Source organism: Pelodiscus sinensis, chromosome 14, assembly GCF_052426305.1.
Source record: "Pelodiscus sinensis isolate ZL-2025 chromosome 14, ASM5242630v1, whole genome shotgun sequence".
In the NCBI taxonomy this organism is placed as follows: domain Eukaryota; kingdom Metazoa; phylum Chordata; order Testudines; family Trionychidae; genus Pelodiscus; species Pelodiscus sinensis.
The window spans coordinates 10,716,098-10,777,369 of NC_143065.1; the positions used below are offsets into that span (position 1 = coordinate 10,716,098).

At 54.6% G+C, this 61,272-nt stretch overlaps 1 protein-coding gene across 3 annotated transcripts; it reads left to right on the plus strand.

Annotated features, from left to right (window-relative positions):
• The first annotated feature begins 6,234 nt into the window (after positions 1-6,234).
• On the plus strand, positions 6,235-58,380 carry ALPK3 (alpha kinase 3). Of its 3 annotated transcripts, XM_075897450.2 has the most exons (14): positions 6,235-6,474; positions 23,579-23,617; positions 27,071-27,192; positions 35,047-35,164; positions 37,675-39,067; positions 46,955-48,878; positions 50,716-50,863; positions 53,058-53,185; positions 54,005-54,040; positions 54,390-54,664; positions 55,193-55,281; positions 55,734-55,951; positions 56,611-56,659; positions 57,041-58,380. In XM_075897450.2, exons 1-14 carry the CDS (start codon positions 6,314-6,316, stop codon positions 57,378-57,380), a joined length of 5,040 nt encoding a protein of 1,679 aa, XP_075753565.2. In that variant the 5' UTR covers positions 6,235-6,313; the 3' UTR covers positions 57,381-58,380. The 3 variants fall into 3 exon arrangements, with proteins under 3 accessions (XP_075753565.2, XP_075753566.2, XP_075753567.2); XM_075897451.2 differs by lacking the exon at positions 23,579-23,617; XM_075897452.2 differs by lacking the exons at positions 23,579-23,617; positions 27,071-27,192 and having other exon boundaries at positions 6,275-6,474.
• The last annotated feature ends 2,892 nt before the right edge of the window (positions 58,381-61,272 follow it).

The window sequence follows — 61,272 nt, forward strand, 5'->3', positions numbered from 1 at the left end:
CTCCAGTGCCAGAATTCTGTGTCGGGTTGGCACGGAGAGTGGAGCTGCCCAGAGCAGCAGGCCTCAGAGTTAACACCCCATTGTGGTGAATGGGGCAGCCTCATCCCCCAGCACTATGGTTTCAAGCTCACTGCAGCCATGGGTGGATGCTACAGCAGTGTTTTCCCACTGACTTTCCCAACCATAAGAGGCAGACCCTGTTAAACCATGAAACCGAGCGTGATGTATTCATGTCCCTGGGTGAGCTGGAGCCTCAGTTATGACCCTATAGTGCTTATGTCTTCATCTGGCCCTGATCTCAACCTCATAGTGAAGGATGAGTTGAGTAGTGCGACTAAAGCAGGGATTCAGCCTCTTAGCTAGGTAGGGGGAATACAACGTATCCGCCCCCAAATCCCAGCATTCACCAAACTGCTGCTGAGCCAGTCGGGCCCCAGCCTGTAACAATGCTTGGGATTCTTTCGTCCCAAGTGCAGGACTCTACACTTGTCCTTGTTGAACCTCCTCAGATTTATTTTGGCCCAATCCCTAGGGGGATGGTTTTCTATCAGTAGAGCTGGTCCTATGGGCGGGCGAGCCGGGAGGTCGCCTGGGGCCACCATTTTCAAGGGACCGCTGACAGAGCTGGTCTTAGGGGTGGGCCGTGACTGTATTTCAGCCCGACCTCCCAAATCTTCCCCCCAGGTTTCCCTGGTTACTCCCTGACCCCCCCTTTTTTTTCCTCAACAAATTTTTTGGCTCTCCAGCAGTCATATCCTCCAGTGCCCCACAGCCTGAAATGCTAAAGCCATCAACAGCAACGTCCTTCTCCCCTGCCTTTCCCCCTCCAGCCCACAAAAAGCCTTGCCAGATCTGGCAGACAAAGGTACAGAGCAAGCAAGAGCCCTGTCGCGCAGCAAGCTCCAGGTGAAGAAGTGTGCCGCCAAAAGGGAATGTGGGATAGACGCTGCAATTTCTGCTTTGCTATGAGGCAGGAAGTGAAAGGGAGGACACTTGTGCCAAGGAACAAATTCATAATGTGTTGTTTCATTGCATCCCAGGGCCTCCCAACCCAATGGAGAACAAGCCACCCCCGCAGAGCTCCCTGATGGTGAGCCTCAGCTGCTGCACCTTTGCAGCAAGTGGCAAAGAAGCCAGCAGAACCTGGTGCCGGAAATGCAAAGGGACTTTGCCAGGAGGTCGGTCAGGCTTTATGAATTGGAGCTGACAAACCAGGTAGTGGCTGAGAAGATGCTGAAGAGGGGGGAGACGTTGGCAAATGGGCTACCGGGAGATGAAGGGGAGAGACTAGGGAAAGCAGGAAAGAGACAGGGAACAATCCAGGGGACTGTTTGAGAAACTCTTCGAGACATGAGCCCCAAAATCTCAGGATGTGCCTGCTCTAAACTCAACCCAGTTAGGGCCACTCTGGTCCTTGGCTACCATGCTACTTACTTGCAATGCAGCTGATGGAGTGCTCGGCATGGGGGTTAAGTCAGCCCACGCGTAGTGGAGATGCGCACAGTCAGCAGCATCCTGTGCACTCCAGCTCCAGGCCAGCCTGGGATAACGCTGACTCCGCACCGTTCCACTACCCATGGCACTGCACTTCCATGCCATCTCTTTTCTGCGGGTTTAATTTCCAGCTTTGGGTCTCAGTTCTGTTGGTTTTTGGTGGATTTGTTTTGGGGTACTCTTGCTTTGGATTTGCACCTACTGTGCCTTTCGGAAGTTACATTTTAAGTTTTTGGTGAGCTGGACTGACTGTGACATAAACCTTTAAGAAATCAGGCTGGACAACATTCCTCTGGTGCCTGCATTCCAAAAAATAACACGTGCAACATTCACACAGAAAGGAACGCACTTGTCTCAGATTGAAAATTCATGCAAATGGAACCAAGCCAGCCAAGGCAGGAATTACGATTCTCCTCCTACTCCCTCCTGCCATATTAACATCAAATATACACGTACAAAGAAGTAATGTTGTGATCATATCACAACATTTCTATGCCAAATCAAGGATGTAAAACAGCCTTATTGCTCTGGACTCAGCCCTAGTTTCCAGATGTACGTCGCCTGCTTGCCTTCGGTCCACCGAAATCACATCCCACCATCCGCCGATAATTTATTCCTCTCCAAAATAATTTAGAATTGTGCCTTTAATATTGTTTTGAGAAACTGACAGGCATCCTGAACTACAATTTTCCTTAAATTTTCTTCCCATAGGTCAATCAGGAGCTCTTTAATGACATGAAAATCAAAAATGAATCCTACAAGAAGTGGAAACACTGGCAAATTGATAAGGAGGAGTACGAAAGAATAGCACAACTATGTAGGAACAAAATCACAGAGCTTAGGTACATAATAAGTTATACCTAGCAACCAACATAAAAGACAATAAGAAGTTTTTTAAAACATTCAGAGCAAGAGAAAGTGAAGAAAAGTGTAGGTCCCCTTAGGCATGTAAGTGACTAGTTGACTACCCAATAAGCAAAAGCTTATCGGATAGTCAACTAGTTCCTCGACTAATCGCTTCCCCCCCTTGCTGCCTCTAAGGGTGTGTCTAGACTACAGGGTTTTGTCGACAAAACTATACCTGCGTCCACACTACCGCTGAGTTCTGTCGACAGAACTCAGCAGTTTTGTCGACGCTGGTAAACCTCATTTTACGAGGCATAACGCCTTCTGTCGACAGAGTTTCTGTCGACAGAAGGTGTTATTGCATGTAAACTGTCCTTTGCGTCCACACTACCATGTCGACAAAGCAGCTTGCTTTGTCGACAGAACTCAATGTAGTCTAGACGCTCTTTGTCGACAGAAGTTTTGTCGACAGTATCTGTCGACAAAGCTTCTGTCGACAGAAGACTGTAGTCTAGACGTATCCTAACAGAAGCAGCAAGAAAAGGAGAAGGAGCCGGTGCTGGGGAGTGGGGGAGGGGGGAGGGGAGCTGGCTTAAAAGCCAGTTCTCCCCAGCACCATCTCCACAGGGCACTGGAAAGTAGCAGGGACTGGGCGCGAGCCAGAAATCAGCTGATTCCTAACTTGCACCCAGTCCCAGATGCTGCAACTCTGTTTTTTAAATGTATTGAGATCCTGCCAGCTCTTAATAGATTTAAAAATCAGAAACGCCGCGGGGGGGAGGGGGGGAGGAGGTTTCCTGTGGGAGCCGGGCCAGCTGATTCCCAGCTCACACCAGTCCCCCCTACTGGCTCTTAGGCTACGTCTAGATTGCATCCCTTTTTCGTAAAAGGGATGCAAATTAGACATTTAAATCTCCCCCACTTCATTAGCATAAAAATGTCTGCCGTTTCTTTTCGGCATGGAGCTTTGCCGGAAAAAAGCGCCAGTCTAGACGTGGATCTTTCGGAAAATAAAGCCTTTTCCGAAAGATCCCTTATCCCTCTTAAAATATCTAGCGGCATGCCCCAAGGATCGGTTCTGGGACTGGTTTTGTTCAACATCTTTATTAATGACCTGGATGAGGGGGATGGATTGCACCCTCAGCAAGTTTGCGGATGACACTAAGCTAGGGGGAGAGGTAGATACTCTGGAGGGCAGGGATAGGGTTCAGCGTGACCTGGACAGATTAGAGGATTGGGCCAAAAGAAAACTAATGAGGTTCAACAAGGACAAGTGTAGAGTCCTGCACTTGGGATGGAAGAATCCCAAGCATTGTTACAGGCTGGGGACTGAATTGCTAAGTAGTAGTTCTGCAGAAAAGGACCTGGGGATTCCAGTGGATGAGAAGCTGGATATGAGTCAACAGTGTGCCCTTGTAGCCAAGAAGGCTAATGGAATATTAGGGTGCATTAGGAGGAGCATTGCCAGCAGATCCAGAGAAGTGATTATTCCCCTTTATTCGGCTCTGGTGAGGCCACATCTGGAATATTGTGTCCAGCTCTGGGCCACCCACTATAGAAAGGATGTGGATACATTGGAGAGGGTCCAGCGGAGGGCAAACAAAATGATTCGGGGGCTGGAGCACATGACCTATGAGGAGAGGATGAGGGATTTGGGTTTGTTTAGTCTGCAGAAGGGAAGAGTGAGGGGGGATTTGATAGCAGCCTTCAACTTCCTGAAGGGAGATCCCAAAGGGTATGGCTACACTACCACCCTAGTTCGAACTAGGGTGGTTAATGTAGGCAACCGGAGTTGCAAATGAAGCCCGGGATTTTTAAATGTCCGCTAGTTCGGACTCCGTGCCCGCGGCTATATGCGGCACGAACTAGGTAGTTCGGATTAGGCTTCCTATTCCGAACTACCGGTACACCTTGTTCCACAGGTGTTCTGATGGATGGCAGAACAAGGAGCAATGGTCTCAAGTTACAGTGGAGGAGGTCTAGGTTGGATATTAGGAAAAACTCTTTCCCTAGGAGGGTGGGGAAGCCCTGGAATGGGTTCCCTAGGGAGGGGGTGGAATCTCCATCCCTAGAGGTATTTAAGTCTTGGTTTGACAAAGCCCTGGCTGGGTTGATTTAGTTGGGATTGGTCCTGCCTTGGGCAAGGGGCCGGACTTGATGACTCCTGAGGTCTCTTCCAGCTCTATGATTCTATGCCATGGCGTGGGTACGGCTCAACAGCCATCTCCCTGAAGCAACAAACTCACTCTCAAGAAGTGGGCCAGTCTGGTGTCTGCCTCCTGGAGGCGGCGGTGGAGCAGTGGCTGTGGCTGGCTCTCTCCCAGGACGGCAAGTCCCATTCTCCAGGTTCCGTTCTGGCCTCCTATCCGGCCACATTCCTCCCCGCGTCCGGTGTTTTATGTCCTCAGGCCTCTCAAAAGACTGGGAGAAAGGGGCTCGTCCAGCCACTTAGAGGAGGGTGAGGGGAACCCGGTACCCAGGCAGGGTTGGGAGTTGTGTTTGGGGGATCTCAGTGCTGGGGCTGAGGGGAGCCCTGCTGCCTGGGGAGAATGGGGCTGAGGGATGGAGGTTGTGGCTGGGGGTGAGGTCCCAGTGGCCCACTGAGGTGAGAGGAGGGTCTCAGTTCTGGATATGAGGGGCGCATGGGGAGGTGGCTCCCAAGGGCCTGTCTGAGGGCTTCCTGATCTGGGGCAGTGGGGGTGTCCTTGTGACAGTGGGGTCCCAGATGGTCTTTGTGCCCAGGGCCCTATTGCCAGAGTCCCAGTGCCCTGGTGCAGGGGTACTCGTGCCCAGTGGTGCAGTGTGGTGCTATCTGTGCAGGCGCAGGAGTATGGGGCGCAGGAGGTCCTGGTGTGGGGCGAAGGGGGTCCTGGTGCAGGATACAAGGGGTGTGGGGTGGGGTTTAGAGGGTGCATGGGGTCCTGGTGCATGATACAAAGGTTGTGTGGCAGGGCTTAGAGGGTGTAGGGGGTCCTGGGGCGAAGATGGTACAGGGGGTCCTGGGGCGGGCGCAGGGGCAGCGGGGGTCCCAGTGTGGGCGCAGGGGTCCCGGTGCAGGACACAGGGGTGCGGGGCATGATTAGGGATGCAGGGGGTCCCGTGGTGGAGCGTGGGGCGCAGGCGTCCTGGTGTGGGTGCAGGGGGTCCCGGGGCAAAGGTGGTACGGGGGTCCTGGGGCGGGCACAGGGGAAGCGGGGGTCCTGGGGCAGGGTGCAGAGGTCAAGGAGCACGGAGGAAGCGGGGGTTCCGGGTGGGCGCAGGGGTCTCGGTGCAGGACACAGGGGTGCAGGGCGGGATTAGGGGTGTGGGGGGTCCTGAGGCGGGCGCAGGGGTCCTGGTGCAGGACACAGGGGTGTGGGGTGGGATAAGGGGTGCGGGGCCCCGGGGTGGGTGCAGGGGTCCTGGTGCAGGACACAGGGGTGCGGGGCGGGATTACGGGTGTGGGGGGTCCCGGGGCGGGGTTAGGGGTGCGGGGGCCCCGGTGCAGGACACAGGGGTGCGGGACGGGGTTAGGGGGGGGGTGGGGCGGGGTTAGGGGTGCGGGGGTCCCGGTGCAGGACACAGGGGTGCGGGACGGGGTTAGGGGTGCGGGGTTAGGGGTGCGGGGGTCCCGGGGCGGGGTTAGGGGTGCGGGGGCCCCGGTGCAGGACACAGGGGTGCGGGGCGGGATTAGGGGGACGGGGTCCCGGGGCGGGGTTAGGGGTTAGGGGTGCGGGGGTCCCGGTGCAGGACACAGGGGGGCGGGGTCCCGGGGCGGGGCGCGGGGCGCAGGGTCCTTCCCCCGAGTCCCTGCCCGAGCCGGGTGAGTGACAGCCCCATGTGCGCGGGGCGCTGGGGGAAGCGCTGCCCGGGCGTTGGTCTATAAATAGCGGCCGAGGGGCGGGGGCGCGGGACGGGCCGGTGCCGGGACCGCCCCGCGGGCTGCCCGCTCCCCCAGTGCCCCCGGCCCGCGCTCGGGTCCGGGCGGGCGGAGATGGGCTCCCGCCGGAGACCCCTGAGCCGCTCCTACTCGGGCAACGGGCGCTACGCGCTGTCCGGCCCCGGCCCTGGGGACAGCGACGAGGGCGATGGCCCCGGCTGGGGCACCCGGCCCGACAGCCGCAGCTACCTGCTCAGCATCCGGCCCGAGCACAGGTAGGGCGGGAGGGGTGTCTGTGGGGCCGGGAAGGCTGGGGAGTGTCTAAGGGGCCCCGGGGGCAGCTTCTGGGGGGGCTGAGGAGTGTCTGGGGGGCCAGGGGGCAGCCTCTGAGGGGCTGAGGAGTGTCTGGGGGGTCTGAGGGCTGTCTGGGGGCCAGGGGGCAGCCTCTGGGGGGCTGGGGGGTCTGAGGGGCCGGGGGGCTGCGGAGGGGGCTGGGGAGTGTCTGGGGAGCCAGGGGGAAGCCTCTGGGGAGGGGGCTATGTGGTGTCTAAGAGCAGGACTGGAGGCCAGGCTTGGGGAGAGTGTGCTGGGAGCCTGCTTATGGGTGCTGTGCAGGAGGCTTAGGGTTGGCCGGGTGGAGGGATGGCTGGGCTGGTCCCTGACCCATGGGGCACCAGCCAAGGCTCCCAGGGCAGAGGGGGCTGCCCTTCCAGGAGCCCCAGCATACTCCATTGGATCTGGTCAGGGTCAATGCTGGTCTGCCCAAGCCCCAGTGTCTTGTCTCCTCCAGGGCACCAGTGGCTGCCCAGCCCAGCCAGACTCGCCAGGGTACAGTAGAAACCTGCTCCCATCAGGGAAGTTCTGCTGGTGACAGTTCCCGGTGCAGGGTTGGGGCTCCGGCTGGCTGAGGGGAGCAGGGATGGTATCTAGTGCCAGCGCCGGGCCCTTTCTGGGAACGGGTAACTCAGGCAGGCTGATTCCTGCGTGCCCTCCGTGTGCAGTCAGGTCATTTTGCCTCTGGCCTTGCGAATTTCCCCCTGCCATTCTGGCAGACAGGTTAGATGCCCTCCCTAGGGACCGCTTTGGGCAGGGGGCGGGAGTTGATGACCTCCTGAGGTCTCTTCTAGCTCTGTGATTCTGTGACTGCTAGTACCAGGGTTTGCTGTGAAATGTGGGTGACTCACAGGTAACTAACCCAGAAATGCAAGCAGCATCAGGGGAATGAATGCTGTAGGGAGCTGTCGCAGGTCTCTTCTATCTGTAACTTGGATAATGGGACGTACAATGGCAGAAAGGCCAAAAAGCCCAGTGCTTCCTTTCCACCTACAGTGGGTACCATCCCCCCCGCCCCATGCTCTGGCCCCCAATCAGTTACTGAGTTTGTGTGGAAGTTGGGAAACTTTGTTGTAACTCTTGTATAAGCACCTAATATACGTTGATGGGAGGCTTATAAATAGATACAAAGAATGACACTCTTGACTCACTGTGGAGAGGGGAGTGTAGTGTTGCACTGGCCCAGGGAGGCACCTGTTTCTGAATGGTAGGATAGTCCTTTGGACACTTGAGGGCGTTGGCAGGCAGTCATCCTCAAGAGAGGAAGAATGAGCTTGGATTGGGGGTGACAATCCTAGCTTTCCCAGACTTTCTGGCAAACCACTAACGCAGACTGTGGGATCCTGGGCCTGCAAAGTAGCCCTGCCTGATCACATGCATAACCAAATCATGGACTCTGTACCACTTGTGAGAAAAGAAACCAGCTCATTGTTGCAGGCCTCTGCTCCAGTCTCAGGTTGGGAGGGGTAACGCCTAGGCATGGCATCTGGCTTTTATTGCTGGTGGAGAGCTAAGGCACAGGAATGTTGAAATTACCTCTGGAACAAAGCTCTCCTTCCAACTCTCTGGAATCTCATTTTTGTTACCTGGGAGGTACAGTTTTCTTGCATGGTTTCTGTGATGGAGAGGAGACTCCTTGGGTAATTTGAGCACACTCTATGCTGGAATGGTACAAAGTCGTTAAGGTTGTGCAGTAGTAACCTATGTGATCCACATTATTACATGCTATCCAGTTCTGAGCATTGAGAACTAGCCTGTTGCCCATGGCTGAGGTCAGTAAGCTGTGTCCCACTCTATGGCCCGTGGGAGAGGGCTCCAGTACATGGGTGAAAGGCAGCCATTACTGGAGTTGGCTCTTTAGCAGCATCTCGAGCCTTTCCAAAAACATAGCAGCTTAGATGCTGGGAGATTGTTGGCAATCTGGTGGCTCCTCAAATAAGCGTAAAGTGTCATGAAGTTCCGGTGGTTTGTCTCTCGCATGATATTCTTATTCTTATCAATAAACTAGGCAAATACAACTTAGATGGAACTACTATAAGGTGGATGCATAACTAGCTGGATAATCATTCTCAGAGAGTAGTCATTAACGGTTCACAATCCTGCTGGAAACGTATAACAAGTGGGATTCCGCAGGGGTCTGTTTCGGGACTGGTTCTGTTCAATATCTTCATCAACGATTTAGATATCGGCATAGAGAGTATACTTACTAAGTTTGCAGATGATACCAAGCTGGGAAGGATTGCAAGTGCTTTGGAGGATAGGGTCATAATTCAAAATGATCTGGACAAATTGGAGAAATGGTCTGAGGTAAACAGGATGAAGTTTAATAAGGACAAATACAAAGTGCTCAACTTAGGAAGGAACCATCAGATTCACACATACAGAATGGGAAGTGACTGTCTAGGAAGGAGTATGGCAGAAAGGGATTTAGGGGTTATAGTGGACCACAAGCTAAATATGAGTCAACAGTGTGACACTGTTGCAAAAAAAGCAAACATGATTCTAGGATGCACTAACAGATGTGTTGTGAGCAAGACACGAGAAGTCATTCTTCTGCTCTACTCTGCGCTCTTTAGGCCTCAGTTGGAGTATTGTGTCCAGTTCTGGGCACCACATTTCAAGAAACATGTGGAGAAATTGGAGAAGGTCCAGAGAAGAGCAACAAGAACGATTAAAGGTCTAGAGAACATGACCTATGAAGGAAGATTGAAAGAATCGGGCTTGTTTAGTTTGGAAAAGAGAAGATTGAAAGGGGACATGATAGTGGTTTTCAGGTATCTAAAAGGGTGTCACAAAGAGAAGGGAGAAAAATTGTTCTTTCTGGCCTCTGAGGCTAGAACAAGAAGCAATGGGCTTAAACTCCAGCAAGGGAGGTTTAGGTTGGACATTAGGAAAAAGTTCCTGACTGTCAGGGTGGTCAAACACTGGAATAAATTGCCCAGGGAGGTTGTGGACTCTCCGTCTCTGGAGATATTTAAGAGCAGGTTAGATAAATGTCTATCAGGGATGGTCTAGACCAGTGGTTTTCAACGTGGGCCATATGGCTGCCCAGGGGGCCATGCCTTACTTCTAGGGGGCCACACAGAAAAAAACAGAACATTAGGGGGCCACAGTAAGTTTCTGAGGGGGCCACCCAAACTTAACTGCCAGGCATATGATGAATGAGGCTCAGAAGGGAGCCATGAACAAAAAAAGGATGAGAAACACTGGTCTAGACACTACTGAGTCCTGCCATGAGGGCAGGGGACTGGACTCGATGACCTCTCGAGGTCCATTCCAGTCCTAGTATTCTATGGCAGAAATGCCCTGCTTTACAGACACAAACATCTGCTATCCTTACAAATTCAGCCTGAGCACTTAGGCTAACACAAGCTTCTCATGCGTCCACACTGTAATAAGTATTCTGCAGGCCAAATTATGCATTAGGTCCCATCGTTGCAACCTTCGAATAGAGTAGAACTTGGCAAACAATGGTTTTAATTCACTAGAAGGAAAATAATTTTTCACTACATTTTACATGAGTGAAAGTACAAGTTGGAAAATTAAGTGACAAGGGATTTGGAAGAGCTATTGTTTATACGTAAAACAAACCCATGTGCATTAGAAACAGGAAGCTTGTAAGAATTTGAAGATAGATCACAGGAAATGAAGAATCATTTAGGTGGGATAAGAATAGTGCAGAGAAGACAAGTTGTACTGTTGCGTCCATACAGGATTCTAGAGATACTTACCCAAAAAGTACAGGTTTGAAAGTAATAAAGAGATACTAAGAGAATGAAGAGTTAAAAAGAGATGCTGGCATGAAGTCATAAATAGCAGAATAACACATCATCAAAATCTGATAATCCATGCCAGAGTTCTGAATGAATTTAAGAATGAAGTGGCTGAGCTGATACCAAATATTTGCAATCCCATTGAAAAGTTTCTATACCAGAGAATTAGATACAATACTTTTATTCTGTAATGTGGGAAGAAAATGCGTTGAGTGTAATCTGAGAATTTCATATCCGGGAGGCTTCCATGGTGTGAAGTATAAAGAAACCTAGATCACACTAGGACAAGGACAAAGCAGCACAGCTTTTATAAAGGAAAACCATGCCTTTGCAATCTCTTGGATTCTTTTAACTTTATTTTTACTGGATAAAGGAGGGCTGATTGCTCTATGTTATATGGACTGTAAAAGTCTGGCAGTTCTTCATAACTCCTGCTAATATATAAATATCTTATCTATATATCTAAGTCTTTCCAGAACCACCCTTTTGGCCTTCATATAACCTGCCAGCAACTCAAGTTCATCATCAGAAGCAAGCTAACCCCAGACTAGGACACATTTCATCTGGAATACTGAGTTCACTTCTACTCCCCCTCACTCAAAGAGAATTAGAAGGACCATAGGGTGGTGAAAATGATTAGGTGCATAAAGACTTCTACATGAGAGGAGACTGGGAAGGATCACTTACGTTAAAGATGAATACGCAAAAACATTCTCTGACCTTTCTCACAATACAAGAACAAGGCAATGTCCCAAGAAGCACATTTAAAACTCAGAGAAAGCCTCTGGCAGTGGGGAAAGGCTCAATCACCTTTCACTGCAGCAGGTAGCTATGCATATGCTTTATGCTGCCACTGGAAGAAATAACCCAACTCTCCCAGTGCATTGTGTGAGGAATCTGGTGCCTAACTCAGGGCAGACAATACCAGTAAGTGGCAGGGTGCATAGGAATTGATGTCCCTCTTGTGGAACTAGCTCCTCTTAACCTTGTCTTGGATAACTTTCTTTCCATTATAGAGCAGCTCAGAAAAATGCTGCTGTCAGCCACAGTATCCAGAATATTTCTAATTTTTCTGCTTTTCTGAGCAGCAATTGCCCCCAGACCTACATGTATAATAACAGGCTGAGAACACAGGTGTCCATTTCTCAAACATGCTCAGCTTTCTTATTTTATAGAAGTTCCTTCATGGATGGTTTGGCTTTTGTAAGCTCCTAAAGGAGTTTGTTTTGGCAGTAAACGTTTGCTAAGAAACCAATGCCAGGAAGGACCTAACATCCTTGTTGTTATGGGATTTTGGTGTGCTGTGCAGCCAACATCCCATTCTCAGAAAAGTAGTGGGACAGTCAGACATGCCAAAAGCGTACGTGAAGCCAACGGCCCCTGTTTGTTGGCAGGAGGGATTGAACCTGTGACCGTAGGAGCAAAAGCCAACTGGCTCTGAGCTAAGGCTGTAGAGAAGATGTCTTGCTCCCTTGTCAGTGGTCTCAGTGCCTCTGGGCTACACATAAAAAACTCTTCCTGAGCCCATATCTAGATTGTAGCTTTTTGGGGCAGAGACCTTTTTTGGGGTGGAGATGGAAACTTACTTTCTTTATTAAGCTTTTTGAGATCTAGAAGCGTTAGGTATTATTAATTGGTTGTGCCTCTTCTAGAATTGTTCAGATATCAAAACTAGTGATGCAACAGAATAACCATTGAAACCATTAAGGGTATGTCTACACTACAACGTTAATTCGAACTAACTTAGTTCGAATTAGTTAATTCGAACTAAGCTAATTCGAACTAACGGATCCAGACTAAATAAATTGTTCGAATTAGCGTTTTGCTAATTCGAACTAGCATGTCCACATTAAGTGGACCCTGAACCGGGGTTAAGGATGGCCGGAAGCAGTGCCAGCAGGGCATCAGAGGAGGACTTAGAGCGTGGAGATGCTGTCTCAGGCTAGCCGAGGGCTGTGCTTAAAGGGTCCCGACCCCCACCCCGGACAGACAGTTCTCAGGGGTGCCTCGCTTGCAAAGCAGTCCTGGCTTGGATTGCCTGGACTACCCACACTGGGCACATCACACCACTCGGCCATCAGCCCGGCTGCACTTGCCGCAGGCTGCCATCTGGGGAGAGGGGGCAATTGGGGGGGCTGCAGGAGAGCTTCCACCCCCAGAAGCCCGCAGAGCCAGCCCAGTCCTCCCCATCCACTTACCCTTCCCTAGCCCCTCTTCTTGATGTACAGGATAGAGGTCTCTAAAAGCAGGAGTTGGGTGGAGAGGGTGCATCAAGAAAAGTTCTTCATTAGTTCCCATAAAGAAGGACTAGAGGACACCAAAGGAAAGGAATGGGTAGCAGGCTTCAAACTAGTAACAGAAAGTTGTTCTTCACAAAGCAAAGAGTCAACCTGTGGAACTCCTTGCTGCAGGAAGCTGTGAAGGCTAGGACTAGAACAGAGTTTAAAGGGAAGTGAGATCAAGTCATGGAGGTTGGGTCCATGGAGTGGTATTAGCCAGGGGGTAGGAGTGGTGTCCCTGGCCAAGGTTTGTGGAAGGCTGGAGAGGGATGGCACGAGACAAATGGCTTGGTCACTGTCTTCGGTCCATCCCCTCCAGGGTCCCTAGGGTTGGCCGCTGTCAGCAGACAGGCTACTGGGCTAGATGGACCTTTGGTCTGACCCAGGACGGCCATTGTAAGCTCAGGGCTCAGGGTCGGGGGTCTCAGTGGACCCCCTTGATTCTCTTGCACACCTGCTCCTGGGTGGCCAGGCTGGCAGCTCTCCTGCCCTAGCTAGCCACTTTCCTGTGCCTAGTGCGGAGATTGTGGACAAGGTCCACGATGTCTGCACTAGCCCAGGTGGGTGCCCGCCTCTTGCAGTCCCGGGCAAGCTCCCAGGATCCGCCAGCCTGGTCCCGGGAAGAGGGGGAGGGCTGGGGGGCATCGGGTGGGTGGCTCAATCCATGCCAGGTGCAGGGTCTGCTGGCTGGGTGCTGGCAGGCTTGCACCTGGCACGGGCACCGTAGCCAACCCGTGCCCCTTTAAGGGGTCTGGGTCTGGGAGGGGGGCAGACGAGTTTCCCTGGTGTTGGCCAAAGTGGCCACCAGGGAAACCTGAGGAGGGCTAGCCTCCCACTAGTTCGAATTAAGGGGCTACACACCCCTTAGTTCGAACTAGCTAGTTCGAACTTGGCTTAATCCTCGTAAAATGAGGTTTTCCTAGTTCGAACTAAGCGCTCCGTTAGTTCGAATTAAATTCGAACTAACGGAGCGCTAGTGTAGCGCCTATCAAAGTTAGTTCGAACTAACGTTCGTTAGTTCGAACTAACTTTGTAGTGTAGACATACCCTAATTGATAAGCATGAGCTTATTGATTACTGTAAAGGTACACACCAGCTCCCAGCCCCACTCCCGCGAAGCCAGCTGCCACTCCGCAATGCTGGTTCTGTATCAGAGCCCGCAGCATGGGCTGGCAGCTGGCTCCCCAGGAGCGGGGCTAGGAGTGGGACTGGGAGCCGGTATGTACTGGCTCCCCAGGAGTGGTGCTGCAGGTGGGAGTGGGTGTGCGCCGGGAGCTGAGTTCTGGCATGCACCTGCTCCTGGGGAGCTGGCTGCCACCCCACGCTGCAGGCTCTGCAGTATAAAGCTTATATTGCAGAGCCCACATCACAGCCAGCTCCCTGGGAGCAGGGCCGGGAGCCAGCTCCTGGCACGCACTAGCTGCCGGCCCTGCTTCTGAGGAGCTGGCTGTGCTTCAGGCCCTGCAGTACAAGCTTTCCATGGTTACATGCTGTGGGCTCTGCAGTATAACCACTAAGATTTGCAGCAGATGCACGGTTACTAAATTAGCCACTTTTTAACATCCCTAGTCAGAACCTCTGTGTGATTTCTAGTCTCCCCGTGGGACTGTAATAAACAGCAATGCCCACGCTCTGAATAATCCCTCCCACATGTTCAGCACCTGGGCGACTCCCCTGCAGAATGGTCTGTGAAACATGCAGCTCCTGTGACCGTGTGGTGTTTTGTCAGGAGTCCGCCCCAGGACATTTTGTATCTGGACAAGAGAGAATTTGTCTTCACTGATCCCCAGTCAGAGCAACTGGGACAGGTGGCTAGTGTGTGGTATGAGGCTGATCCTACCTCAGCAATAATTGATTTATGCTCTTCACACTCTGATTCGGGGCTAGGAAACGTGCCTAACACAGCAATTAATTCTGTTCCCAACCACACACGTCAGTCTGTCTGAATTACTGTCCATTCTGCCTTCAGTCAACAATTTGGGGGTCTTCTGAGACAACTTTATCCAGCTATCCGCCGGCTTAACTGGGAGCACAGAAACACTCCTCTCGCCTTGAATCTCCACAGTCCTGTGCAGAAGGGATTATGGCTGTTACAGGTTGTCAGGGGAGATGTTACAGGGCTGAGTTTCAGTTACTCCAGCAACCTTAGCTGCTTGTTCAGCTCTTTGCGGAAGTTGAACCTTAACTTTGAATTGCAAGTTGCAAACCAAACCCCATGCACTCTTTGAATTGAAAATGTCTCCTACTCTTCATTGAGCTCTAATTCTGACATGCCCCAGGTGACCTTGGACAAGTCCCTTAACCCATCTTTGCCTCTATTTTCCAGTTCATAAAATGGTGAGTGACACCAGGTCAGCTGAAGGGAGAGGAAGGAAGGAGGCAATTGCCCCAGAGGCTGGAGAGTCAAAGAAGCCCAGAGCTCACAACCTCTGCTACTGTGGCAGCCAGAGCCCCAAGCCAGTTTGAACTGCTGCTGGAGTGCTGCTCCGCACGGCTCTGCGGGCTGGGGGGAGGTACGCTGCAGTCTGGGCAGTGCTAAGGGCTGACTGCCCACGGCCCTGCCTCTTCTGCCCTTGGCCTTCAGGGGCACAGAGCTACCTCCCACTCTGCCCCAGGCCCCGTGGTGGCACTCAGCCCTGCTTAGTGATACTACTGAAAAATATCCTGTAAAGCTCCTTGTTTTCTGCTGGCAGAGGACTGTTGCATACCAGTAGTTACTGCGGTGCATGAAGCAGTGAGCTGAGTTGTGACACAAGTGCCGATACTTGGTAGGGAACAGATTGCTTTGTTATGGGAAGTACTTGAAAAGCAGACTCCGATCAACACAGCTGAGTGATAGCTTTGGTCATAAACTCAAAATGCAAACAGAATCAACGCCGAACCCAGCTCTCCGCGTCCCACTGCCGCTTCAGCAGCCACCTGCCCATTCAACTCTCTGGAATGCTCCCATGATCAGCTTATGCAATGGAATCCTACAGCCAGCTGTGTACAAGCACCCCAGGGGTCTCCACACCCATCCTGATATAAATCATTCTGGAACCCCCTTGCTGGCCTTCATATAACCCTCCAGCAACTTCAAGTTCATCATCAACAGCAAGTTAACCATAGACTACTGGTGCATAGCCACTCAATGCAGCCCCAGACCCTGCCAGAACAAGAGATGTAAAATCTTCAGACAGCTCTCCATCGCTAAAATGATCAACACTCCCCACAGCACAGCTTTCAAGAGTGATGGATATTACACATGCCTTATCACAACAGGAGATGCACCTCATCCAGGGCACGAAATGCCCCCAAACCAGCTATGTGGGTGAGACCAGACAATCGTTAGACTGGAACTCACAGGAAAATAATTATCACTTGTGGGCAAACACTTCCCACAAAGCAGTCTCTCTGACCTATCAGCCCCCCTCTTCAAAGAAAACCTGGACAACTCTGTAAAAGACAAGCTTGAGAGTTTGAATTCGTAAATTTGCTAGCCACTACAAATAATGGCCTGAACAGCAGCACTAGATTTATGGCTTTTTACAACAATCTGTAACCCACAAATCCCCTCTTCTTGTCCTATGACTGCAGAGGTGTCAATGGGCATGTGACAGGGCGGACAAGGCCCTAAGCCCAGAAAGAGCCATAGGTAAGTTCTCCAGGAGGCTAGAGAGGCTGTGGAGGAACTGGCCAATCAGGGCCCAGGAAGGCCTACAAAAGGAGCAGCAGCAGTTGGTGTGGGGGCAGAGCTTGAGGTGAGCAGACTAGGGGTGCCAGGTGTCCAGTATTTTTTCCTTCTGTCCGGTAAAAAAATCCAGAAAATACCAGACACCTAAAATGTCTGGTATTTTCTGATTCTCTCCCCCCCCCCCCAGGAAGTGGTCCCCAGACACCACCTTCCTCCCGCCAACACTTACTTGGTTCCGTAGGGGCTTGTCTTGTGGCTGGAGCAGAAAAACAAAATGGCCACTGGCAAAAAAGCCTTTTCTTAAAGGGGCCATGCTGATTTTTATTTTATTTTTTCTCAAAAACTTTGGTCTCCCCCTTTTTTTTTCCCTCAACAGAATTTTTTCCTGGTGTGTTTTTTTTTTTGGGGGGGGGGGGTTGGTATTTTTGGTTAAACCATCTGGCAACCCTATAGCAGACTGTGAGGCTGGCTGAGGAAGTTGCCTTTGGAAGGGCAACTCCTGGAGGTGGCACTCTCTCCAAGTGGGGAAAAGAGCACGAGGGGAAACAGAGAGACAGACTTGGAGACACCGCCAGAGGGCACCGGGATGGGCCCCTGTGAGGCGTATACCCTGGGAGGGGTTATGATTACACAGTGTGAGACTCGGCCAGAGGGCTAAGTAGCCAAAAAGGCTTTTAAAGAGTCGGTGCAGGGCAAACTTATTTGACCAGAAGGGGGATGCTCACGAGAGGTGAGTGCCACCCTGTTACAGAGCAACTCGACCTTGAACCTTTTGAATGGGGGTCTCAACGTTTTTCTTTGAAGCTTCCCCCCCAGCATGCTCTAGAAACTCCCCGGCCCACTTAGAACATAAGAACGGCCGTACTGGGTCAGACCAAAGGTCCATCTAGCCCAGTATCCTGTCTACCGACAGTGGCCAGAACCAGGTGCCCCAGATAGGGTGGACCGAAGACAATGATCAAGCGATTTGTCTCCTGCCATCCCTCTCCAGCCTCTGACAAACAGAGGCCAAGGACACCATTTTATCCCCTGGCTAATAGCCTTTTATGGACCTAACCTCCATTAATTTATCCAGCTTCTCTTTAAACTCTATTATAGTCCTAGCCTTCACCGCCTCCTCTGGCAAGGAGTTCCACAGGTTGACTACACGCTGTGTGAAGAAGAACTTCCTTTTATTAGTTTTAAACCTGCTCCCCATTAATTTCATTTGGTGTCCTCTAGTTCTTCTATTATGGGAACTAATAAATAACTTTTCTTTATCAGCCCTCTCCACACCACTCATGATTTTATAGACCTCTATCATATCCCCCCTCAGTCTCCTCTTTTCTAAACTGAAAAGTCCCAGTCTCTTTAGCCTCTCCTCATATGGGACCCGTTCCAAACCCCTAATCATTTTAGTTGCCCTTTTCTGAACCCTTTCCAAGGCCAAAATATCTTTTTTGAGGTGAGGAGACCACATCTGTACACAGTATTCAAGATGTGGGCGTACCATAGTTTTATACAGGGGCAGTAAGATGTTCTGGGTCTTATTTTCTATCCCTTTCCTAATAATTCCTAGCATCCTATTTGCCTTTTTGACCGCCGCTGCACACTTGTACCACAGCAACCATTTTTCTGCATATAAAAGCCAGGGCCAGCATCAGAGGATAACAAGCAGGGCAATTGCCCAGGGCCTCACGCCACAGGGGGCCCCATGAAGCCACATTGCTCAGGCTGTGGCTTCAGCCCCCCTGAAACCTGCTCCAGATCCCTGGGACCCTGGTTGAGAACCCCTTACCGTAGAATACATGCTAACTACGTATGCTAAATAATCTGTTGCCCCTTGTATCTAGGTGTGTGGGGTACCTTTCCCAGAGCTGGAGAAGGGCCCTGTGTGTCTTGAAAGCTTGTCTCTCTCACCAACAGCAGTTGGTCCAGCAAGAGAGATTCCTTCACCCACTTTTTGTCTCTTCCCAAAATCAAGGGTAACTACTGGACAGTAGGGAGATTAGAAAATGTTCCATTTGGCCGGTGGCTGTAGACGTCCCTTCCACTCCTGCCTTTGTTTCTATGATCCCATGTTTGTCTGTTTCCAGTAGCGTTCATCTTGCAGGCAGAGAGGTTCAAATGCAATCTTAAACCAAGCAGTCTGCATGTGCCAAGCGGTATCATCTGTCAGAGTGCAGTAAAACAGATCCGACCAGGTCTAGCATTGAAGTAATCACTCAGGAGATACCATCTTCTCCCTCCAGAGAGAATGAGATCCTAGGGGGTCCTACTGAACTGCTCTGACCTGGGAGCCAACAGCACACCTCTAGACCACATGCTCAGGAGCTCAAAATGTTGTCCTCCCCAACATGTGTCTCCTGCTTGCTCTCTCACTCGGGCAGCTGAGGCAGCACAAACAAGCTACTGATCAGGAATGGAGGTTGACATTTGTGAGCGACTTGCTGTGTTCACTGCAGTGCATGTGGCTCACTAACCAGCCACAGTGTGTCAATGCATACGTGTGTGTGGAACCAGTCTCTAGAAGTGTCCCCCTCAGCAGTTTCAGGCCATTCCTTGAGGTAGGCATGACCAGGAAGGAGAACACTGACCTATCACTAAATGGTGGGGACTAGGTAGAGCAGATATTTTTGGAGGCAGGGACTCAGAAGTACCCAGTGCAATTAATTGCATTTTAAAACAAATATCTTACACTTTTTGCAAACCTAGGGAGTGGCACCAAGAGGTAACAATAGGTTGTCCAGTGTTGTGTTTGATAAAGATTGAGGGAAGTCCATTGCTCAGCCGCCTTGGCAGGCGGTACAGTTGTACTTAACAGAAGGTTTCCCCCACACCTTAAATGCAAGAATGGGATGAATCAGGTTTATACAGTGAAGGAGGCTGTTGTGTAGGTCTCTTGCTTGGCCTGTTGCAAAAGTTGGAAAGTACGAAACAGGAGTCTACAGGGAGAGAAAGGATTGTCTCATAGCTAAGACAGGTGAATGCCACAGAGAGAAAACAAATTCCACTTCTGCCTCTGCTACAATTTGAATGTGTGGCTGGTTAAGCCATTTAAAATCAATATTTTCACAGTAGCACAGTCTGGAAATCTGTTGTGTTCTGCCCTGCTAATGCATCAGACAGGAAGTGCCAATGACATCAGCAAAACCAGGGAGCTGGACACCACATGGAGAGCTGTCAAATGCTCAAAAGAAACGGTAGAGAACATTCCTCCCCTCCCCCCGCTTTTATTGCTGATGACGTTCATTGTGGTTACATGGACAGTCCAGAATTTCCAATCACAAACTTATTTTCAAGTTGCAAATGACCTTTTCACCCTGCGTAATGTGTGTGTCTTCTGCAGATGCTAACAAGGGGAAGTCACCGCCTGGTTTGCCACTCTTCAAAAGTCTCTGAGCAGCCATTTGCAAAAGCAAAAAAACTGTAAATCAAAGGGGGTGTTATTCCTGATTTTGCTCATAGAAATTAGGGGCTCTACCTCCAAAAATGGAAACACTAGTAGACTTGGCAGGTGCAGTTCTCAGAGGCTGGCTTGTATGACGTTGCTAACACTAGACTCTGAGCACCTGTTTTCATGCATTTAGGGACTTATGGTCTCTTGGACATAATTTCGGAAGCCCCAAGGGGAGGATTGATGTGTTTGAACTTTTTGTCCCTAACTGTGCTCTTCCCTCATAATGGCTTCCGAAAACAAAGGGGAAGGTTTTTTGGCTGTTGTGTCATGGCACGAAGTATGCGAGGTTAGAGTTAGTCAACTTGATCAGCTATCAAGTACCTACTGTGAGAGAAAACAGGACTATGTAGCACTTAAAAGACTAACAAGATGGTTTATTAGGTGATGAGCTTTTGTGGGCCAGACCCACTTCAAGTGGGTCTGGCCCATGAAAGCTCATCACCTAATAAACCATCTTGTTAGTCTTTTAAGTGCTACATAGTCCTGTTTTTTAGTCTGGTGTAGCTGAAACAACATGGCTACATTTCTATCACTATTCTTCTGTGAGAGAATATTCCTGATGGTAGAGGGCTCCTTAGTCTGACAGACGAAGGCATAGCAGGATCTAGTGATGGAAGAGGAAGCTAGATGAATTCAGACTGGAAATAAAGCACATAAGGTAAATTGGTGCAATTTCTGCAGGGCTTTGTCAAATTCTCGGTCATTGATTTAGGATTAGGAAATGTTCTCAAAGACGTACTCTGGCCCAGTGATTCTCAGCCTTTCTAGATGACTGTGGCCTTTGTAGGAGTCTTTGTCTTGTGCACCCCGAGGTTTCACCTTTCTTAAACTACGAAATCACACCTAACAATTCAGCATCCCAGCACGCTGTTACTGAAAACTGGCACTTTCTCATTTTCACCATGAAATTATACAATAAATCAACTGGAATATAAATATTGTATTTGTGCCATTGTTTGAAGGTTTAGTTCGCACTGACCTTGCTAATGCTTTTTATGCAGCCTGTTGTAAAACTAGGCAAATATCTAGATGAGTTGATGTCTGCTCTGGAAAACCTCTGGGCACCCTCAGGAGCATACCTACCTCTGGTCAAGAACCACTGCTCTAGCTCAGGCAGAAGTCCTCAGACGCTAGGTAGCACTCATTGGGTGAGATCTCCTTATGCGAGAGGTTGGACTGGATGAGGATGGTGCTTCTGCCTGTAAAAAACCCCAAACAAGACCTCCCGCCCCAATCAATCTCTGGAATAGTGCCTTCTTGCTCTTTTACACGTTCCCGCCCATTCGGGTACTCCTTTGCGACATGACTGAAGGATCTGTCATCTCCTCCTGTCCTGCTTTCTGCTGAATATCCTTTGGAAACAAGACGAGTAGAAGGCGGGTGAGAGGCCAAACAAGTTTACTTTTATCAGCTAATTTGTCTCCTAATTCCCTAAATGCCCCCAGACAATAGCTGGCAAAGAAGCCTTTGTGCGTGTCAAGGCTGCTCCCCACATCGGCACTTTGAGTGCAAAAGGTGGGGGCCTGCAAGAGTCTTTAAAATACACTGCCTCTAAAGGTCACAGATTCCCAGGCCTTTGGTAGTTCACTGCCACCACCCAAATGCAAAAACCCCTTTAAGAACCCAGGAAGGTGCACTTGGGAATTTCTTCCTGTGGGTGCCCTCAAACTCTTTAACCCTCCCTCTGGCGAGAGCTTGAAAACAAACTGGAATTTCTTAAGAGCAGACCTTTTGGTCTCAAGCGCATGCACACACAACCCCCTGCCTTCTCGGGCACAGGAATCAGATCATGGTCTTAACAAGGTGATTTTATTAACCAAAAACAACAACAGAAGATAGACTTGGTAAAGCGTATTTGGTTACTAGGGATTACAGATATCAGAGGGGTAGCCGTGTTAGTCTGAATCTGCAAAAGCGACGAGGAGTCCTGTGGCACCTTATAGACTAACTGAAGTGTAGGAGCATAAGCTTTCGTGGGCAAAGACCCACTTCGTCAGATGCATGTCATCTGACGAAGTGGGTCTTTGCCCACGAAACCTTATGCTCCTACACTTCAGTTAGTCTATAAGGTGCCACAGGACTCCTCGTCGCTTTTAGGGATTACAGAACAACTGAAAAAGGCAGATTAAAAACAGAATTGCGTCTCTGTCATTCAGTTTAAAAGTTACAGTGAAGGGGAGGAGGGAAAGGCTACCTGAGCTCTGCACAGGGCATGGGAGGCTACCTTCTCTGGCTTGGTAGAGCAATGGAACAGATTACATGTGGCTTTTGGAGAAAATGCCGACTGTCAGGCCATCTCAGTTTAAAGACTTTACAGTCTCTTATCCACATAAGAACGGCCACACTAGGTCACACCAAAGGTCCATTTAGCCCAGTGCCCTGTCCTCTGATAGTGGCCAACGCCAGATGCCCCGGAGGAAATGAACAGAATGGGGAATCATCAAGAGATCCCTCCCTTGTTGCCCATTCCCAGTTTCTGAGTAGCAGAGGCCAGGGACACCATTCCTACCCATCCTGGCTAATAGCCATTGATGGACCTAACCTCCATGAATTTATTTTGTTCTTTTTTGAACCCTGTTATAGTCCTAGCCTTCACAACCTCCTCTGGCAAGGAGTTCCACAGGTTGACTGTACGCTGTGTGAAGAAAAACTTCCTTTTGTTTGTTCTCAACCTGCTACCTATTAATTTCATTTGGTGACCCACAGGACTTTCTTAGTTAGGCTTTGAGGTAGTTGGCGTCCTGTTTCTGAATGTCTCCAGGATCCCTTGGTGAGTGTGTTTTGGCAGACTCCCAGCCATAGGACAGCTGCCCGGAGTTCAGTGCACACCTTCACATGTTTCTGGATATTCCAGCAGCAGCAGATGCTGGCTTTGGGGAGCAGGTTCTGTCACTGTTCAGCACTCAGGGTTCCTCTGCTTTCTGGCTAAGGGAGGTCCTGGTGGCCAGGTGCTTGTGGTGAAGCTCTGTGGAAGCAATGGAGGGGCGGGGAAGAAAGGCTCACTTACCAACAGTAGCTCTTGCTCTCAAGTGTGTGGGCTGCCTCAGACCTAACCTCTCCCTCCCCCCCACTTCCTCCCGTGCCCCAGATGTCTCTGGAGGTAGAGGAGCCAAGGGAAGATGGGAGGGGGAATTCACCCCTTCAGTCTGTGTGGGGTGTTGGGCCCCAGGGAATGGCACAGGCCTCATACTGCCAAACCCTGCTCCAGAATGGTTCTGTGGACAGGTGTGTGGCTCCTTGGAGAACAGGCTCAGCTCCTGGGAAGCACCTCCCCAGCGCCCCTCAGGTAGATGGGTTGGCGCTGGAGTGGTTTTGACGAAATGGTGAGCTCTGTAACCTGTCACCACGAGGGGATGGAAACCACGGATGCCGCTGTGAAATATGCTCGCCACCTGCTCCTGCCGGGCCTGGAGCCAGAGCGTTACGAGCCGGGAGCGTCTTCCTTCAACATGCAAATCCCGCCGCGGAGCTTGGAGGTGCAGGTTGTGTCAAACTCTGCTGCAAACTCACTTGTTGCCGGTCAGTATGGGCGAGGCCCCAGCCCTGCCCCTCAGGACCCGCAGCAGGGCCCACTGTCCGATGTGCCCTCTAATCAGAGTACCCAGCAGGCATGGACAGCTCAGGTGCTTTTTGGAAATCCAGCCTTCCCGAATGTTCTTACCTGTACTCTGCAGTTAATGACAGTTTTATTTCACCGCTGTGGTTAGTTTACAGTGGCGCTTGCTTCTCCTGACGGGCAGTCTAAGGCAGCTATGCCCTTTTAATAGAGACTCTGACCTGGGCAAGATGACTTATCATTAATATGTTGACATAACGGTGTGTTAATTTCTGCTGTCTTCCATGCTTTTTGGTCTAATGGTTTTGTTTGCTGTTTCTGCTTAGCTTATCAGGCAACAGATTATCTCCCTCCAGCTTTGGAAGGTAAACCGATATTCTATTAAACTTCCCTGACCAAACCCTCCCTGGGCCCATGGCTTGGCATGACTAACCTTCGTGCGTTGGTACTAGCTGAAGAGAGCATGGCACTTACACAATGTGCACCCGGGAATTTCTGCATGCAGGAGTCACTAACACTTTCTCACACTGCAAATAGCAAGACTGGAGTTTATTGCTTACCATTCTGAGAGATGCAAGGAGTATCCGTCCCCCCCACGGTAAGGGTGAGGGAGGTCTGTTCAGCTATTTCTTCTTATTAAAGAGAGACGTTCACACAGGGATACGCTTTGGAAAATGGACATGCCACCTGGCTCAAATAAGAGTTCCCTTTTCTCCACAACCTGCCACACAGCCCAGCTCCTCCTGGGCTGGACTCTGCAGTGAAGCCGTATTTGTGCGATAAGTCCGTTGTCAGTAGGAAAAGATGGGCTGTGGAGGGGGAACATGCTTGCAGAGTAGAGGTGTCTGTCCTGCGAAGCAGGGATTCTGCAAGCAGTTTGGCGCTCACGGTGGATAATCCACAGAACGTGAGCTCTAAGTGTGACACTGGCCAAAAGTGCCAATGTGATTTTTTTTTTTCCCAAAGAAGAAAAGGGGAATTTTTAATGGGAGTAGAAGGTCTTTTCTCTCTCTATTTGGTCTGCCCGCAACTGCTGCTGGAGTACTGTGTCCACACCTGAAGAAGGACACTGAAGAAACGAGGGGGCTCCGAGATGAGCTGTGAGTCTGATAAGTTAATGAGAGGACTGGACACTGTTCCATAGAGTGATCCATTCCAGGAGCTCTATCTACGGAGCTTAACAAAGGGAAGGGGAAGGGGCAGCCTGATCCCAGTCTGTAACTACCCATATGGGGCCCCAACATTTACTAACGGGCACTTTCCATCGGGAAGAGAGAGGTATAACCTGATCGAAGGGCTGGAGGCTGAAGCTAGACAAATTCGGTCTGGCAGAAGGTGTGAATTTTTAACAGCGTAGCTATCCACTGGAACATTTGACAGGGGCCATGATGGGTTCTCCATCACTGACCATGTTTAAATCTGGCTGGCTGTCGTTGGGAGAGCGCTGCTCCAGGACTGACTTTGGGGCGGCCCTGTGGCCCGAGGTGTACAGGAGGCCAGACTAGCTGTTCACAGCTGTCTCATCTAGCCCTGGACTCTGTGAATCCCCTGCTAAATCTGTAGGTGATGTTGGTTCTGGCCGCTGTTCGAGATCCTTAGGCAGCTGTCACAGCTCAGAGGCCTGACAACGGGCTCAGCTGTGCGCCCAAGCTTGGTGTATCCAGTTACACGGTAAGAATGCAATGACGCGAGGGGAGGTGATGAAAGGAGCTGCCTTTCCAGCCCTCAGGACTGAAGTTCTCTCCCTAAACAGCTCAGTCTCAGTGCTAGCTTCCTGCCTGTGACCTAGGCAGGCCCCATAAGCGTTGGGGAGTACAGGATGCTGGGCCCTTCCCTTTGCTCCTTCTGCTGAGACTGCCTGCACCAACGCCTGCTAGTGCCATTCACGGAGCCGTCGGGAACGATTTCTATGAATCTCCCCACCCCCAGCCTCCCCTGCATGCCAGCTGACCACTTAAGCCTTTCCTTACTGAAGAGGGGACTGCTGCTGCATGAACGGTGTTGCCAACTCTATGGCAGTACTTGGTGTTTCTCTCCAAGCCCGAGTTCCTGGAGTCCTGGGATTTATACGAGACTGTCCCATGTTAAGAAAGCATAAATTTCTGTCCTGGTTGCAGAGGAAAAACCGGAAAATATGATCCCAAAAGGCCCCTGCAGACCAGAATGCAAAGAACCACATTTTTAAAATGCCAGGAAATTTTAAAAATTATCGATGGAAATCTCATGATTTCTTGGGGAACCTGATTTTAAAATCCCTTTGTGTGAGACTGGCAATACCGAACCAATACACACTGCAGCCATTCAGCGCCACACATGAACAGCGCCAAAATAGCTCTATGGCGCATCTCACGAACGTCATAGAGGCCGTGTCCACACTCAGGGGTTCTTTCAAAAAAAGTAGCCTTTTTTCGAAAGAACTTCCCCTGCGTCCAGACTCAAGCCGCGTTCTTTCGAAATTATTTCGAAAGAATGCGGCTTTTCTTTCGATGGCGGTAAACCTCGTTTCACGAGGAAGAACGCCTTCTTTCGAAAGTTCCTCTTTTGAAAGAAGGCGTTCTACAATGTAAAGAGGCCGTCTTCGAAAGAGAGCATCCAGACTCGCTGGGTGCTCTCTTTCGAAAAAGCGGATTTCCTCTATCGAAAGATCCGCCTGCAGTCTAGACGCGATCTTTCGAAAGAGGCTCTTTCGAAAGAAGCCTGCAGTCTAGACACAGCCAGACTGTGGCTGCTGAGCCAATTCAGGCTAATGCTTCAGTCTGAACTTGCTACACCCACGCCTTACAGGGCGAGAGCTTACAGGAGGTATGGTTCCTAAGGCCTAGATTCTGTGGGTATATATGAACAAAGGGCCGTCACTGGAGCGTGATGCCCTAAAGGCCTTTTGCTATAAACTCGGGCCTTTGAAATAAGGGGCACGTACTTGTCCAAAGGATCGTGTCCATTCAAACTTGGCCCCAATCCTAAACCAATGGAAGAACTTCCACAGTTAAAATGGAATTGCAATAAAAGGCGACCTCTGCCCCTACAGTGCAAGTGACCTCCTCACCTCAATGCTGCCAGTCTAAAAGTGTAGGTGCCTTCTCTGGTTTCTTTAATGTCCTTGTCTCAGAAACACAACAGGTAAACATAACATAAACAGTGATAAGTGATCTGCCTTTTCACAGTTCTTGTGCAGCTGATCTGAAGTGTTAGTCAAAATAAACAAATGGGAAGTTTTACAAATGACACTTAAATTGGCGGGGTCCCTTTCAGTAGCTAACCAGCTGCATTTGCAGTGTTCCCGGCTCCAGCAGCCAAGCAGTGACCGTGAGCAAGGTATGAACCCAGTGCCAGGGAGGGAGTTCAAAATGAGAACATTAGACTCCAGTGAGAGGCAAGGAGGGACATCTGAAGGCAGGTGTGGGGTTGTTACAGATTGAAGGCCAGACGGGAACAGCAGAGCCTCTGATCTGATCTCCTGTAAATCACAGCCTGCCAGCTCCTGCATATTAAACCCAGCCACCAAAATTAGATGAAAGCACGAGCATTTCAGCCCACAGGTTCTGTGCCTCGGCCAGAGAAAGCAGGGACCAAGATGCACCAATGCCCAGAGCAGGGAATTTATGCCCAGATAATGCTGGCCAGTCACTCACATCCGCATGCTGCAAAACAAGGTGGAACTCTCTCCTTCCCAAGGTTACTGCCAACCTGAATGAGGGGAAGATGACCGTCCTGGACGGTGACCGTAGCTTGCAAGGAACAGCCAGCAGGGGAAAGCCCTTTCATTTGTTTCTCAAAACTTCGTCTGAGCTCTAAGAAACACTTCTCCATTCTTTCAGGAGCACCTTCTGCACAATCATTGCTCAGCTGACGGAGGAGACCCAGCCGCAGTTTGAAACGACCCTCAAATCTCGCGCCGTGTCTGAGGACTCTGATGCCAAATTCACGTGCATAGTGACAGGTAACAGTGCCATCAGCAGCGCAGCTCGCCCTGCCCAATCCTTTGCTGCGCAAAGTTAGTCGTTAGAAAACCGGAGGAAGGATGGAGGGGAGGGAACACCAGCCCCAGTGTTGCCAGCTCTCTGTTGTATTGGAAAATACATTTTCATTGAATGGCTGGAAGTTGAAGCTAGACAATTCCTGGAAATAAGGGGTAGTCTTTTAAACAGTGAGAGCGATTAATCATTGTGGCAAGGGAGGTTTAGGTTGGACATTACGAAAACCTTTGTAACTGTCAGGGGGTATGTCTACACTACCCTCCTAGTTCGAACTAGGAGGGTAATGTAGGCATACCGCACTTGCAAATGAAGCCCGGGATTTGAATTTCCCGGGCTTCATTTGCATAAACTGGGCGCCGCCATTTTTAAATCCCTGCTTGTTCGAACCCCGTGCCGCGCGGCTACACGCGGCATGAACTAGGTAGTTCGGACTAGGCTTCCTAGTCCGAACTACCGTTACTCCTCGTGGAATGAGCCATTTTGGCTTGAGGGACTGCTTCATTGCTGTGTAGCCTGGATAGCTAGGGCAACCCACGACCATTTCTGGAACTATCACCAGAGAAAACACAACTTGCTCCTCACATTTAGGGGGCCAACTCTGGGCCATTTGGCTGGTGTTTGCTAAAGTTATTTCCTCTGCTGGTACAGTGTGTCCATTTCTTGTGTCCACAAATCGAGAAACTTGGGGTGACCTTGAAAACTACAAAGGGGAAGACGTTTAACGGCGCTAAGTGCAAGTCAGGCACGTAGAGACTGACAGCAAGAATTTTTGCCATAAATCGGTGTCCTTATCATTTGGAAGGGACGGAGGAGGAGAAAGACCTGGGTGCTTTAGTCATTCACAGGATGACTGAGCCACCAATGTGAGGCAGACACGCAAAACACAGCTGCTACCCTAGGCTGCAGCAGTAGGGACAGGGAAGTGTTCTTGCTGTTGTACAAAGCATTGTAAGACCTCAGCTGAATACTGTCTGCAGTCCTGGTCTTTCATGTTTAAGGAAGATGAATTCAAGCCGGAACAAGTGCAGAGAAGGATACCAGGACAATCAGGTGGGTGGAGAACCAACCTTACGAGAGGAGACTTGGGGCATGTTATGGGCTGCATTGCAAGGCAGTGATCTTATCCAATGAGGGTCAATTTATTGCATCTAAAACAAACACCTAGAAAATAAGGGGCACCTTGTTAAGAGTGAGGGTAACTAACCATGGAAACAATGTAAGAAGAGATGTGGTGGCTTGTCCATCCTTGGAACATGTTTGATCAGGATCAGATGGGTGTGCTCTAGTTCAAACCAGAATGAATTCGGGCCAGCCACATGGCCTGAGTGGTACAAACATACCAGCCCCTTCTGGCCTTTGCTAGGAACTGGTGAGCAAACCCCTCTAACCCGCTGCAGCCCTTCCAAGGAAAATGCGATGAAGAATTTAACTCCCCTGATTGGAAGATTAGGCTGGGCGAAGGCAGAACATCAGACTAGTAACATCAGCCCCTCTGCTCTTCAGTGTAGAATGTTGCAGTCCAGCGAGACTCTTGGCTGCTAAACTAGCCAGATTGGGGCTGTCAGAAACCGGGCTTGGAATCTTCCCCCGGTCAGCTTAGGCCAGGTATGCTTTTGTGGTCCACCTTGGAGGCCACCTCCCAGGTGGTTTCACTCTTGCAGGTGGGAGAGAGCTCCCACAAGCTAAGAATATTATGGCCCAGTTTCCAGAGCACGGGGACCCCTGGCGTGGCACGTTGTAGCAGGGTGGGCAGGCATAAGCATGAGCTCAGAGTACAGGGTTTACTCTGCCGCTTGGTGTGTGACAGGTCACTGGGTGGGGACAGCCTACAGGAAAGCTAGAGCACCACCAGCTAGAACAAGACCGATCTGATTGTGGCGTGAAGTATCCCTGGATTCCCGTGTCCGCGCAGTTCTCTGAAAGCGCCCTGCAGCAGCAAGCCCTAGGGCTCGGGTTGGCTGAGTCGGGCTTGTGCAGCTGATGTGCTACAAGGCTACAACTAACAATGGAGATGCCCCTGCTGAGGCAGGCACCCAGGTTCTGACACCTGGGAAGTGGGGAGGGTCTCAGGCCAGGCCTCCCCTGAGCAGGCACGTCTGCATGGTGGCTTGAGACCCTGAGCGCGAGCCTGGAACGCGAGCAGCACTACAGCATGGGGTCGGCAGGAGCTTACATTGCCCTAAGTGGGTCAGCGTCTGTACTACAGCTGAGGCCCTGCCAATGTCAGTCGCCCACTGCACCAGCCTAAGAACTCCACCTCCGCCAGAGGCGTAACACTGCCGTCCACAGCGTTAGGGCGGCGCGGTGTCCATGTCCACATGGTGCTACTCCTGTTGGTGGTCAGCCCAGCGCGGACAGCCTGACCCATCAGCCAGGTGCCGGGGAGGCCCAGCTGCGAGCCCCGAGCCCAGCTGCCAGTTCGGGCTGTCAGTGCCAGGGCCGGCGAAGGGGGGCAGTTGCAAGCCCAGTGCATGTCCGTCAATGCTGGAGGGAGGGACTCCTGCTTTTGGTGCCCCAGCTAATTCAGTCGGGCATGCTCCGGGGGAGGACGCACACCGCTGACCGACGGAGCAGGGTGCGGACGTGGACTGTGGTGGTTGTACATCGATTTAACTGTAGCTGACTTAACTCTGCAGCGTAGACAAGCCCCTAGTCAGTTGACCTGAGACTCGCTGCCGCAGTGTAGACATCCCCTGAGTTCATGGATGTGCAGGAGGAAGGAAAAGACTCTTTCCCGTCCCCACTAGTGCAAGTGGGTAAGTGACCTACAACAGAGTTTTAAAGGCCTGAATGTGACTCTTCTTGCTCCTTTTGGTAGCTAATGAAAGAGCCTGACCACGTAGTCCTGCTGCTCGGCCTGTCAAGCATGGGGGAGCTGCCCCTGCGGTTTGGGGTCTCAGACACGGTCAGTGCAGGGGCGGGGCTGTTGGCACTCTACCAAAGAACTCTCTTCTCCAAAGCCTGCGTTAGTTACTGCAGCTACCGTGCAGCCATTCTAGCCCCCTCCCTCTTGCTCTTGCCACGTGCTTATTTCCCAGTCACCCGCTTGCCCTGGAACGTCCCTGGGCCGGATTTTTGAATGGACGACCCCCCGCACCTACTGGGACACCCCTCTCTGTGGCCTCATCTCGTCACTGCCCTTTCAACGGGCACCCTCCCGCACCGCTTTGCTGCTTCCCTTCGGTGGTCTGGCTAGGCCAGCTTCTTTCAGCCCCGTGGCAGTTTTCTCTGTGGCTGCGAGCACTGCAGTAAGAGTGCTTGGATGGGAGTCTCTGCCTCCTGCCTCTGCACCAGCTGGTCCTTCATCAAGCGGGTTTTACCCCCCCAAGCTGATGCTCTAGGCACAGGATCACCTGCCAGCAAGCCCTCTTGCTGCAGTGTGTGTGTGTGTGTGTGTGTGTGTGTGTGTGTGTGTGTGTGTGTGTGTGTGTGTGTGTGTGACCTGCCATCAAGCCCTCTTGGTGCAGTGTGTGCGCGCGTGTTTGTGTCACCTGCCAGCAAGCCCGCTTGCTGCAGTGTGTGTGTGTATGTGTGTGTGTGTGAGACCTGCCAGCAAGCCCTCTTGCTGCAATGTGTGTGTGTGCGTGTCACCTGCCAGCAAACCCCTTGCTGCACTCTGTGTGTGTGTGTGTGTGTGTGTGTGTGTGTGCGTGTGTCACCTGCCAGCAAGCCCTCTTGCTACACTCTGTGTGTGTGTGTGTGCGTATGTGTGTCACCTGCCAGCAAGCCTCTTACTGCAGTGTGTGTGTGTGTCACCTGCCAGCAAGCCCCCTTGCTGCAGTGTGTGTGCGCGTCACCTGCCAGCAAGCCCTCTTGCTGCACTCTGTGTGTGCGTGTGTGTCACCTGCCAGCAAGCCCTCTTGCTGCACTCTGTGTGTGCGTGTGTGTCACCTGCCAGCAAGCCCTCTTGCTGCACTCTGTGTGTGCGTGTGTGTCACCTGCCAGCAAGCCCTCTTGCTGCACTCTGTGTGTGTGCGTGTGTGTCACCTGCCAGCAAGCCCTCTTGCTGCACTCTGTGTGTGTGTGTGTGTGTGTGTGACCTGCCAGCAAGCCCTCTTGCTGCAGTGTGTGTGCGTGTGTGCCAAGTCACAAAAGAGGGATTGTAGACACCATCAATGGCCGCTTTCTTTGAGCTGTGCTTCCTTTACCAGCAGGGAGCCTGTGCTGTGGAAAGCAGCTACCCCCGGGGCTGTGTTTAGGGCTTTAGCTACACAGTCAGCTGGTTGGGTTGATTTCTTTTGAAACCTGCTGACCACCCCAGGCACACTGCCTCTCTGCTGTGACCAGCGGGGGCGGGGGCTGCAGGAGCCAGCCCAGCGTGAAGGGCGTCACGCCCTTGTTACAACCCCGGACCTGGGACAGCCGCTTTTCAAAGCAGGATGTGTATTAAAACCCCAAACCGCTGCCCTGGCACGAGCCCTGTTGCTCCTCAGTCCTTTCAGAGCATGCACGGCTGGGCTGCGGCCCCTTTGCACCCTCAGCAGCCCCTTGAGGGAGTGGGCACAGGTAAATTGAGTCATGCCCTTCTCCGAGTGCGACACGACATCCCTTGAGATCTCTTCCTTCTGTCTTCAGGGCAGCAGCCTGCTACCAGCCGGCTCGCCCTGCCCCTCACTGGCAGGGGACGAAGGGTGCTAGGGCACTGGGGAGAAGACAGGAGTCTAGTTCTAGGAAGTCTGTGTTCAGTAATCCCTCCATTTCGGTGCTGGGCACTGGGAGCTCCGGTTACAGCTGCCTGCTGGGTTCCTGCTCCTAGCCTCCGAAAGCTTCCCGGGCCCTGAAGCAGGAGGGGGAGGGGAGGCTACAGGAGCCAAGCAGGGAAGCTACTTGAGGAGGCCTGCTCTCTGGAAACACAGACTGGGGGGCTGGGGGCAGGCCGAGCCGGCTGCGCGGGGACCCAGCATTTGTGTTCTTGCGTCCCCTGAGAATATTTTCCGCGTTAGCCACCAGCTTGTGCAGTAGGTTGTGGGGCTGCTCTTGGTTCTCCCGGTTCCCCCACTGTCTCCCCAGCTAGCAGTGGGCGGCAGCTGAGAGACTCCCTGTGCCTGTCCCGGGCACGGTGGGGCTGTCGAGGGGAAGGAGGCGGCACTGGCCGGGCGGCAGGCTCTGACTGGGCAGCGGTGGCAGATGTGCTGAGCGGCGTGGGAGCGTGGGGAGACGCCGCTTGGGGGCCGTGGCGAGCTGCCACCCCAGGTGTCCCTCTGGCCAGGGGAGGTTCCCAGTGCGAGGCCGCCGTGACAGTGGGCCAGGGTGCAGGGGCTACAGGGAGGGGGGCTTTGAAGGTGATTTCGGCCCTGAACTTTGCCCTGAAGAGGACGAGTCCGGGCGGAGACCTAGGAGGGGTGGAAATGTGCAGATAGATGGGCCCTTGGCAGTGCATTGAAAGGGACCGATGTGGGCAGAAATCAGCAGGATCTGGCAGCCTTGCTCGAGGGCCGTGATAAATAAAACGTCTCATGGGCCCCACCTAGAACCCCGATCGGCCGCAGGTTGCCCACTGCTGCCCCCGACCCTAACGAAAGGGTAGCATAGCCCCCAGAAGAGAACAGCCCTGCAGAGCCCAGACGCCGGGTCTTGGGGGCAGGGCAGGGCTCGCCGGGGGAGGTGCCCTGGTCTGTGGCCTAGCTGCAGCCAGACTCACTGATCATCATCCTTTCTGGCCTCGATCGGAGGAGCTGAAAGCTGGAAATACACAAGGCACCTCCAGACCCTCTGAGCTCCCCGGGGCCTTCTCCCAGCTACTCAGCCGTAGCGTGACGCTGTGCTGGCTGTTCCCATGGGGTCTTTGGCTGCAGTGTTTCCTGGGCCTGGAGTGGGGGCAAGCCCCCAGCGTGCAGCGGGACTTGGGGCAGGCTGGGGCAATGCAGAGGAAGAACAAACGGACGGCGTGCGGGTGTGTAGCCAAGAGGCAGCGTGGACAACCCAGCGGAATGCTTGCAGGAAATGAGCCTTCGATTAATAGCTTGGGACTAGAGACGCAATTATCACTAGCAGATGCAAACCTCCTTAGAGCGGGAGGTGACTTGGTCACTGCAGCTCGCCCGGTGTGAGCCTCCGCCCAGCTGCGCCTGGGCTTCCGCACGCAGCCGCCACAAACAGGAGACTAACGGAATTAGAGCTACTTTTACTGAGGCTATGTCTACTGAGTGTGTTTTTTGCGGGAGAGGACATGCAAATGAAGCGCTCATTTGCATATTGTGCACTCTCGTTTGCATATCACATACTCTCATTTGCATATCTTCTTCCGATCCTTTTTGCAGAAGAGGTTTTTGCGATAAAAAGCCCCGTGTAGACGGGGCCATTTGTCGGAAAAAAACCTTTTGCACAAGAGCCTGTAAACCTCATTTTTGGACGAATAAGGCTCTTGCGCAAAAGGGTTTTTTCCCGACAAATGGCCCTGTCTACACGGGGCTTTTTATCGCAAAAACCTCTTCTGCAAAAAGGATCGGAAGAAGATATGCAAATGAGAGCACACAATATGCAAATGAGCACTCCATTAGCATTTCGTCTTCTGCAAAACACAGTGTAGATGTAGCCTGAGTGAGAGAGCATATCCCAAAGCACCCTGGGACGCAGGGAAGGAAACCCTGCACGCTGTGACAGGCACCCACAGGCAATTCAGCCACATGCTACACGGAAGAGGTGAGGTTTTAAAGAAGTGGTGGGCAACCTGCGGACATGCTCAGATAAATGACCCATTTATCATTGTGCCATGAGGGCGGGGGAAGGCCCAGCTGGGGAAGATGAGTCCCAACTCCACCCCTTTCATCTGAGGCTCCGCCCCTTCAGCAACCTCCCTGTCCCGTGGAGCCAAGCCCCACCAGACCCCAGCCCAATGCTTCCTGGCTACCTGATGGGCTGGGGCTGCTGCACAGCCCTCCCCAGTGGCTGGCAAACTGGGCTCCCACGTAGCAGCCCCAGCCTTACTAGGGAGCCGGGCTCTCATGATGCGGCCCCAGCTGGTGCGTCACGGCCCCAGCCGTTCCCAGTGTCAGGCGAGTGCAGGCAATTTTGGGAAGGCAATGCCTTCCCTTGTCTATATTACCCACCGCCCATTCATTCTGCAGAACTCACTCAAGACTGCTACTTTGCCTTGTTTCTGCAGCAGAGATGGGTAACCCTAAATCTACCTCCCTCTGCACAGGAGCTCCCAGCAGAGAGCTCTGTGCATTAAAGCAGCCTGGACAGGAAGCTGCTTTATAGAGCAGGCAGCTAACTGGGCTTTGCCAGGGCAGCCCTGCTGAGTCCTGATCTCTGCCACAGCTGATCATGGGAGGAATGTCTCTGGTTCCCTGGCTCGCAGACCAGCCAGTCACCCGTGTCGTGAGGTCATTTTACTGAAAAGGCAGGAACCATCTGTTGTCAAGTAGCATTTGTGGGACACAAGCCAACGGTGATGCAATCCGGGTTGTTTCTGTTCAATGGAAACGTTGGGCTCAGCTTACAGAATGTGAGGCCTTGCGAGGAGCTCCATGGAGAACCAAGGGTCTGTTTTTTAACCTTAGGCTTGTCCTAGTCCAAACACGCCTGGCCTCAAAGCATCCGTGTTCTCGCCTCCTCGCGGCAGCCAGCGTGGCTGAATATGGTCACATGAGCCACTCTCCCTGCTTAGAAAGGAAGGGTTTTGTTTGCAAAGAGCTGGATTCCTGGGCGTGTAAATGACAAGAGAGGACACGACCTTTCCAAAGGGCTGGGCTTGCTCATGTTAACTGAGGTTTATTTTTTCTGTTGATTCTTTATACTTCTGGGGACTGAGTCTGCTTTCCTTTCTCACTCATTGCAATGGCCCCTATGCTGATATACCGTTTCCTCTCCAGGGTACCCCCAGCCAGAAGTGACCTGGTATAAGGATGATGAGGAGATGGACCGATACTGCGGCTTACCAAAGTATGAGATATTCCGCCATGGAAACCGTCACACCCTGCAGCTATACAGGTAAGACAGAAAGCAGAGAGCATTTGATGGAGGAATCCTCTCTGAGTAACTTGTTTTAACAGAAAGCATAGGGATTATTTACAACAGCCTGAGATATCCGCTTCCAATTGTGTGCATGCCAGTCGGGCCGTGTCTACACTAGGAAACTATTTTGAAATAACTAAATTCGACTTAACTCTTGAAATAACAATATCGAAATAGTGTGTCCCCACTATGGGGAAGCCTCGAAATTTGTCTGAGGCAGGCTCCATTAATGTGGATGTGCTACCTCGACTTAGAGCTGCAGGGAGTAATTAGTTCGAATAACTCTGGGGTGTCATTATTTTGAAATTGCGGCACCGGAATGTCCATGGTCCTGCTCTTTCAAAATAATGTTTTGAAATTAGCGTTATTCCCTGAGAAAAGCAGGAGTCCAGAGTTTTAAATAAGCAGCCCATTATTGCGAAATAACGGGCTTGGTAGTGTGGAAGCTCTGCTTGTAAATTCTACCGGGGGCGGGGGGGCAGTTATTTCGGAATAAAGCCCTAGTGTAGACCAGTGTCCCTCTAAGCTGCATGGCAGCACAGCCTCACAGCGGATTTATCAGCCCCGCCCAGTCAGTCAGCTCCCTGTTTTCCTCGTCCGTGGCTGGAAGGGACTAGAGTTAATCGATTCCTGGCCGTCTCTGAGACTGAACCCCTGTGTTCAGCATTAAATAGGTGGAAGAAAACAGGCCTTCACTCTGCGTTTGTGAGCAACAGGTAGTCAGAGACAGTTTATTCAAGCAATGTTGTAAGGCAGTGGTCCCCAATGCGGTGCCCGCAGGCGCCATGGCGCCCGCCGACAACCTGGGCCAGCCCCGTCCTCAGCGCGCGGTGCACTGGAGGCGCCGGCACCTGGTGCGCGGCACTTGGGCGGCCCCAGCCCCGGGGCACAAGCGGGCGCGTGGTGCCGGTGCCGGCCCCAGGCACGCGGCTCGGGTGGCGGTGCCGGCCCCGGGCCCACAGCCCAAGGGGCTCGGGCAGCCCCAGCCCTGAGGCACATGCCGGTGCCCGGCACGTGAGTGGCCCCTCCCCCAGGCGCCCGGGAGCCTCTAAAGGTTGGGGACCACTGTTGTAAGGGAAGAAGCTGCTGCTAGGCAGATCATCAAATACAAAACAATTAGAAGCCTATATATATATACACTGTCTGTTTATATATAATAACAATAAACAATTATTCCCCTTCCCATAACAATTCCCTTCAGACGCCACCTTATCTCAAGGCCTTCACTAGAGTCAGCATTCTATCCTTATCTCAAGCACCAGAGAGACGAGAGGCGAAAACAGCGTCTCTCTCTGCTCTCGCGTTCTTAGGTCTCAGAGTTAGCATGCGTTAGGCTAACCAAAAGTTCAGAATGGCTGCATACAAATCCCTTAGCTTCCACAAATATGTGTATCCGGCTCTTCAGTGACCAACCAGTCCTGTATCCCCCGAGCTATCACCATTGGGGGCCATTTGATTCCCTGTCCAATATTTTCACACTGTGAACAGACTTGAAAATAATGAGGTGTCCTGTGGCACCTTAGAGACAAACAGATTTATTTGGGCCGCCGCTTTTGTGGGTAAAATCCCAATTCATCAGATGAGTTGGAGTGGAGATTACGGAGGCAGGGATATATAGCTGGAGTAGCATATCAAAAGAAGGGAGTTACTTATCAAGTGTAGGAGCAGTTGTTAAGGAGGCCAGTTCAGTCAGGGTAGATGTGACTCACTCCCAGCTGCTGAGGGGGAGGTGTGAATACCAGGAGAGGGAAAATTGCCTTTGTAGTGAGAGAAAATACTAAATCCTTATTCATACTAAATCCTTATTCAGACCTAATTTGATTATGTTAAATTTGCAAATTAATTGCTGCTGTTTCTCTTTGTAGTCTGGTTTTGATAAATAACCCAATTTATCAAATAAAACTGTTAGGGTATGTCTACACTAGCCCCCTAGTTCGAGCTAGGGTGGCTAATGTAGGCATTCGAAGTTGCAAATGAAGCCCGTGATTTAAATACCCAGGGCTTTATTTGCATCTTTCCGTCCAGGCGCCATTTTTAAATCACCTTAGACCAAACGAACTGCCCATGGCTGCACGCGGCAGTCAAACGTTAACTCAAACTAAGTACTTAGTTCGAGTTAACTGTTACGCCTCATGGAATGGTATTTACAGTACCTCACGGGCTTCATTTGCAACTTCGAATGCCTACATTAGCCTCCCTAGTTTGAACGAGGGGGATAGTGTAGACATACCCTTAATCTTTAAGATTCTGGAAGAACTATTTTGCAGATACTAACTAACATGGCTACCTCTCTGAGACTTAAAAATAATGGTGATACCAAAACATTCCCAGTTTCTGGAGGGTTATACCTGGTGGCTACTCTTTGACCAGCTGTGGAAAGGACTCTTCTCCTGAACTGTTCTCACTGATGTGCGGGTGTCCATGCGTGTACAGAAAATGCCTTAAGGGGGACAGGTGTGTCTCACAGTGTTCATTTTGGTCACCAGGTGCAGAGAAGATGATGCGGCTATTTACCAGGCCTCTGCTAGCAACACCAAAGGCATCGTATCCTGTTCCGGTGTCCTGGAAGTGGGAACCATGACGGAGTATAAAATACACCAGAGGTGGTTTGCCAAGCTCAAGCAAAAGGCAGAAGCCAAACTGCGTGAAATAGAGCAGAGCAGAAAACGAGGGAAAGAAAACATGGTGGTGGAGACTCTGAGGAGAATAAGCCCTGAGAGGTTCCAGCGAAAGCGCCGACTAACTGGGGATCTGAACCTGCGGTCTGGGGCCTCCCTCTGGGAGAAGGAAGATGCCGCAAAAGTGCATGTTGCGGAGGCTCAGTCGAGATTACAGGAAGATGAGCCCAAAGAACTGTCCTTAAATGCAACCCCTGGATTTTCAAACGACTTCATAACCAGGCCTCTGGAAGCGGAGGTGACCACCAATGGAGACTCCTCCATGGAAAGCGGGGAGGAAAATGGACATAGCTTTTTCTCATACATCTATGAGACAGTGGAGGAAATAACTAACAAACCCACCACCAGAGAGTCCTTTGCTAAAAAGAAGAAGAAAGGGGAAGAGCCGACAGCCCTCCCAACACCAAAACAGGATGTCTCCACTCAAGAAAATGGGCTGATAGAGAGCCAGGACCCCTCCCAAGGTCAAAGAAATGCTCCTTCTGTCACCATGCTGGGGAGCACACAATCAGTGGCCGCAATCAGCCAGCTAATGGGAGACGTTCCAGAAGTCAAAGAGCTTCGAGCGCCCAACCGTCAGGATGCTGAAACTGGCAAACCTCAGCCACATTCCCTGCCTCCCAAGGGTGATGTTTCCTTCTCTTTGGCAGATCTGCCTTTTGGGAAGGGAGCAAAGCAAGCAGTGGAGAAGAAGAAGACCCAAGCCCCAAAAGAAGCTGAGAATGGGGCTCAACTGCATGCTCTGGCAGTAAGCATTAACTGGCAAAGAGAGAGTCCTCCGCCAGTATCTGAGGTGCCCCCTGTAGGGACTGCACCAGGTGAGGAGAAGAAAGGCCAACATGTGCAACGGGAGAGGAATGAGGCCAGAGATACAAAGGTAACCAAAAAGGAAAGTGAACCACTCTTGAATAAGAAAAGAATGGAGCCTCCTAGCTCCATGAAGCCAAGTTCAGAGACGTGGCACTCCCTCCCAGCGGGAAGTGCATCAGGGACTTCTTGCATCTCGTCGGGCATAAACATCCAAGAAACAGACTTGCTGGACTCCGGACAACCGAACCCCACGCAGCCCCTTCAACCTACTACCCCATCTCTGAACCAAGTGTTCCCGTGTCTGGATTTGTCCCCGCTGAGACAAGAGGCAGGAGGAAGCTTGCTTCAGGGCTCCTTGGAAGAACAGGTGGTCTTCAAAAAGCCGTGTGAGGTACTGTAAGTTCTATTTTATTTTTTGGTAGACTGACCTCAGGCAAATGTTTCCAAATCAGCTCAGCAGTGAACACAGATCACACTTAGCTATAAACGGCAACCGGGAATGCTGAATGCGTATGACCAACAGAGAGTATGATGCCATCTGTTCCTTTTAGCAATGAGCCCAGCCCTCTAAGTGGCACATTTTAATAAGTCGTTATGCAAACGACAAGCAGACATGCCAGGTAGGCTTTGTGAACTTCACGGGGCAGCCGCTGGAATTCTGTTTACAGCAAAACATACGTCGAGTCGAGCTGGCCGCTTGTTGGCTGCCTGCTCTGCTGGGACAGGGCTGTAGGTGAGATGCAGTGCTGGCTGCCGAGTCAGAGCTCTGCATCTGCTCCTGACCGTCATGGGCTCTTTCCAGGCTGTGTCTATTTTTGTCGCTTCATCTGAAGTGTTTTCCATGAAATGCAGCATTGGGCTGGAGGCTGCATGTTTCCCTGTTAACACAGCTCATGGCCCAGGGTCCTGTGATACTGATTCCAGGGCAGGCTTGAACCTGAACAGTGCCATCGATGGGCGGGGGGGGGGTCCTTGCAGTACAGATCTAGACGAATCAAAAGACAGGGCCGAGGCTCCACTACCAGGGGAACAGAGAGCTGCAGGTGCACGTGGATTCAGTCCCTGCTCCTGCTCCCCCAGAAGGTGGGGAAAAGCCCAGAGTTCCCACCTGGAGAGCACGGGGTAGCTGGACCATTGTGACCCACTTCCGAAAGCCTCTCTCGTACACTGTTGTGACGACAGCAGCTGGGAGGAGAACCGTGTCGCCGAGGGCGGGTTCCTCCTGCATGGGCCTGGCCAAATGCACAACGCGGAGTCGCGCTGTCACTCACACGGCAGGCTTGGCAGGCAATACAATCCACGGTTCCCACGGCTAGTCCCGGGCTTCCTCCTCTAACTTTCCTTGCAGATGCGCAGCCATAGCCAGGAGCACAGCCATGCGGTGGGAGGGGATTGGCCACGTTAATCAAGCTTTGCAAAGAATTGAGGATCGGTTTCCTGGAGTCACCTGCACTTATTCTAGTACAGTCCCCCGGGACCCTCTTTAACCCGACTGCTCAGCTCCCATGGGCCATATCACTTATCGAACTGCTGCACAAATCCCTGCTGTCCACAAAAATACCTCTGAGCTTCCCCATCTGCCACTTGGCTTTGTGCCGCTTGCTCCCAAGAGAGAGTGTTTCTGGCACCAGGGCTACGTCTACACTGGCCCCTTTTCCAAAAGGGGCATGCTAATTTTAAACTTCAGAATAGGGAAATCCGCGGGGGATTTAAATATCCCCCGCGGGATTTAAATAAAGATGTCCGTCGCTTTTTTCCGGCTTGTAGATAAGCCGGAAAAAAGCGTCTAGACTGGCCCGGATCCTCCGGAATAAAGCCCTATACCGGAGGATCTCTTATTCCTACTGCAGAGACGGACAGCGACCAATCCAGTGGGGCTTGACTTACTGCGTCTAGTGTAGACACGATACATGTACCACCGAGCACTCCCCCGTCACCGCCACCAAAATGAGAAGAATAGGCAGCGTTGACAGGACCGTTGAACCGTCGACTTACCACTGTGAAGATACCGTGGTGAGCAGCCCTGGGTACAGCCAATGGTAGTATAGACAAGGCCGAAAACATGCTGTGAATGAACACCTGGATAGAGGCCGTCTCGCACCGAGTGCAGGCAAAAATGATTGTGTCTGGAATGTTAACTGGCCTTCGTTCACACTGTGGGAGGGATGACTAGCGGGGACACGGTTCTCTGGGGTACAGAGAGCAGACGTGAAGTCCACTCGCTGCGCAGCGTCGTTTGACAGCCGTCGTTTTTCTAAGGAAGCCTTTGACGTTGAGTGGAACTTGTGCTCCATCGCCTGCCCTCACGGCTTGGGTGTAATAAGGTGCCCCCACAACAAGGTCTGGACTTGACATTGTCATGCTGTGGAGAAGCGGGGATGCTCTGGGTACCTGTGATGCTCATCTGTGCGGCTTGGCCGCTCGTCTCCCAGCAACTCGTGGGAAGATCGTCTCTCTCGGGTTACATCTACCGCTGGGCCCTGACTGTCCCTGTCCTGTGCTGGGGAGTCTCTTCTGGGATGTCTGCCGCCAGCAAGTCAAACGGAGCCCTCCCCGCTCCTCCAAAACCACCCCTTCTCTCCCCTCCCCCACTCTGTGACATCACCATCTCCTGGATCACCCCGGCTTGCAGAGCTGCCTCCTCCTTCACCCGCGCCTTTGCTGGAGCCTGTCCATTCGTCTTCTGTGATCAACTCATCCCCCTGCCCCACCTCCAGTAGTCCAAGCCTGGCCATCCCTCTCACTTGGAAGAGTGTACCCACTGTAATGCGAGGCTGAAAGAGCCAGTGCTTTATTTCCACTCAATTGCTCTGGCAGGCTGGTGAGGTCAGTGCCCCTGCCCATGACAGGCTCTGTACCCACTGCCTCCAGTGGTACAGTTCTCCGCCCCACCCGGTTTTCCTTTTCCTCAAAGGTGGATAAAACACAGGAGCTACGATAACCACAGACCGGCCGTAACGAAGGGCAAATGCTACTGGCTGCATCCCAGCCTCCAGGCTCCCTTCAGTAGGGGACTGCTTAGGAGAATTCTCTGCCTTGGCCGTTCCTCGCGTCCTGCGCGGTCAGTGACTGGTGAGGCCACGCTCCAGGTGCCCTCCAGGCACAGAGCCAGGTTCTCCTTGGTTTTGCTTAGCGGTGTCCTGTGGCCCCTCCGTGGTGATTGCGATGGAGATGGCTACGTCCTGTTTTGAATGTTCTAGCCCAGCGAGAGCTAATTCAAGTCTGTTTCCGTGCCAGGAATCCCTGCCCCGCAGGGTTAACAGTCCAGACTGGGCTTTGGGGCAGCATCTGCACAGGGGAAAGTGTTGTGGGGGCCCAGGCGAGGGAGTGGTTCTGGGTTGCCCGTTCCTCGTTCTCCCCCAAACCACACAGGCCAGGCTGTTCAAGTTCACTGCCATACGCTGGGACCAGTCCCGCTGCTTTGCCCTTTGAGAATGCTCTGGTAGCAATTCCAGAAAAGACAAGGCAGGTTGGATCTCCCTGGTCCGGCACCCTGAGGACCTGACCAATCCGAACAAGGGAGTTTGCGGGTCCGGGGGAGGTCAGAGCTCTCCTGGGAGGGCCACTAGCCTCCTGGCTGGCTCCCTTCCTGGCTGCCGGCCCCACTGCTGGCCATGGCCCATTGGCTGGACTGCACTCCCGGCCCCCAGCAGCTGCTGGACTGGCCAGGCTTTGCTGCTGGCCCCCGGTGACTGCTGGCTGGGTTCCCTGCCTCATTGGCTGGTCTCCCAGCCTCACCAGCCGCCATCCCCTCTGCTCTGGACTCCCGGCCATTTCCTCTGCTCTGGACTGTCTGGGGCTCTCCGGTCCAGCAACATCCGTGGTCCTGCTGAAGCACAGATGTTGCTGAACCAGTGAGTCCTGGACCAGAGAGGTTCAATCTGTGTTAGGAAATCTTGCTGTGTATTGTGAGCCTCTTTTGAGGGCAGTCAGAGTGTTTCCTGTGTTGCCTGTCACACAGCAGCAAGTACCCGTGGCCAGCGGAGGTGACCTGGCTATGCCGAGTGCCCACTGAACGGTGTGAAGCAGCATCCTGCTGTGCCAGCCGTGGGACTTGGATCGAACAGTCACGGGAGTTAGGCCCAATTCTCTGCCTTTTTTAGTTCCATACCGTATCCCATCCCCCTCCCTCCCTGCCCCCCAGGGGCAGAGCTGAGGCTGTGTGGGAAATGTCCCCTTAGCTCTGTTTCCTGGTTCTCCAGCGTCTGTGTTTGGCTTCCTGCTGTTCCCTAACGCCCTTATAAAGCTGACCGTGGCTCTGCATTTCCTGGGGTGTGACCCTTCAAACTTCAGCTCTCCTATTCTGGGAGAGCTGGAGGAGCACAGGGCAGTGCCCGGAACCAGCCCTCCACGGCAACAAAGCGCTTGCGGGTTAATACAGCGCCAGAGAGGTCAGTTCTCTGAGCCCTTCTGTGAGTAATGCTCTAACGGCTTCCCAGGGACTTGGATTCCAGCCCCGCCCCTCTCGGGGGAAGCACCAGTGCATCGGAACAGCCGGGCAGATGATTTACCAGCGGAGACTCAGGGAAACGGCTCTTTCCTCTTCTGTTCCGCTAACGGGCGCTATTGGGGCCTCACTTGGATACCGCACAAGCAGTTTATCAGGTTTTTCAAGAGGTTTCAGCGCTGCAAGTCACGGGGTCTCCACATCGCCAAGGCTGAAGTGGAGGCTGCTTGTCACTTGACTATATTAGGCGACATGGAGCAGCGTGTGGACTGAGGCGCAAGCGAGGGGGAGGGGAACTTTTACTCTGAGCCGTGACCTTCTGTCAGGAATACGTGGCTGTGGATGCCTAGCCCCATGGTTAATGCAGTTGGAGAACTCAGCAAGTCAGACGAGGAAGTGGCCGAGGATGGCACGGTTGGAGGGCCCCGTGGCACATTGGCAGCGATGCTGCTGTGACCCCAAACTTCCTCGTGCCCAACTGGAAGGACCGAGGATGGCAACTGTCCCACAAGGAGAAGGGGAGGAGGCCAAGTGACGTACATCAGAGAGTGATTTGAACGACTCGTACACCTTAGAGTTCTGAACGTTGCAGGCAACGCCGTGAAATCTCTGCTCTGGGTGCCCTAAGGTCAGACAAGCAAACCAGATGTTAGGGCACATAAAGAATGGGACGGTGAACAGAAAGAAAATCTACTAACGCCTTTGTGAGACTCTGGATTCCGTAGGCAGCACTGGCCATACCATCTCCAGAGAGGTACTACAGAACTAGAGGGACTCAGAGGAGTCTGAGAGGAATGATTAGGGGCCTAGGAAAACTCTCATTCAAAGAGAGAAAAGACTGGGAGAGGAGATAAAAGAACTGAAAATAATGACTGGCCTAGGGAAGGCAGATGGGGAACCTCTTCAGTTCTCCCTGTCTCATAACACAAGAATAAGACACAAGCAATTGGAAGGTGGCAAAGTCAACACTGATAAAAGGAAACACTGGTCCACACAACCGGTAATTAGACTGTAACGTGCTGCCGCAGGATGTCAGTGCGGCCAAGAGCTTAGCACTATTCAGAGGGGACTGGATGTATAATTAGGCAGCCAGAATATCTCGTTGTGCTTGTTTTCAGTTTTATATACAAGACACGTGTATCCATTCAATTTAGAACACAGAACAAAAACACTTCAACTAATTCATGGGACACTGCTGTTCATGTCAATTACTGGATCTTATTCCTATTAATAAAGGGGATTTGCTGTAGGTGACTTGCGGCTTTCCACTCCTTGGGGTCCACTGGGGGGGCAGGAGGCAGGGGGGAGAGAAAGGAGTAAAAACCAAAAAAGGCCCCTACGGCAAACAGTTCAGAGTCTGAATGCAGACAGGGAGGGTGGGTGAAAACAGACAGTGCAGAGCCAGGAGGCCAGCCTGGCCCGGGGCTGTGGGCACCATGCCGGGGATAGGGGGCGCTCTCTCCTCCCCAGGTTCCTTTGTTGTCGGTCTCGGGATGTTTCTCTTCCAGGTGCGGGAGGCCGCTGCAGTCTCAGTTGGCGCCCCAGTTGCAGCTGTTCTAGGCAGACTTGTTGGCCTGGGATTTCTGGGGGATGGAGCTGCCCTGGCTGTGCTGTCCTGTGCCGCCCTGGTCTTCCTGCTGGCGCTGGCAGCACAGAATCATCTGAAAATATGCTTAAAAAAAGTTTTGGGTAGGAGATAAAACCGCCTGCTTCAGTCTTTAACGGCTCCCTCACTATTAGGAGTTAGGACAAAACCGTGACGGGGGGCAGATGATCCCATATTTGCTACTTGATGGTTTCTTGCACTTTCCACTGGAGCGTCCGGTGCTGACCATTGTTGAGGAGGGACATGGGGTTGGGAGACCCTCTGGTCTGATCTGTTTCTCCTTTCCAGGCCCTTTTCACACAGGTGCCACCAGTTGCCAAGGGGGAGATGGGAGACAGTGATTCTCCCATTGTTCCGTCAGGCCATCCACCTGTTGGGATTTGCAGTCAGTTTGCCCAGGCGTGTGTGCTTTTGTTGCCATTTCTCCATGTGTCACGGTTGTGTAACACAGAGAAATTCCTCCGCTCCTCCGGCCCATGGAGCGCACTCAGGCCAGGCCTACACTGCAGGGGAAGATACGCAACTCCAGCTATGTTAATTACGTAGCTGGAGTCGACCTACCTTAATTCGAGTTTCTCTGCCGTCCCCACAGTGGGAGGTCGATGGAAGCAAACGCTCCCATTGGCTTCCCTTACTCCTCGCATGAACAGGAGTACTGGTGCCAACAGGGGAGCCCTCTGAGTTCAGTCTAGCAGGTCTTTACTAGACCCACTAAATCGAACTCCAGAAACTCGATGGCAGAAGCGTCGATCGACCCCGTAGCAAGGACAAGCCCTTAGTGTGGGAGACACAACTTCCCCAGTGGCAGGTTCGAGCCTGAGGAGCGAATTCTGCATCCCAAGGCTCCCTACCGTCCGCTCTAAGCGCCAGGCACACGTCTGTGATCGTGCCTTCACTAGCACAAGTACAAAGCCGCATGGGTATTTAAAACAACAATAAAAATCTGCACCCCAATCCAACCAGACACTGAGGCGCTGAGAGAACGAACAGCAGGTGAGAGAAGCGAGTGCTGCTGCTCAGGGCGCTGCTGGAAGGCACCATGCTGTGGCGGTGAGCGTGGTAAGGGGCCGTATAGGGAAGAGAATCAAATGCGATGGGGCCATGTTGCAGCCGTGGCCTTTGCAAGGCAGGCGCGTAGTTACAAGTGAGGGCCTGACTTTTCAGGGGTGCAGGAGCATGGGGCACTCTTAGACCATCAGGTCAGTATGGACCATTGTGACCGTCTAGTCTGGCCCCCTGCACATCGCAGGCCACAGACCCTCGCCCGGCCGCCCCTCACCTCTGGCTGAGCGACTCAAGTCCTCAGATCATGGTTTGAAGACGTCCGGTCACACACAATCCACCGTGACACTCGTTTAAACCGGCAACTGACCCGCTGTGCCCCAGGCTGCCAAAAAAGGAAAAAATCCCTCCAAAAATCCAGGGCCTCCATCCATCTGACCCAGAGGGAAATTCCTTCTTGACCCCAAATATGGCCTTCGGGCAGTGCAGGGGTGGGCAATCATTTTTTGCTGGGAGCTACTTCAGAAGTTTTTGAAGTGACCCCGGGCTGCACCAGAAGGGGCGGGGCCTCAGGCGGAAGGGGCGGGGCCAGGATAGTTCCCTGCTTCACCACCCACAGACCATGATTGGTCTGGGGGTGGGGGAGCATGTCAAATCTTTGCCCCCCCCCCCCCAAGGTTCCCCGTAGGCGCCCATGCCCCTGGCAGTGGGAGGAGACTTTGCGCGCGTCCCCTGTCTGCCCCCAAGGCCAATCAGGGTTTGGGGGCGGGGGAAGCATGCAAAGTCTCCTCCCTACCTGCCAGAAGCACGTGGCTCTTCTAAGCGGCTCGTGCTCCTGGCAGGGTGGAGGAAACTGCGTGTGCTTCCCCCCGCCCCCAGGCCCTAATTGGCTGGGGAGCGGCAGGGTCTCTGCCAGCTGGATCAACCCTGTGGAGGCCCTTTTGCCCACCCCTGAGTTAGACCCAGAGCATGTGGGCAAGACCTACCAGGCAGACCTCCGGGAAAGGGTTCTGGGTAGTGCCTCAGAGCCTGCCCCATCTAGTGTCCCTCAGCACCAGTCAGAACCAGGCCCTCCCCGTTTGGTCCTTTCCCACAGAGGCAAGACGAGACCATGAGCCAATATTGTTCCCAGGCCCAGCCTAGTGTAGATGGGCCCACGGTGCTAAGTTAATGCCCAGTGGACCCAGGCAGTAGCGTAACCCTGGTTTTGCGTTTGTTCCTAGGCACGGGAGCTGGGATCGTCCTCTGCCAGCGACCTTCCGAACCACCCAGCGCCGGAGCCCAGGGAGCACACTGATCCTTGGGCCAGCCAATCACAAGAGCTCGCCAGAGAGGAGCCCGCCTGCCCGGCGAGCGAGACGGCGCCGCCTGCGCAGCCAATCCGCCCCAAGCCGCGAAGAAGGGGGGTGCGGAAATTAAGCCAAGAGAGTCCCCAGAGGCCTCCAGTTGGCTCCCCTGGCCTCACACAGCCCCCAGGGGGAGAGGTGGGAGCCGGGCACTCCCAGAATTTAACAGGCCAAGAGACCCAGCACAGGCCAACGCCAAGCGACGGGCGTGAGGAGCCAGCTACCGTTGGGCCCGAATCGAAGGAAGAAAGTCCAGGGCCCGGTGGCAAAGCCCCCTTTCAGCCAGGTGCCTGTCGGAGCGGGGAGGGGGAGGCTGCAAAGAGAGCTCAGCCATTAACTGCCCAAACAGAGCCCACTGGAAGCTGGCGAGGGGGCGGCTTGTCCCTCTCCGAGGTGGAGGAGAGCCCCGGGGAGCCCTCCCAGGAGACCTCCCAGCAAGCGGCCGCTGTGGAGGATGGGATGCCCTGGGTGCCCAATGAGGCAGCCCCAGTCTCCGCCCCAGGGAGTAAGGAAGAGCCGTGTCCCATTTCCGTGCCTGGGAGCCCTGAGGCTACGGAGGCACCGGGCTCAGACTCCCCCTCTCCGGGCACAGAAGGCCTTGCTGAGGGGAACCAGTTGGCAGCCCAGCCGCCCGGCGATGTGGAAAGTGAAATGGAGACAAGGCAAACAAAGGAATCTGCCCCAAGCCCGGCTGCCAGGCCTCCCCACGAGCCGTTCCCAGCCAGCGCCGCAGAGGAGGGCAGGGCCACGCCGACCCCTGAGAACGGGGAGGGAAGTGAGCAGAGAGTGGGGACAGCGGGGAGAAGCAGCATGGCCGCTACAGCCAAATCTGAGCTGAAAACGGAGGCGCCGCTAGCTCTGCGGGCAGAAGAGAGCGCTCCGGTCGGGGAGGAGTCCCTGGAGCACAAGGTCCAGCACCGAAACTTAGTGTCCTCCTTGAAGAACTATTTACTCCTGCTTTTGAACATGTCCTCGCCGGAGCCGGCTGCGAGTAAGGGCCCCTCAAAGGGAGCAGCCGCGACTGAGGAGACGGGGAGCCCGCCCGCTGGGGAGGAGAACACGCGGCCAGAAGTGGCCATCGCAGGCCTGAGCCCCAGCACATCAAGGAAAATCTTGGAACGGGTGCAAAATAACCAGCTCTTCCAGAGCGCAGAGAGCCTGTGTCTGAGCCCCCGTACGTCGAGAAGGCTCACGGGTATGATTAACCAAGAGTTAGTTTCCAGCAAAGAGGCTCTGGGGATCAGCCCGCTGGCCTGCAGGACACCGCCAGCCCAGGAGCCATCTGAATCCGAAGGCTCCCTGCTGCTGCCTGTCCCTTCTATCGTGGTGGGGAACGTGGCCCTGGAGAGAACAGGCCGGGCAGACGAAGGGCTTTCCGATCTGCCCCTCGAGAGCGGCACGAAGGAGAGCTCCAGCGAGGCGGGGGCAGCGTTACCTTGCGCCACGCCGGAGGAGCTGGCCTCCGGGGCGCGACGCAAAATATACCTGCCCAGAAGCAAGCAGGCGGAGGAGGCGGACGCTGCCGCCTCGGAGAGCCAAGTGCATCTGAAGAGGGACAGCCCCAGCGTGTCCCCCCGCCAGTGCAGGAAGAGCCTTGCTGTGTTACCAGCTCCTGCCCCAGCTCTGTCTCCTCCTACGGACCGACCCTCTCCCACCCTCCCCAGAAAGATGGCGACGCTCGAAGTTCCCAAGGCCTACGAGGAGCCCGCGGAGGACAGCAGTAGGGCCCCCAAAGGCCCTGAGGACCCCAAGCAGGAAGTGCAGGCAGGGGAGTCAAGGAAAACCAACAACCCATTTAAAGGTAAGAAAAGCAGGAGAGGCCTGGGGCACCCCCAGGCAGGACAGACACAGACCCTCTCTCACAGTGACCCCCCCCCCGCATGCTGCCCACTAACCCTCAGAGTTTGAGAGCTGGGGGGGAGGGGTTACGTCAGCACGCAGCAGTGACTGCTGGGGCAGGAGCAGCAGGCGTAGGGAGCCACCAGGCCTCTGGGCAACTCGCAGAATGTGAAATCTCCACATGCTTCTCCTTCCTTTGACCCACAGCCCAAGGGGCATCTCCTGCCCCAGCAGAAGGCAGGCGAATGGAGAAATAGCGCAAGGGAAAAGAACCCTGCTGTTTTGGAGTCCGGGGTCCCCTCCCCTCAGCCCAGGCAGAGGAGGCTCCATCTCCTTTCCTGTAGTTTGGAAAGCGGAGCGGAACCCTGAGCAGGTCGCACCCCAGCGCCCTTACAGCTACCGAGTCAACCACCGGGTAGCACCTGTACCCTGAGCACAGCAGCCCTGAGAGCAGGAGGCGCCCACGCCCAGCAGGCCCAGGCAGACTGGCTTTGCTGCGGCTTTCTAGGGCTTGGAGGAGCAGAGTCCGATCAGGGTAGGGCTGGGACCCAAAGGAGACCCCACAGTAACCCACGTGGCTGCTCACTGCGAGGATCCCGGCGTTCGAGCGACCATGCCGGGATCACTCGGGTTCCTAGAGCCGGGACCTGCCCAGTCTCGGGGGGCGAGGGATCTAAGTGCTGTGCTGGTGGCACAGAGGCAGCATGGCCTGGGCTCCCTCCCTGGAAGAGACAAACCTGGTTCTGTGGGGGGCAGCGTTTGAACGAGCCATGGTCGCGCTGCAGCGCCGGCCGATCTGTGTCATGCCCCGTGTGTAACAAGCGTGGATTTCACATCTCTGTTCCCGCCCCCAGAACGAGCGGGGTTGGATGCCACTGGCTGCCCAGCTAACAAGGGAGGGGATACGCACCACGCTGGAGTGGGGGTGCACACTCACTGGCGGCTCTCCACAGCCAGTGCTGCTGGGGAGCCTGTGCAAAGGAAGAGAGGAGCCTTCAGAGCTGTGAATCTGAAGACGTCTCCTTGGGACCACTTGCTATTCCAGGGCAATAGCGGGTGTGCGCAGGACAAATCCCCACTCTGGTGCATGTGACGCTGACAGGCGGAACCGAACCTGAGACCTCTGGAGTTTAGTGCATGGCCAGGCCTACACTGCAGGGGAAGGTTGAACCAAGATAAGCAACTCCAGCTGTTACTTTTGTAGCTGCAGTCCATGTACCTTGATTCACGTTTCCCCACTGTGGGGATGCCAGGGAGCCTTGCAGGAGCAGGAATTCCAGCAGCTGACAGGGACACCCTCTGAGTTTGATTTAGTAGGTCTTTACTAGACCCTCTGAATCAAACTCTGGAAGTTCGATCGATCGCAGCAGCATCAATCTTCCCTGGAGTAAAGACATGGCCCAAGAGCCTCTACAGCTTGAGCTAAAAGCTTGGCGCTCAGCTAAGGCTATAGAGCAGGCTCACTCTCTCTCTAAGTGGTCTCATTGGGGCAGTGGACCACACCCAGCGGGTGTCTGGGTCACATGTGCAGTCTGCCTCCCTGAGCACTTCAGGGTGGACCTGGTATTGTTCTTCCTTTCCCATTGCGGTGAGCAGCCGGGGTGCTGCTGTAGTTTGGGTCTCTGTTTGGGTCACACTTGGCCGGCCGGCCTGCGAAAGCTGCACTAGGACTCTCTGCTAATCCCAGGGATGGTTGGCCAAGCACTGGGGAGCGGCGCGGCGAGAACTCCCTGCCCCGGCCTGGCAGTGGACTGCCGGGATTGCTGTTCGTCTCACACCGCTCCTTCCTTTGTCCTTAGCCCCCCAGCTGATTCGTAAGATCCGAGCAGAACAATTTTCTGATGCCTCAGGAAACCTGAAACTTTGGTGCCAGTTCTTCAATATTTTGAGTGACTCAAAGCTGACGTGGTACAAGGACGAGCTCCCTGTAGCAGAGGCCCGAAGGAGGTAACCTGCCAGCTTTGCTGCATTGTGCTCATCCGGTGGCGGCTGCATTAACTCTGGCTTGCATTGATCGGGCTCTGGGGTGTCTGCAGTCGGGAGGTGTGATTGCAGCCCTGACTAGCTGTGATTTAGCAACATCAAGCCTAGGTCCGGTAACCGTAGTGTCTGGAGTTCAACCCCGCACACGAGGGCACTCTGGGCTTTACGGCTATTGTTACTCCAACTGGCTTTGATCTAGGCAGATTTTAGCTCATTTGGGTCTGCCTACCTGTGTGGCAATCACCCCCCCACACACACACACACCTTTGCCTTGGACCCACCCAGGTTATTTGGGGGTGAAGGTGCCCCCTGCTAACAGGCATCCCTTGGTATCAAGCTGAGGGACTCCAGGGTATTAGCACACGGCCCCCGGCTTTGGAGAGCCACAGTGAGACCAAAGGAACCAGAGTCGGTTCCTTGCTGACCACGAAGGTGAGAGCCCAGGGCAGAGAGCGAGACGACCAGGCCCTCACCAAGGCCCCTCCCTGAGAGAACATCTGCCGGCCTCTAACAACGGTGCGTCATGGGACTGAGTGTTCGGAAGCAGGGCCGCACTGGCTGTGTCTACACTGGCATGAATTTCCGGAACTGCTTAAAACGGAATACTATTCCGTTTTCAGTTTTTCCGGAAAAGGAGTGTCTACATTGGCAGGCTGCTTTTCCGGAAAAGCCCTTTTCCCGGAAAAGCGTCTGTGGCCAATGTAGACGCGCTTTTCCGGAAAAGAGCCCCGATCGCCATTTGCGCGATTGGAGCTTTTTTCCGGAAAAGACTACTGGGCTGTCTACACTGGCCCTTTTCCGGAACAGTGTTCCGGAATAAGGACTTATTCCCGAGGGGGAGCAGAATAGTTTTTCCGGAATAGTGGCTGATTTTGTACAGTACAGCATCGTTGCTTTTCCGGAAATTCAAGGGCCAGTGTAGACAGCTCGCAGCTTATTCCAGAAAAGCGGCTGATTTTCTGGAATAAGTGGCCCAGTGTAGACACAGCCACTGTGTCCAGAACCCCCATTCCCAACCCCTAATTCTGGAGCCACAGGGAGAGTGGGCAACACTGATAACGACTGGGGACAGAGTCTGCCCCGCACCCTAGCAAGTGGGCTCTGGGTTCAGCCACACACATGCTCATCTTGAGGGTACAAGTGTTGTTTTGGCTGCATGAAGAGGGCCCCCGGCTTGATACAGCCTCAGACCGGACACTTCTCTCTACGGAGCTGTGGCCCCTGTTCTTGGTTACACCCTTCCCGCACACAAGTGAAATGCCTGCAAACTGCATGGGAACTTTTTACAACCTCCTAAGAGGCTCAAATTAAATTTATGCCCCAGACTAAAAAACCTAGTAAGAGGACCAGGAACCTTGGCTAACCAATGAATTAACAGAAGCAGCTGGAATTAAAAAGACACCCTCTGAAAACTGGAAGATAAGTCCTACTGCAGAAAATAGATAGGAGCATCAACTCTGGCAAGTCAAGTGTAAAACTATAATTAGCCCCAAAAAATTTTTTGAAGAGAAACTAGCAAAAAACTAACAACCGACAGCAAACCAGTTTGTAAGTGGGATACTGGCTGAACCATCAGCGGGGCCCCGGCCCATCAAGGCACTAAAGGGGCACTCATGGACCACAAGGCCCATGCAGAGAAGCTAAATCAATTCTCTGCATCTGTCTTCACTGCAGAGGATGCGAGGGAGGGTCCCCACCTGCATCATGCTTTGTAGGTGATGCATCTTAGCAGCTGTCCTCCAGTCCTTCCAGCCTGCCTTGCTGGAGTTCCAGGGGGCTGCTGGGGAGAGGGTGGGGTCCCTCTTCCTTTTAATTCTCCCCAAGCACAGTGGACAGGAAACCGTAATAGTCCAGTAGTTCCGGAGTGTCACGAAGGGGTAAGGTTGTTTTCTGAGGCCCCCCCCGTCCCCCCCCCCGAGATCTCCCTGGGTCACAGGGGCAAATCCCTTCCTTGGGGTGCTGTCCCCGGTAACGTTGGCCTGGCTTTTGGTCCACCCCCCACACACACACACGCCCCGCTGCGGCTGCGCTAGAATGCAGGCTCTGAGGGGTGGGTGTGTACAGCTCCTGCGGGCTGTGCTCCGCAGCTGGGGCTCCTAGGCCCTACCACAGACCAGACACTACAGCCTGGTCCCCGGCTGGCTCCGTCCTCTCTCAGCTCCGGCGACGAGGGGCAGGCAGCCCTGGCCATTGTGCAGGCGTCCCGGAAGGACTGCGGCGTGTACCAGTGCACCATCGAGAACGAGTACGGCTCCGACTCCACCGACTTCCTGCTCAGCGCAGAAGGTGAGGCGGGCGGGGGCAGGCGGAATGAGCTGAATCCTGGGCGACGGGCAGGAGAGGTGGGTGACAGGCAGTTGGGGGGCAGGAGCGGGGGTGGCCACTGAGTACTGTGTGATGGGGGCAGGAGAGTGGGGGGGGTCAGGGTGCAGGAGAGGGACTGGGACGGATGATGAGGAGAAGGGGGCGGTTGGGTGGCGGGGGCTGGGTACTAGGGTTGCCAGATGGTTTCAACAATAATACCGGACACACTTGCCATTCCGTCCCAATCTACGCTCCATCCGAGTTAGAAAACGCCCCACAGTTCCATTGTCTCCATGTGTGTCCCGAACAGGAAGCGCAAACACTGGACTGTCCGGTTCAAACCCTGGCAACTCTACTGGGTACCGGGTGATGGGGGCGGGGCGGCGGAGGCCGGAGTGGGGAGGGCAGGGGGCATGGCTGGTGGCTGGGAGCAGCATGGTAGCTGTGGGAGCCAGGAGGCTGCGATTCCAAGCTCCCGCGGGGGGAATGCGAGTGATACTTGGCCAGCAGCAAAGAGCCTTCTCCATGCGCTGCCCCCCAGCGATCTGACCCTGGGGCAGGGAACGAGTCCGGGCCTGGCGCTGTGAGTCCCTCCAGTGGCTGGGCCTGGCCCGTTCCCCTGAAGGGCAGCAGCTGGCCTGTCTGCCCGTCTCTGGCCAGGCTCCCTGGGCGACGGAGCTGCTGTGGGTGTCCCTGGGGTGCTCAGGGACGTGCCAGAGCACAGGGCAGGGAGGGGTCTGGGATGATCGGCTCCTAGGTCCGGCCCCGTCAGGGCACTAACGACCTTCATTTCTCCTCCAGTGCTCTCGGGATTTGTCTCCAGGGAAGAAATTGAAGGTAAAGTGGGAGCAGCCGAGGAGCAGTGCGGGCTGCCCAGGCCATTGCTGCGGTGCCCGGTGTGGGGCAGGGTGCCCGGTGGGAGGGGGACCGCACAGCCCAGCGTAGCTGGAGCCAGCCATTGCTCCCAAACGAGCCGGAGCCTGCGTGCAAGGGCTCGCGCCAGGCACTGGCTCATGCCAGCCGGATGCCAGGCGTGCTGATCGCCACCTGTCGACCCGAGGGTCGCTAGCACTCAGGCGTTCCCCACTCCCTCCTGCGGGGCTGAGCCTGCAGCCCTCGCTACCCCCTGGGAACTAGGGGCCCAGCCTGCTGCCTGCTGAGCCCCTCGCTGCTTTCCTCCCGCTAGTCGGCGAGGAGATCGAAATGACCCCCATGGTGTTCGCCAAGGGCCTGGCCGACTCGGGCTACTGGGGGGACAAGTTCTTTGGGCGCATCGTGAGCGAGGACATGGAGGTGGGCGCCGGGTTCGTGCGCAAGGCCTGTCGCGTCAGGGCCATCTACGGCCTGGAGCCCGTCTTCGAGTCCGGTCGGACCTGCATCATCAAAGTGCACAACCTCATCGTCTTCGGGACCAAGAACGAGAACACCCTCATCGAGAAGAACTACGACATCACCATCCAGGTGGGCCCAGGCCACGCCCCCTCGTTCCTGCCATGTGGGGAGATTGGGCTTGTGTTTTATTGCTGGCATTGCACCGAGTGTGTCCCTCCCCCATCCGGCACACGGCTCCTGCCCCCCAACTCACTGCTGCTCCTCAGCACCTCCCTGTGCCCCCCAGCCTGTCTGGCCCTGGCCTCTGGCCTCATCTCTCCTCCCACATTCCCTCTCCCAGCTCCGGAACACGCCTCCCCTCGCCCTGGCACAGGCTCCTGACCTGCTCCCCACAGCCTCTGCCCTTCTGTCGCTGCCCCTTGTGCCTGCCCAGCGGCCTTCCTGCTCCTCTGCTCCTGGCCTTGCTCCTGTCACACCAGCCTGCGGGGCTGGGGTCAGCACCTGCACCCTGCTCCCTAGCTATCCGGTACTCGCCCATCACCCACACAGGCTGTGGGCGCTCTGGGGCTGTCACCTTTGTCCTGGCGCTGCCAGCGGGGGAGCAGGATGCTGAGCCCAGCTTGCTGGGGCAGGTAACGACTCTCTTTGAACCCCCAGGAGTGTAAAATCCAGAACTCCAGCCGGGAGTACTGCAAGATCTTTGCGGCTGAAGCCCGGGCCATCCCAGACTTCGGTGCGGTGCCCGAGTAAGTTGGGCCCCTACCCTTCATCCTGAGCACGCTGGGGCCACAGGGCAGCTTCACGGAGCATCATTGCGGGGATGGGTGTCTGTGGAGCACGCCGGGGCCACAGGGCAGCGTAGCCTCCTTCCGCACCGAGTGTCGGGGGGGTGGGAGCATGTGGTGGGTGGCACCAGAACAGTTGCCTCCCCTGGCTCCAGTGGCCTGTTTCCGGTCTCTTGCGCCCAGAAGCTGAATTGGGCGCATCGCGTGGGAAGGGCCCAGGGGCCTGGGGCTAACACGAGCGGGCCCCGAGACTGACATGGCTGATGTCTGGCAGCTCACGGTCAGGCCGGAGCTGGCCCAGTTGGGCTCTGGGCTGGGGTCTGCCAGGCGCTCTGCAAGCCAGTGGCGGAGCTGGGACGTGGGCCGATGTCCGCACTTGCCCTGGGCTGAGCCGGCCGTTTGCCATTGTCCAGGATCCTCCCTCTGTATCTCATTTACCGACCTGCCAACACGGTCCCCTACGCCACGCTGGAGGAGGACCTGGCGGGGCCCTTCGAGCGGCACTGCGGGAAGGAGCAGGACGGCAGCCTGGCCGTGCGGAGCAGCTCGGAGATCGCGCAGAAGTGCTGCGCCTTCCAGCACTGGCTCTACCAGTGGACAAATGGAAACATCCTGGTGACAGACATGGAAGGTACCGGCCGAGGCGGCGCCAAGCCCTGGGCTCCCTGCCCTGCCTAGGACGCTGCTAGGGATGTAAACGCCTGTTGAATTGGTTCCCCATGAGGTTTAAGTGGTTAACCGACTGGGGGGGGCTCCCAACTCCAGCCTCCTGGGGCCTGACATGCGGAGAATGCCCAGTCCCAGTGGAGCTGGTGGCGCTGCGGCGAAAGCTGCCACAGGGTGACCACGGGCAGCGCCCGCTCACAGCCCAACCTGGCCCGCTGTGAAATGTTCCATCTCTGCGCCCTGGGCCTCACAGTGACTCCATTAAGGGCCTGGCCGGTCCTAGCTCCCCCCTCAGCCTCAGAGCCTGGCACTGGGAGGAGGAATTCGGGCAGGGACTGAGTTCAAGGTGCAGTCAGAGGGCAACTCAGGGCCTAAGCATGGTTTGTTGGGACCCTGCAGGGACCCCGTACCAGTGCCCTTTGTGCCACCCAGCCCGTGCAGGGGTGGCTGGGACCCCCGCCTGTGCCCCTCCGCCCAGCCCACTACTGCAGAGAGCTGGCGCTCCCCACATGCAGCTGCCTTGGGCCAACTCTGCCCTGGGCAGTCGGTGGCCAGGCGCCTGCTGACGGCCATGGGAGCTGGCAGGGCTCCGCCTGAGGCTGGTGACTGTTCCCTTCATTGCAGGTGTGGGCTGGAGGATCACAAATGTGAGGATAGCGACAAAGCTGAAGGGGTAAGTGACTGGGCAGCTGGGGGCCCCCCTGCGCTGGGCTGCATGTGCCCCGCCCCATCGCTTGGCTGGACAGACATCCCTAGCGCTGTCCTGCACTGGTCAGCCGTGGGCCACCTCCCTGCTGCCCTCCCCATCACGCTCCAGCGCCTTGCGGGGATGGTGGGGGGAGGCTGGGTGAGAAGGCAGCACAAGGGCAGGGCCCGGAGGTGCTTTGAGCCTGTGCGAGTGAGCACAGTGCAGCAATGCTCTGAGCCCTTCTGACCTGCCAGCAGCCCCAGCCCCCGGGCTCCCCGCTTGCCAGGCCTGGGCTGCACGTGGGGTGGGCGCCCTGGCCAGAGCCCCTTGGCCGGGCGCTGGTGCTGAGCGTGAATCTGTTGGCAGGTACCAGGGGCTGAAGGAGAGCTGCTTCCCGGCCCTGCTGGACCAGTTTGCTGCTGTCCACCAGTGTAACCGCTACTGTGAGCTCCTGGGCCTGAGGAGTCTGGAGGCCCTGCAGCAGCCAGCCAAACCCAAGGGCTCCAAGAGCCCCTCCCTGGGCAGGAAGGCCCCGTCAGCCCAGTCCAGCCCCCAGCTGCCGAAGAAAGGCCTGGCGAGCCCCCAGGGCACCCGCAAAGGCGCCGTGAGCCCCAAGGCCTCTCGGAAATCCGCCGAAGCTGGGGAGGCCCAGCTGGCCCCGAAGCACAAGGTGCAGGAGAGCGACAGGCCAGGCCTGCTGCAGTAGCCGCAGCCAGCCGGGCTGGGCTGCTCGGTGCGGCCACCGCGCACACCCGGACAGGGACCCTAGCATTGCTCCGGCGCCCCCGCGCTGCGCTGTGTGGTGTGCGAGTGAAGCCGTGGCGGCTGGCGCCAGCGCGGGGCGCCCTGTGCGTAGGCTAGTGGCTGGAGCTGGCTCGGCGCCCGGCAGGGCCTGCACAGCCGGGCAGGGAGCCCTGCGGCCTGTCTCTTACCTCTTTAGAGCAACAGCTCACCCAGGCCGGCCGAGCCTGCCACCGAGCCCCGCGGCCCGGGCTGGGCAGGCGCCCCAGCGCTGCCCCATGCCGAGGAGTTGGGGCAGTGCTCCAGCCTGGCCACTTGGGGCACTGGCCACTGCCTGCTGCTGACCCCGGCTCGTTTCCAAACCCCTGCTCTGGACAGCGCTGGCTCTTCCCGTCGGCCCCGGCCCCGGCTGTCATCCAACCAGCGACTAACAGAGCAGAGCGCCCTGCAGACTGGTGCTCCTGTGTGTCCCATGGACTGTGCCAAGCCGCCCCACCGGCCTGCAGCGCTCCATGTGTGTCACAAAGGCCTCGTCCCCCCCCAGCTCCCAGCCTCTCCTGGTGTCTTCCCTCCATGTGCCCTGCTCGCCCCTTTGCCATACTGCCGTAGCTCCCCGCCTTGCTAGTTCAGCGCCTCTCTCCCGTCGCTCCTCTGTTGTGGGAGCTCACTGGACAGCCTGCTTGGCCCCTCTGTGCCCTGTGGGCATGGCCCTGCCTTGTGTGTGATGTCCTGGGCCCGGGAAGTCTGGCAGCCCCCAGGCCTTGCTACAGAACCAGGTGGCAGAGTCTTCGCTTCTGCCAGAGAGACGCCTCCCCCCGCAGCGTGAAGCCAGCCTTCCGCGTGTGCTTCACGCCTCCCAGTGCAGCATCCTCCCCGCCTGAGACTGCAGAGAGGGGCCTCAGCTGGGAATGTGTTACCTTCGGAGCCCGTCGGGCGCAATTAAAGCGTCACCTCTTCGTTCCCTGGTTCCTAGAGCGGAAGGTGCCTGGTGCCGGGGCAGGGGGGGAGCGGGGACTGGGCTGGGGACAATGAGTTCAAGCCTCCTGCTCCTCTGAGAGAACATTTCAAACCTCCAAGGGGGAGGAAGACACCCCCACCCCCAGCCGAGCCAGGATGCACTGCAGCTCCCTCGCTGTCAACCCAAGGCCGCTTCCCCAGCTGCAGCCACACAGCCCCAGCCACTTCCGTCGCAGCAGGGCTGGGCTGGCGAGAGAACCCAGCCTTGGCCTGGCGAGCCCCTTTGTCCTCCGGCCAGGAACAGCCTCCCTGTGCGACCTGCCGAGAGCAGGGTGTGGCTGCAGCCGTGGGCGCACGTTGGCAGCTGGGCGGTGGGGGCGTTGCAGCAGCCCCTGGTGCTGGAGGGCTGCCGTCAGGGCTCTGCTCTCCCAGGCCACCGGGATGGCCCAGCCAGGCAGCCCTGAGTGAGCTTGTTGAAGCCTGGCCTGGCCCCTCAGCCCTGGTCGCGCTGCCACAGCACAAATGGGATTTAAAGCTGCCCTAAGGCAGAGCTGAGGATTCCCCCCTGAACCCAAGTCCGACCCTTGCTCCCCAGCTGCCAGCACAAGGGAGGAGGGAGCAATCCTGGCCCACAGCTGGTGCAAATCAGTGCAGCCTCCGGCTGTTCTCATGCTGGGGGTGCCGGCTCAGCAGGGGCAGAGGGCGAGTTCCCTACCTCCCTGGGCCAAGAGCTGCTCTGGTGCACCCGGGGGTCTAGCCCAGTCGTTGGCCATTTTCTGGTCTTGCTGATCTCGTCTGGGTTCTGGGAGGCTGGAACTGCCCTCTTGGCCGCTCCCTCCCAGCCGGCCGGCCAGGGGCTGCCGTGTTGTTTAAAGGGGCAGACACAGGCGTTGTGCTCTTCTCTGTAGCAGAGAACGGGGCCTGTAAATGCCCAGCTGCTTGCTCCAGTCTGAGGCCAGGGAAGCAGTTTGAGGAGTTGCTGAGTCTGGGGTAATTCACATGCCTGCAGTAGCTGGGGCTGTTGTTGCCCAGTGCTGGGGGCTCTCCCGGGCTCAGGTCATGAGGTGCACCCAAGACGCAAGCACCATGCTGCCCCTTCGCGTACCGCAGGCTGCTGAATGTCCCTGAGCAAAGTCTCCCCCCCCCCCAACTCCTGTTCTTTCTGTGCCCACGCCTGCCGAGCTCTGCCCCAAGCCCCTTTCCCTGTGGGCGGTGCTGTGGGGTTTCACTGGGCTTCCCTTTGGGCTGCTGGCCTGGCAGTGGAAACAAGCCCAAACGAGCCTTGCCCAGCTCTGCCGTCTCTGTAGGGGAACCCTGACCCTCCTGGGCTTGCCCCGCTCTGGGATCTCTGCACGGCTGGCTAGGAGAGGGCGGAGCAGGGGCCGAGAGGTGGCACCACAGTACTTTCCTCTCCTCCTGCTCCTCACACACCCAGATATGCTGCTGGCACCTAGCGCTGCTGCTGCAGCTTACACAGAGGCTGAGCTGAGCTGCCCCTAGGGTGCCCCCTCTCGGCCTGGGGCTCCCTAGGGAGGTGTAGGGAGCAGTCGCTGTCATGGTGCAGCATATTGGTCGCCAGTGACAGTCCCCTGCCCGGTGCTGCCCAGTTGCCTTGCCAGAGCAGGGCCCTCGGGAGCTCCTGCAGCCTGGGCTGGGCTTGAGCAGCTTGGATAACTTTGTGCCTCCTGGGCACTCGTTAGTAACCACTCTGTGCCCTGGGAGGCACCTGGAGCGTCCTGTCCCCCTTTGCCAGGCGACGAGCCCCTCCTGAGTCCTGGCAGATGCTCCTCCTGCCCTAGGCCGCCATGGGCCTCATGTGGCTGCTCCCCGCCCCCGCGCAAAGCTGCTGCCATTGGCGCCTGTGCCACTGAGCCTCATTCCAGACAGGGACCCTGCATGGCAGCGTGAGAGCAGCTGGGCCTGGCTGCAGCTCCCTGCCAAAGACACCTGTGAACAAGATGCATTTTGCAAGTTCCAGAGCTGCCTGAAAGGGGAGGGGCAGGCAGGGAACTGGGATGGACCAGGGTCCAGGGCAGATGTCAGGCGTGTTTTGAGTAACTCTCGAGGCTGCCCAGGATTTCCCCAGAACCAGGCGCCCCCAGGGAGGTGTTTGTTCAGCTGTTCCTGCAGCACTGCACTGCCCCCAGCCTGGGCCTGGCACTAGCATTAGGCTGCAGCCCTGGGGTGTGTCTAGACTACATGCCTCCTTCGACGGAGGCATGTAGATTAGCCAGATCGGAAGAGGGAAATGAAGCCGCGATTAAAATAATCGCGGCTTCATTTAAATTTAAATGGCTGCCCCGATCTGCCGATCAGCTGTTTGTCTGCAGATCGGGGGAGTCTGGACGCGATGCCCCGACAAAGAAGCCTTTCTTCATCGACACAGGTAAGCCTCGTGAAACCAGGCTTACCTGTGTCGATGAAGAAAGGCTTCTTTGTCGGGGCATCGCGTCCAGACTCCCCCGATCTGCCGACAAACAGCTGATCGGCAGATCGGGGCAGCCATTTAAATTTAAATGAAGCCGCGATTATTTTAATCGCGGCTTCATTTCCCTCTTCCGATCTGGCTAATCTACATGCCTCCGTCGAAGGAGGCATGTAGTCTAGACACACCCCTGGGGAACTCGCCCTGCAGCCGGCCTTGCCATTGTGCTCCCCCCCCCCCCCCCCCCCGTTCTTGGAGAGTTCCCAGGTGACTCCTTGCTCCAGGCATGGGGCAGCTTAGAGCTGAAGGGGCAGCTCAGCATGCCCAGAGGGCACTGGGTCTAGGAGCTCCCTGGGGAGCTGTGGTCAGGCTCCTAGGTGTGAAGGCAGGAGGGGCCAGTCTCACAATGCAGTGGGGCTGGGGGCCAGGGAGGAGGGTCTGTTTCTACAAGCTGACCGGGGCGTGTCTCATTTTG

Bases quoted from the DNA above. Each gene is read 5' to 3' on its own strand.
- ALPK3 (XM_075897450.2), top strand. From the start codon at position 6,314: ATGGGCTCCCGCCGGAGACCCCTGAGCCGCTCCTACTCGGGCAACGGG. The intron at 35,165-37,674 runs GTAAGACAGAAA...TTTGGTCACCAG, and splicing joins CACACCCTGCAGCTATACAG to GTGCAGAGAAGATGATGCGG. The intron at 54,665-55,192 runs GTGGGCCCAGGC...TTGAACCCCCAG, and splicing joins ACTACGACATCACCATCCAG to GAGTGTAAAATCCAGAACTC.